Source organism: Chenopodium album, chromosome 26 (genome assembly GCF_948465745.1).
Source record: "Chenopodium album chromosome 26, dcCheAlbu1.1, whole genome shotgun sequence".
Lineage (NCBI taxonomy): Eukaryota > Viridiplantae > Streptophyta > Magnoliopsida > Caryophyllales > Amaranthaceae > Chenopodium > Chenopodium album.
Genome location: NC_137859.1, coordinates 27,879,874 through 27,951,962, shown reverse-complemented (window position 1 = coordinate 27,951,962; position 72,089 = coordinate 27,879,874). Strand labels below are relative to the sequence as shown.

Here is a 72,089-nt window from a genome sequence, read left to right as displayed (position 1 = left end):
TTTAGCCCTTTTCTTTGCCTCCCTCATAGCCCTCATGTCTGGATGACCCCAACATTCACATTTCCAAGTTATACCCCTCCTCACCTTATCCTTCTTTGAACTATATCCTTGAGCCCTAGTGACACCAAACCCTTTTTGCTCAGCATACTGTTTATAATATCATTCAACATCCTGCCAAGATTTAAATACCATGCCTACTCTAAGAGTTTCAACCAAAGCATATACAGAAAATTTGTTAGTTGAGACAATGGTTTCAACTGTCTCAATAGTCTTCATTGGAGACACCAAACCACTAGGGGCACATTCTTGCGAAGGACCTTCTCCAAACACAATGGTAAGAACAAAACAATTCGATAGTGGACCAGACTGGATATCATGCCCCTGTTCCTCGAATGAACTAAGTTGAAGATCATTGTTTTCCATAACTTATCTCTGTATTGACATTTGTATTAAAAGCAATTCAAATATATGACAACTTTAATAAGACATTTCACAAACAACAGTTTGACCATAAGTAACAATTTATACAATATTCAGCTCATAAGTAAAAGAAATTTATACTATATTATCATTCAACACATATAGTGAGCTCATAAGTAAAAGGATAACAAACAATTCAACTTAACAAAATCGGGAAAATTGTCCCAATCTCTAACCCAATCCCAAATTACAATAAGACCCAAACACGCTAACTGTATGTGAAATCGACACCACTTTATTATATTAGAGCAATTGCAGCTCCCATTAGCACGGTTACAAACCAGGTACAGCTAATATAAATAAGTTCACACAGCACTAAAATTTATCACAAAAAAAGTACGATTAAAGGAGAAGAGCAAGAAATTAACTTACAAAGCTAGGCAATGGAATGTCGATAGAATTTGAGCTACCTGACCGATCTACCATATCTACTCTAGATTTTAAGCTCATTCGTTGCTTCCGAATTTAGTTGAAGGTCGCAGGAGGTAGAAGAAGCAGATTTTTTCCATTTTTCAGAAGAGAAGATGAAGCAGATCTATAATAATATTTTCAATTTTTATCCTTCTGAAGTATGGGGGAAGGACGTTAGTTCAGGATTGAACGACGTTATCAACGTCCTTCTTAACGGCGCAAACAAGGTCGTGAACATATTCCATGTCAGCAGCGGTACAATTCAATAAAAAATATTACATTTGCTCAAGAGGGCCCACAGAAGCAGCTGATTAACAAGAATTGGTTAATCAGGCTGATCAATCGGGTCAGCCTCTTGTGAAATATGTACCATTTGGAAAAAAGATGATATCAGCAATTGTTATTTAGTATTAGTGTAGGGAATATTTCAAGCATTATGATAACCCCAAACTTGAACCCCACTGTGATCATACACTAAAGTACGGTGGCGTTCCAAAGGGAAAGACAAAGAGCAAAAAGAGTCGCCAACAAGTTTTAGGAACTTGTAAACCCAAAAGACAATCCAAAAGGACCATCAACTAATCCATAAGGTCTTGAACCAAACAGGGTCCGGGGATGAGGGTACGAATCCAATCTACAAAAGAAAGGACCCGCCCTATAAAATAGGCCTCTACTTTGTTCTGCTCGTATTCATGTGCGCTTTTCGAATAACATACAAACATTATGTTAATCCTACCCTGTTTATCTATGTTGGTTGAATATTAATGCACAAATAATACTATTATTGGCGATCACTTGATTTAAAATCACATTAGCCTAAACCAAATTAATAATTATCTTATTAAGCGTGATTTCAAGTACAAATTCCCTTTAAACTTGCATAAAAGGTGTAACCAAGCAATAACAATAATATAAATCAAGCAACATAATAATAAACAATAACAATGATGATAATAGCATGATAAGGCATAATAAAGCTTGAAAATAATAGCAAGATCCTAGGCATGACACTAACAAGATTAATAACAACTCCTAGCATGTCACTAAACAATAAAGATCAAAGCTTTAAACCTAACATGGCACTAACATGCTAACATGATATTAGAAAAGAGTAAAGGCACCCTAAACATGATACTAGAAAGCATTAAATAACATCCTAACATGATACTAGAAAGCATTAAAAGCATCCTAACATGATACTAGGAATCATACACAATAATAAGCATGCAATCTACATTGTGAAAGAAATAGGAAGTAAGCTAATCAACTTACTTTAAAGCCTCGTACCTCTTTCTAATAACAAAATACACAAGTTAGTAAACTTCAATGAAAATAAATAAAGAACAATTAAAGAATTAAATTGAAATCAAATTAAATAAAATTTACACTAGTTTTGGACCAAACCCTCAGAAAATATCAACCTTTCACGTCTAGGGCGAAGGCAACTCCGAACTTGGCTAAGAGACTCTAAGTCTAGTGAATGCGGAATATTGTATGTAAAAAGCTAGTTTAGAAAGAGAGAGAGAAAGAAAGCAAATATTGCTCAAGAGAGAAAAGAGAGAATTAAGGAAGAGTTAATGAGAATTGATGAGAGTCGATTGAGAGAATTGATGAATAAAAACAGAGGTTTGGGACCCTATTTATAAGGAAACAGTCCGAAAAATCATAGAATTTGATAAGGAATAAAACTCCACTCTGTCGCTAATCAAACCGACCTTGTCGCCAAAGATTTATCTTGTCGCCAGGCGACAGAGTCTGTCGCGAGGCGACAAACCTGTCGTTTCGCGACAAGACAGTTTTTTGCGGATTTTGGTTTTATCATGTCTTTTGATCTAGAAGTCTAAATAAGTCATATAATATGTATTTGGAAATCTCTTGAAGTCTACTTTCTAATGCAATTGGATTCAGATTAGAATATTTTGTATATAAAAAGATATGGCCGAAATAGTAGGACGGTGTCAGTTTTGGATAGAGTTTCGTATATCTTTCATATCTTTTTCGTTATAGCTCGGATTTATTATTATAATATATCATTGGAAAGATAATTTCAAGATATATCCAACCATATAAAATTTGGATAAAATATATGAGGCACGAAAATAATATCTGACTATCTTTGAACATGTTTGAATACGAATAGAATTAGGAAAGTTTTAAAAAAGGAAAGTTTATATTTAAATCAAATTCCATGATCTTATCTTTTCAAAAAAGGATAATTAAGATATTTTAGAAAGTTATAGAAGATTCTAATCAATCCTAATTAGTTTAGGAATAGGATTAAACCTTTGGACCCTCCTCATGATCATTGGGTCGTAGGTAAAATCCGGTTTGGGCCCAGTTTAGTATTCTGGCCATAACTTCCTCATTATTCATCGGAATTGGGCTTATAATATATCGTTGGAAAGGTATTTTAAATCCCCATCCAACTACACCATTGTTGGACCCTTATCATGGACCAAAATAAACTGAATTGGACGTTTTCATAAAATAGAAATGGTTTTCGAAAACAGAAAGAAGGATTTTAATAAAAACTAACCGCAACACTTGACTTTTCACACTTTCACCTCATTCGACTATGGTTCGACGTGAAAGGTATTCATCACTGGGTTTGGTTTTGGGGAGACACAAATGGGTGTCTACAGAAGCCCCCACTTTGACTGAGTTTGGAGAAACTTATGTTTCGAAAACGAAAGTCAAAGTATCGATAGGGACGGAGAATGATTCAAAACGTTCTGCGATTCCAAATCATTCTTATAACGCCGATACCTGCAAACTAATCATTAGCTAAAACAGATAAAAGAGTTAAGAAACGCGTATCTTGCACCGTCGAGCACACGTCTCTAAAAGTAACCATTTTGTTGTTGCTTCATATGTTGTTTGTGACAACCTCCACTGTGCCTCGTGAACGCCATCGTTGAAGATAACCATATGTCGTCGTCTTTAATATCCTTGGTGACAATCCTCCACAGTATTTCGGGAACATCGTCGAAAATAACTGTATGTCGTCATCTTCTAGGTGTGGCCGTACATCGCCACGGTAGTGCATCGCCGCTATAGACAATCTCTTCTTTACCTTGAGGGACCGTCGAAGGTGACCTTACTTCGCCATCTCCAAGATTTTTGACAACTCTCCACATCCTAGGGAACGATGTCTATCATTGCTGCTACATCTCGAGCTTTTCCTTGAATCATGGTGACAACTTTCACAATCTTAGCGAATGTCGTCGAAGACCGCCTCATCACGAACCGCTCTTCTCAAATCTAGGTGACAACCTCCACAATCTTAGCGAATGTTGTCGAAGACCGCCTCATCACGAACCGCTCTTCTCAAATCTAGGTGACAACCTCCACAATCTTAGCGAATGCTGTCGAAGACCGCCTCATCACGAACCGCTCTTCTCAAATCTAGGTGACAACCTCCACAATCTTAGCGAAGGTCGTCGAAGATCGCTCATCTCGTGCTATCTTCTCAAAATCAAGTGATAACTTCCTCAATCTTAGCGAAAGCTATCAAAGACCGCTTCATCTTGAATCGTTCTTCTCAAATCTAATAATAACCTCCCCAATCATAGCGAAAGTTATTGAAGGTCGCTTCATCTCAAACCGCCCTTCTCAAATCCAAGCAATAGACTCTTTTCAATCTTAAAGCCCCCTGTTGAAGGCTCCGTCATCTTGAATCTTCAAATCTTCTTCCATCCTAGGAAATCGTTGCGAACCCTTACTTTGGTGCTTGCGATGAGCCAATGCTTAGGCACTTTAAGCTAAGTGACACGATCTTTTGTCAGGTCGATCACTCATTGTGATTGTAATCGAGCCGACTACTAAATCATGTCAAATTGCTTAGAGGGGCTAACTAGCGTACCAAGGAACCCAAACTGCTAAAATAGGTCCATAAAGTAATAATGAGGGACCCAGAATCCTGTCGCCGCTCCAACGCTGGCAAGAGATAACTGTCGCGAGCATTTGCATCTGTCGCCTCGCGACAGAGTCTGTCGCCTCGCGACAATTCTATCGTTTGGCGACAGAATCGGGGTTTTAAAACCCGTCTTCTTCTTCTTTCTCATTTCGCTACTCTGCTGTTCATTGCTCGGTTTCGTTCCGAACTTTCAATTTGGTCGTTTCCTTACAACCAAATCTGCTCAATTCTTTTGCAAATTAAGGCTCTTCACCTGTGATTTACTGATCCATATAATATTTGCTCAAACTCCTCTCATCTTGGAAGAATCTCATATATCTATATTCGCGGTTTTTCGAAAAAAATCCGGGAATATTCTTGCTCGCTGGAATGTACCTGCATCTATATTTCAGACTATAGGACTTTGCTCATCTTTTATTATCTTAGGGTTGACCTAAGGCTTAGTGTTTTTTAACTCATTGATTTGACATGACTTAACTCAAATCGTTTGACACATGTGTTAGACTCAACTCGATGTTATATGACACAACATGACTCAATGTACATGACTCGAAAATGCAAAAAAGCAAAAATTTTCCGTCATTTTTGTGGAGGGTACCGACTTTCTCCCGAAAAAGAAAGACGCGAAAAAGAATCGAAGTGTTTGATGGTGCATGTTGAATGAGCTTAATCAAGTATATGCATTTGATACTATCCCTCAAGGTATGAGGATTAATTCATCCTAAACTATCTTAGTTGACTCAATTATGAAAGTATTTAGGTAACTTAGGCGCGGAGGCTAAGTACTTCATACTTTGATACAATGATGATTATAAGTGATGAGTGATATGACAAAGCTGCTTCAATGTTATGTTAAGATTTCATGACAAAAGGTTCCTAGTTGGAAGTCTATTTAGTCATGTATCCGTGAAGTGTGTGAAAGTGACACTAAGGTTAGGTTGCAAAGGCTAACGGTGTGGAAAAGTATTATTTGATAAGAGTCTAATAATGATGACTCTTAGGCTAGGTAGGCTAATGATGTAAGGATCAAGCCCCCCAAGTCTAACTCTAAGTAAATAGGGATGAGAATTGGAAATCCCTTGATATGATCATGGTGTAAGTGTGTGAATGTGAAAATGAATGCATTTTTATTATGGCCGCACCTTAATATGAGGTTGCCTACGTATCCGTTAGGAATCAGGCCAAACGTAGCTCTAGCCGAACCTCGCACAAGTGTATGTATACCTCAAAAAGGTCTTTTTAAGGGTTGTAACGTGGTTAGGCTAAAGGTTAGAGAAGAAGGGGATCAAGGCTCAAAACCCTAAATAAGCCCCCAATGTGTAACCTTGCTTTTGAATCTTTGTATTTTTATGCTTGAGGTTTTTTCTCACTTTTGAGCTTTCTTTTCTTTTTTTTATTTTTTGCTCTTTTCTTTTTTTTTGCTTTTGCATTTTTCATATTCGCATTTTTTTTATAAGTGTGGGCAATCCCGATCATGCGGTCTATCACTCACTTGGCATTCATGTTTCTCAGGCACGGTACCGAGCACTCGATAAGAGACGCAATCTGAGACATGTTCTTATCAAAGATATTTTCATATCAAAGACATTGGAACACTTGCCCTTTTGTACACTTTTATTTATTACTTATTTTTATTTTATTCTTTTGAGATCACTCAAGCTTTCATATTTGGAACTTGCATAAGTTACACACCATCCCATCCCAAGGTTAGGTAGATATGGGTTGAAAAATGAAAGGTCTATCGTTAGACGAGGCTCAAAGTGGTTTATCAAAAAAAGGATTATATATTTAAAGGGTGAAGATGATATGACATGGCTACAAGGGGTGCCTCAAATCATTGGTATACCTTGTGTAGACACCCATTTGTGTCTCCCCAAAACCAAACCCAGTGATGAATGCCTTGCACGTTGTGTTATTATCGAATTAGGTGAAAGTCATTCGAAAGCCAAGTGTTGCGGTTTAGTTTTAATTAAATTCTTTTCTCTCTGTTTTTGAAAATGACTTTATTTATTTGAAGACGTCCAATTCAGTTTATTTTGATCCATGATAAGGGTCCAATAATGGTGTAGATGGATGGGGCTCGAAGAGACCTTTCCAACGATATATTATAAGCCCAATTCCGATGAATATTGAGGAAGTTATGGCCAAAATACTAAACTGGGCCCAGTTATTTATTTTAATACGGCCCAATGATCTAGAGGAGGGCCCAATATTAATTATTATTCCTAAAATTATTGGGATTAATTATAATTTTCTAGAAGTTTCTAGAAAGTCCCTCTTAATTCTAATATTGTTAGATTTAATAATTAATTATCTTTAAAAGATTTTTATTTGGAATAAAATATTGTTTTGTTATCTTGAAAAATACGTATTTTATCTTCTGTACGGATTCCCTAGATCAAGTTGATTAAAGATCGGATTTCGCGTGAAGAAAAACGCGCTAATACAGGCTGTCGCCAAACGACAAGTCTGTCGCCGCGCGACAGACCTTGTCGCCTCGCGACAGACAGTGTCGCGTCGCGACAGACAGTGTCGCGTCGCGACAGAGTTAATTCCTGGCGACAGCGTGGAGTTTTATTCCTTATCAAATTCTATGATTTTCCGGATTATTTTCATTATAAATAGCGTCCGAATTCCTGTTTTCAGAATCATCAATTCTCATTAACTCTTCCTTAGTTCTCTCTTTTCTCTCTTGAGCAATATATGCTTTCTTTCTCTCTTTTTCTAAACTAGCATTTTTCAAATACAATATTCCGCATTCATTAGACTTAGAGTCATCTAGCCAAGTTCGAAGTTGCCTTCGCCCTAGACGTGAAAGGTTTGATAATTTCTGAGGGTTTGGTCCAAAACTAGTCAAAACTTTGTTTAATTTGATTTCAATTTAATTCTTTAATTGTTCTTTATTATTTTCATTGAAGTTTACTAACTTGTGTATTTTGTTATTAGAAAGAGGTACGAGGCTTCGAAGTAAGTAGATTAGCTTACTCCCTATTTCTTTCACGATGTAGATTGCATGCTTATTATTGTTTTATAATTCCTAGTATCATGTTAGGATGTTTTTAATGCTTTCTAGTATCATGTTTTTAATCTTTCTAATATCATGTTAGTACCATGTTAGGTTTAAAGCTTTGATCTTTATTGCTTAGTGACATGTTAGGGTTGGTTATTAATCTTGTTAGTATCATGCCTAGGATCTTGCTATTATTATCAAGCTTTATCATGCCTTATCATGCTATTATCACCGTTATTGTTATTATGATTATTATTGCTTATTATTATGTTGCTTGATATATTTTATTATTGTTGCTTGATCACACCTTTTATGCTTGCTAAAGGGAATTTGTACTTGAAATCACGCTTAATAAGATAATTATTAATTTGGTTTAGGCTAATGTGATTTTAACTCAAGTGATCTCCAATAATAGTATTATTTGTGCATTAATATTCAACCAACATAGATAAACAGGGTAGGATTAATGTAATGTTTGTATGTTATTCGAAAAGCGCACATGAATACGAGCAGAACAAAGTAGAGGCCTATTTTATAGGGCGGGTCCTTTCTTTTGTAGATTGGATTCGTACCCTCATCCCCGGACCCTGTTTGGTTCAAGACCTTATGGAGTAGTTGATGGTCCTTTTGGATTGTCTTTTGGGTTTACAAGTTCCTAAAACTTGTTGGCGACTCTTTTTGCTCTTTGTCTTTCCCTTTGGAACGCCACCGTACTTTAGTGTATGATCACAGTGGGGTTCAAGTTTGGGGTTATCATAATGCTTGAAATATTCCCTACAGTTTTTTGGCGACTCCACTGGGGAGGATTTCTATTTATATTCCTGAAATTTATTTAATTTTGGCAATTATTTAGAATGAGCGGATGAGACTCGAAAAATTCTAAGTATTTCATGTGCGTGATTTGATTAACATTATTGTCATATGCATTAAAAGGTCCTCATGGGAGCACCCCATGAGTCAATCCATAGGAATTTTACACGTAGGAAATTTGAGAAATATCTTTCATGACTAGAATCGAAAAGATGATGCGAAATCTGGAAAATTCGAAGAACACAGAAACTTGCCAAGGCATGTAGGAACTAGCGTCTAGAAAACAGGGCTTGTCGCCCGTAAAAAGTTTCTGTCGCCTGGCGACAGGAGCTTTTTTGCGGCGACAGTCCCTGTAGTCTAGCGCCAAGTTCTTCCAATACCGAGCCAGGGGTCTGTCTTCTTGCTTTGACCATTTCTAGTGTTGTTGGCTCGATTTTGCTTATTGATTGAGTCATTTTCTCACTTTTCTGAACCCCTATGTGTTCTACATATGGAAATAACCCTCTGGGGGTTCCTGCTTAACCTGCCCAATGGAATATTCCACTATCATGTGCAAAGTTCAGATTTGGGTACGTGTAATGTTTGTGAATCCACCAAACTGTGGCGTCGAGTTCGATTTCATCACGAACTCGCGGAATCCTGTCCATTCGCTCCAACCCTCACGGTAGGCTTGTGTGCAATGCATATGGATTCTTAACCGTTGACCTTTTTGACTTAACCCATATCCTCGAACTTTGGAGAACTAGAGCCTTGGTTAGGTTGCAAACTCATCATATTGTGACTATGTGAACTACTTGTTTACCTTGTTTGTATATATTATATGTGTGTTAACCGTTTGTTTGACTTGTGTTTTAAAGACTAAATAAATTGACTAATGACTAAAAGGACTTTGTCTAATTAATTAATTAATTAATTAATTTCGAATTAATTAAAGGCTAATAAATTAATCAATTCAACTTAGTACGACTTTAGGCATGTCCATTTAGAGTAAAATTACTGGAAACAGTCCCGATTAATGTTCCAGCAATAGCGCAGGAATTTGGACTGTGGCGCTGCAGTCTAGTGTCTGTCGCCTGGCGACAATTTTGTCGTCTGGCGACAGGCTCTAAACGGTGGCGACAGTCCTGTTGTTTTAGCGACAGTCCAGTTTTCTTGCTTAAGTCACCACGACGAGTCTAATTAACAGTCTACTAATCGGATTAATCAGTTTGTTAATATTTCAAACCATGTTTAAGTCTTTAATTGAGTTTAGGCACTTAAAAGTCTCATGGTCACACACTAGTAGTCAAAGAATGTCACTCACATACACATAAAGCACACACATAACATGTTTGTCACATTATGACCATGTCTAGAGAGTCTTGAATGCGTGTTTTCCGTCATTTTTTTTTGGGGGGTAAGTCGGATATTAATCCTCCAATTTTAAAATATATGCCCCATTTTTTCTTTTTCTTTTAATCTTTTAAACATAAAGTCAAGTCAATTAGAGTCAAATATTAAAACAAATATGGTTTAAATCACAGCGTGTGGGCAAGAAAGGAAGGGCGTTTAATCAAGGACAACACTTTTATTCAAGTTTTACTTTTTGACAAACCAATCGGTAGGAAAAGGAAAGCTAAGAAGGCAATGGCTAGTCAAGAAGAACTTAATGAAGTCAAGGGACAGGTAGCCAACTTGGCTGAGATGTTGCAAAACTTATCGCTGCAAATAAGTAATCTTGAAAAACAAAAACAAATGGACCTAATCCAGGAAAGCTTGGGCAAACTGTCCAACGATTTCAGATTTCAAGAGATTAGCTCCCAAGGGGTCTCGGTGGATAAGGACCTTCTTCCACAAAAGTTCAATCCCAATGACATCCCTAAGTTCAAGGCTATGGATAATCCTTATTTTCACTTAAGAGCTTTTGAAACCGTAATGAGTATTAAGGGGATAGATAGAAAAGCATTTCATTCTGTATTTTCATTATCCTTAGAAGCTGTATGTCAACAGTGGTACTTTTCACTTGATAAAGAAAAGACCTCTAGTTGGGAATCTATTGTGAGCGTTTTCATTGAAAGGTATAAATGCAATATACAAGTTGAAACCGATCATAGAGAATTAGAAATGCTAAAACAAAAAGAAAACGAGGGTTTCACCTCCTTCTTCAATAAATGGAGGGAAACCACTGCAAAAATGGTTAAAGTGCCTAGTGAAAAGGAATCCGTCAGGATGTTCATTAAGAACCTCCAAGAAAAATACTCTAAGCACCTTAAATACCAAAGCAACTTAAACACTTTCAAAGCGGTATATGATATTGGAATTAATATTGAAGATGACCTTGCTAAACAGAAAGTTGCTAATAACAACTCAAGTAGTGGCTGGAAAAATAAGAAGAACGACAATCCTTCTTCGTCCAAAACTACCCACTCAAATAATGTTAGCACTTTTCCTCTTAATGAAGTATTGACAATGAATAATAATCAAGGACAAAAGAAACCATTTAGGAAGAATTATACTCCTATTGGTATGAGTTATGACACCGCATTTGATCGCTTACATGCAAAGGGTCTTATAACTCCTATTGGACCATTTGGGGACCCACCTGTCGAAAGGAGAACGGCTAGCTGGAACCCAAATGCACATTGCAAATATCACCAAGGTAGGGGTCATCCTACAGAGAATTGTTGGAGATTAAAGGAAGCCATTCAAGATTTGATCGATAGTAACAAGCTCCCATTACCTCCTGCAAGTAAGAAGCCAAGTATCAATACTGCACCGCTATCAGATTCTTTGGCTATTTCCGACGAAGAAAACCAAGAGGATCCGTCTAGTCTCATAGAGCCTATCGAGACCATTGAAGAAGAAGTCTTTGAAGATGCTCTCGAATTCTCTGGTCAGGAACCTGCAACTAAGCAAGAAGTATTGGCATTGACATTAGTACTGTCGGAATTGAAAGAATTAATCTCACAAACCTTTGAGGCCATAAAAGAGAAAAATGAGTTACTTAAAAATAAACCTCCACTTAACCAAAAGAAACCTTTTTCTCTCCAAGTAATTGACACTCCCAAAAAGAATAATAGGAAATATACTCCAATTAGGACATCATACACAAATATATTCAAGATGCTCTTCGAGAATGGAAAAATTCAACCTCTCGAACCAAGACCATTTGAATCGCTGAAAAGAACAGACAAATATTATTGTGCATATCATCAATCAGGAGGACATACAATAGAGCAATGCTTCAAGTTTAAGGACTTGGTTCAACGTTTGATTGATGAGAAGAAATTAGTTCAACTTCCACAAGATGCCATGATTAATGGAGTATGGGACAGTGACGATGAGGATGTTTACCTTAAAGACATTGAAGAAACTCCTTTATCAACAATATACCCAGTAAGTGACATTTGGGACGAGGAGGACTCACCCATAGATGTCCTCACTAGGTCCGGGAGGATACAACCTCCCATTTCAACACAACCCATACCTTCTATTCAGCAAATTCCCGTGCCTATTATAGAAGACAACAATGTTGTCAAACAGTTAAAAAATACTAAAGTAGAAATGAATGTATGGAAACTCTTAGCCACATCTCGAGAACATAGAGTTGCAGTCATGGATGCACTGGCTAAAGTAGGCATAGATTCGGACACCACTCCTGAGGGACTTGCAAACTTCCTCACGAGCGATCTCCCAAGTCCAATTAATTTGGTCACTTTTTCGGATAAAGATCTACCACCGGAAGGTGACAAACACAATAAAGCTCTAAACCTCACAGTCATATGCAAAAGAATGAATGTCCCTATGACTCTTGTGGATAACGGTTCAGCAATTAATGTGTGCCCACTTAGAACCGCAACAATGTTGGGAATAAGAGATGAGGATTTATCCCCCTCAACCCAAGGAATAAGAGCTTATGATAATTCGCGTCGTCAAGCATTAGGGACGATTACCATGAATATAACGGCGGGCGCAATTGAGCATGCTACTACATTTCAAGTAGTAAATATCAAGGCATCTTTGAACTTGCTATTGGGACGCCCTTGGCTTCATGATTTAAAGGTCGTTCCTTCGTCTCTTCATCAACAAGTAAAGGCTATAGTTGGAGGCATTCCAATAACCATTGATGCTTCATCTATGAGGATTAAAACAGTAGAAAATCCACTAATTAATGTGGAACACGATGAAAACAATGAAGATTTGTGGGGCTTTAGCGAAGAGGTCTCCTTAATAGAGGAAGATGAAAGGACCCCTCTCCATTATGACCTCCACTCAAACATGATAACGAATGCTATCCTAAGAAAACAAGGACACTTTCCTGGAATGACTCTAGGAAAGAAGAAAGGAGTAGCTAAACACATGGGCTTACCTGGCCTCCCTAAATTGGATACTTTCGGACTTGGTTTTGAACCAACTCGCGAAGACCTTAAACGGGCCCAGGAAAAATCAAAAGCACGAAGAAATGCCCGCATACAAAAAAAGGAAATACCCATGGATCAATATCCTCTCACTTTAAATGGGCAATTTATAAGAGAAGGAGAGGATTACCCTTGTCATGAATTTCCTGAACCCTTTGTTGTGAATGGTATAAGGCAGCCTGGGTTCGAAATCTTTTTGGATTGTTGTTTCCTAGACGAGATCCCAGCTCCAATGTATAAGGAAAAGGCACCTCCTTGTTTCGACTTTAATGTCATTGGACTCCTCTTTGGAAGGGAAAAGAACGAATCAAGATACACGGAGGATGATTCTTCACTTATCCAAGCAGTTCTCCAAAGCGAAAATTTCGACCCCTCCGAACTTATCACTCCAATAGAAGATCAAGAGCGTGGATGGCGCAAGACAGTGAAGATAATCACTACGAATGGAAAGATGATTTCAATAACTACAGGGCAAGGACCAATATTCGAAGAATCGTCTGAGTCAGAGTCTGAGTTAGAGTCTTCCCTTATCGAGTCTTCTAAGTCTTTAGTTGTAGCACCCTCACCTTCTATTTCTACTCCTAGGATAGTTAACAATCAAGTCCCGACGGACATTTCTTTGTTTGATGTAATGATTTCTGAATTTAATAATATGTCTTCTTCCCCGTATTCCTCTTGTTTTTCTTTATCTAAAGATGACGAGCATTGCTTAACTAATGATGAAAATGATAAAGAAATAATTAAAGCAATGGAAACACTTGAAAATAAGACACCAATAATTGAGGATACAGAAACGGTTGATATCTCAAAAGATCCAACCATTACAAGAGAAGTTAAATCGGACTGACGCTAAACAAAGAAGAAAGAATCGATTTAATTAATCTACTTAAAGAATTTATCGATGTATTTGCTTGGTCATACGAAGATATGCCAGGCATTAATAGAGAAATAGCTCAACACACTATACCATTAATTCCAGGAATGAAACCTGTAAAACAAAAGTTACGTCGAATGAAACCCGACGTGGCCCTTAAAATAAAAGAAGAAGTACAAAAACAAATAACTGCAGGTTTTATCAGGGTATCCAAATACCCCGAATGGGTCGCCAATGTTGTCCCGGTTCCGAAAAAAGATGGTAGAGTTCGAATGTGTGTCGACTATCGAGATTTAAATAAGGCAAGTCCAAAGGACGATTTCCCTTTACCACACATCGATATTTTGGTAGATAACACAGCAAACCATGCACTTCTCTCGTTTATGGATGGGTACGCAGGATACAATCAAATCCTCATGGCCGAAGAAGATATGGAGAAAACAACATTCATAACACCTTGGGGTACGTATTGCTACACGGTAATGCCATTCGGGTTAAAAAACGCGGGTGCTACTTACCAACGAGCAGCAACCGCCCTACTCCATGATATGATGCATAAAGAAGTGGAGGTCTATGTGGATGACATGATTGTAAAATCAAAAGACCGCCAAGGACACCCAATAGCCTTAAAGAAGTTCTTTGAAAGATTAAGAAAATACAACATGAGGTTAAACCCCTCTAAATGTGCTTTTGGAGTTACCTCAGGGAAACTCTTGGGTTATGTCATAAGCTCTAGAGGAATAGAGATAGATCCCACCAAAATTAAAGCAATCATGTCCATGCCACCGCCCAAAACCAAAAAGCAAATTCGAGGATTTATTGGCCGGTTGCAATACATAAGTAGGTTCATATCCAAGTTAACCACGATATGCGAACCAATATTCAAAAAGCTTAAGAAAAATGTACCAATCATATGGGACGATGAGTGTCAAAAAGCCTTTGAGAAGATCAAAGCCTATCTCTCGAATCCTCCCGTATTAGCTCCAACACTCCCCGGAATACCCTTAAGACTATACTTAACCGTCACAAAGGAAACAATGGGAGCTATGCTCGCACAAGAGGTAGAAAGCAAAGAAAATGCTATTTACTACTTAAGTAAGAAAATGCTCGAGTATGAAACACGCTACACACCATTGGAAAAGCTGTGCCTCGCGTTGGTGTGGGCCACAACTAAATTGAGACATTACATGCTCGTGCATACCGTTTACGTAGTCTCACGAATGGATCCCCTAAAATACCTATTCGAAAGATCTACGCTTAACGGGCGAATCTCAAGATGGATAGTAAATTTGGCCCAATTCGACATAAGGTTTATGCCTCAAAAGGCAATTAAAGGATTAGTGGTCTCGGATTTTCTAGCAGATTTCCCAATAGAAGATTCAACACCCTTAGAAGAGAATGAATTCCCAGACGAAAATTTAATGATGACAGACGATGATACATGGACTCTATATTTTGATGGAGCCTCAAACCAAAAGGGGTGCGGCATAGGAGTCTTACTAGAACGCAGCCGAATATGAAGCATGTGTGGTAGGCCTCGAAACCGCTTTAGCCTTAGGCGTAAAGAAACTCCGGATATTTGGAGATTCCTCCCTAATTATTAATCAAATTTCCAAAAGATGGAAAGTTAGGAGTGAAAGCTTAGCTCCTTACCAAACATATTTGGAAACTCTCACCGATCAATTGGAAAAAGTGGAATACACTTACCTACCTAGAGAGGAAAACCAATTCGCCGACGCCTTGGCAAGGCTAGCCTCAATGGTTAGAATACCTAAGGAAATTGAGCAAATGTCTTTAACTATAGAAAAAAGGCATAAACCAGCATACGTCCAAGCCATAGAAGATGACGAATTAATTCAAGAAGAAGAACCAGAGGAAGAACCATGGTTCATAGATATATTGAATTATGTCACCAAAGGAGAATATCCTCCTCATGCTGACAAAAGAGTGAAAAGAGCATTAAGACTCTTAGCCTTCCAGTTTGTACTCATAGAAAATGAACTACACAAAAGGGTACCTAAGGGACGAGCTCTATTATGTGTAGGCAAAAAGGATGCTCAAAGGGATATGAGAGTAATCCATGAGGGTATATGCGAAACACATGTTAACGGCAAAATGCTAGTCCAAAAGATAATGCGAGAAGGATATTACTGGACTACCATGAATAAAGATTGTCATCAATATGTAAAAATATGCCCAAAATGTCAAATTTACGCAAATTTGCAACATATCCCACCATCTCTTCTCTACACCTACACTTCACCGTGGCCTTTCTCTACATGGGGAATAGACATAATTGGAAAGATTACACCTCCCGGAACAGGAGGTCATGAATACATCTTAGTTGCAATAGATTACTTCACAAAGTGGGTGGAAGCACAATCATATGCTAAACTCACCGCCAAGCATGTAGCACTCTTTATCGAAAGAAACATAATTTGTCGATACGGAGTCCCACATGAAATGATAAGTGACAATGGAACTCACTTTCAAGCAGAATGTGAAGAATTGCTACAAAAGTATGGTATTCAACATCACCATTCTTCCCCGTATAGACCTCAAGCAAATGGAGCAGTTGAGGCCGCTAATAAAAATCTGAAAATGATCATTGAAAAAATGACTGAAAATTATAAGGATTGGCCTGACAAACTTCACTTCGCACTGCGGGGTTATCGCACGTCAATCCGAATGTCAACAGGAAATACGCCATTCAACCTAGTATACGGAATGGATGTCGTACAACCTGTAGAGTTAGAAATACCTTCTCTACGCATTGTGTTAGAAAGTAAACTCGATGAAGTTGAATGGACTAGAGCACGATATGAAGAGCTAATCCTACTCGATGAAAAACGACTAGAAGCTCTACATCATACCCAATGTTATCAAACCCGCATGGCTAGACATTTCAACAAAAAGGTCAAGACTAGAAATATCAAGGTTGGGGACTTGGTATTAAAAGCGTTAAGAAAAAATGTTTTAGATCCAAGAGGCAAATTCCGGCCTAATTGGTCTGGACCATATATTGTCAAAACAATCCTGTCAGGAGGCGCGGCTAAATTAACTGATATGGATGGCAATGAATTTTCAAACATGACAAACCTTGACTAACTTAAGAAATACTACCCATAAGTACTTGAGTGAAACACTCAAGAGAGCTACGTTTGGCCTGATTCCTTAAGTAAAGGATACGTAGGCAACCCATACAGGGTGCGGCCACTTTAATCCCTTCAAATTCAGTATCCCCGAAGTAAAAAACGCATGTCCGCAAAAAATTTCAAGACTAGCGCCAGAAAATAGACTCTGTCGCCAGACGACAATCTTGTTGCCAGGCGACAGAGCCAAATCGTCAGCGACAGTGCGTCAGATAGCAGCGCCAGTTTTCTGCAAGTGTCTAGACGAGTTTTACATATTCTGGAAATTTATTCGACTTCCGTACTCGAATTAATTCTCCGAAAAATAAATGTTGTAATTGTTTTCATTGCTTTAATTGAAAGTTAATTAAAATAAAAGCTGAAACTTTATTAATTAATAAAGAAAGTACATTATTGATAAAATAAAAGCTGAAAAATTAACTAAAACAATTTAACTTTGTCTAATAAATCAAAAGAAAGGCAATGCTCTAATCTTTTTTCTCCTTTTTGATTCTTTTCCAATTTGTGTCTTCATTCTCTTCCTCTTGATCCATAACCTTTGCTAGAAGACAACCGTTAGAAGATCTACACTCTATTTTAGTATAGATAGTTTCTCCCTCCGCTAGGACTCCATGTTTCTTCTCTACCCAAGCTTCCTTCTTAGTAGAGTCGACTTTTCTTTTTCCTTGATTTTTCTTAACACTCTTCTTTTTAGGCATAATAGGAGTCTTAAATTCAATTCTTCCCCCTAGACGTTCTTTAGCAGGGACCTTTTTGTCACCTAGACGATCCTTCACATTGGTCTTTTCGATTGTGACTTGAGGTTTTTGGAATCTTCCATCAAGCCATTGCTTCACTTTATTTGACAAGCAAGGTGGTTCCTTATGGGTAATCACCTCCCATAAGGGCCTACCACTCCAGTATCCATCAAAGCGCTCAATCTCTTGTGACACAGGAAATTCATAAGGACGGCAAAGATCTCCTGTAGGGATGGTTTGTGCAAGACCATATTGCCTCATAACTCTACAAGGAAAATAAAAGGTTAGTCTCGACAAGCTCGGGAGACGACAATATGCTTGGTTACTACAACCAATCATCGCCTCAATCTTCCACCAGGGAACAATCCAGTTTATGGTAAAGTCACCGGCAGCAAACACCTTGCTCCACTCACGGCGACCGATTTTCAAAAATCGTTTCTTTCGCCGGACTATGCGATTTGGAACATACGTGTGTATATCATCAGGAGGATTAATAAGCTTCAACCTCTCCATGAGCCATATCTGCAAAATATGTATTTAAATAAATATTACAGTGTAAAATAATATTCTTTAGTTCTTGATAAATTAATAATAACATTATTTAATACCTGCAATAAAATCGGAGAACCTCTTAAAGGTGCTCTAGAATTCTTTTTTAGTGCATCTAACCATAGCATAGTCTCTCCAACAATTAGTGGCATTGGATTTCTCCCAGATTCAACTTGTTCTATAACAGATATAATCATCGATTGCCCTTCATTATCCTTACCACTAACTAAGAGCAATTGGTTAAATAAGCAATAAAGAAAAGCCCTTCTCTTATAGACACGGAAATCGGGATTGGGATTATCATAAAAATAATGTGCAAATTCTGTCAAATCAACTATGTTACCATGCACTATGTGTTTTAAAGCCGTTCCCCTCAAATCAAAAAAGTGTTCGAAATCCTTATAATAATATTCATTGATTCTAGGTATTACCGCAAGATCTGTGGAATAATAACCTATAATGGCTCCAAATTCTTCCGGTAAAGGACATATTTCATCATGAAAAAATCTAAAACAATGAGTATCAATATTCCAATAGTCTATGGCAGAATAAATAAAGTCAATATCAAGACTCACCCCCTTGACTCCAAACATACCCCCCATATGAGAAAGATCTAATGCCTTTCTATCTTTAGCAGTTAAGTGACGACACCATTCATCCATGTATCCACAAAAAGTTCTTTTAGCTAAAGGCATGATTACTAGTTAATTAACTAATTAATAAGCTGGTTAAATTATGCAGTAAACGGATGATTCGGGGGCTATTTATAACCTTTTTTCATGACAGACTTCAATTCCTGTAGGAAATAGAAAACATGTCTGTCGCCAGGCGACAAAATTGTCGCGTGGCGACAGACCCTGTCGCGTGGCGACAGGATGATTTACGCGGCGCCAGTTTATTCCTTAGCAGCGTCACCTATTGCGCGTAGGAAACCGTGTTTTTACGTATTTGATTTCGACTTTGACTTGACTTACTGTTCTATTCCTCTTCTCATACCCTTAATATTATGATTTTTATTATTATTATTTTTATTATTTTTATTACTACTATTATTACTATTATTATTATCATATTAAAGCTTAATTAATTTTAAGCTTACCCTCATTTTCTTTTTTCTTTCATTTCTTTTTTTGGGGGGGAGAGTCGGTACCCTCCACTAATATAAAAAATGACGGAAAAATTTTGCGCAAATTACACTTTCTCACACACTTACATGCACAATGTATTCATTATAAATTAATAAATTAGGCAAATAAAATGTTTAACAAATAATAAAGTGCATATATATACAAGTGTCTAGTACATGAGTCATATAAACACAATAGATAAAGTCCTACAAAAGTCAAAAAATAAAACAAACACAGGTACAACTATGGCGCTAGAGGTCGTAAGTCGCGAGGAATGCCGAATGTATCGAAAAATGTCCTACTCCGCGGAGTATGTCCATCATCGTCCCCTGAACCACCAGACAGCACAAACTGCAGCTCAGGGCCAGGCCACCTAACCTCACCCTGAAACCCGACGGAAAGAGGCTGGGGCTGCAAAGGCTGCTGCGACGACGAGCCAAACTCGTATGTCCCACCACCCATCCCACCTCGAACAGTCGGCCCGGTCGGAATGTCCTCAGGTGATGACGCCGAATCCTCTACGGCGGCAGCCTCAGAACGACCACCTCGACCACCAGAAGTAGTCCGGCGACGCCTCGAGTCGGACCTAGTAGTCTCCCTCCTAGGCTCAGGCCTCGATCGAGTGCGTGGAGAAGGAATAGGCTGCCCCTGCAAAAATAAATCAAAATAGCAAATGCAATGAAAATAAAGTCAAAAGTAGTAAAGGTAAAAGTGATACCTCCTCAGCGTCATTGCTACGACACGTAGCACGGTTCCGCAACCTCACAAGCTGGCTGCGAAAGGCGTCAATGCACCTGGCCATAGCCGTCACCACCTCACGAGAGAACTGCCAAAATAGTCAAAGTCAATAACAATTAAAAAGCCAACATAAGGATGATATAAAAAACTACTTACTCGAGTATGGTGACGAGGAATAGACCGCTCCACAAACTGCTCTCCCTCTGGAGCCGGCGGAATAAGCTCCTCGATCGGCCCATACGTACCCTGGTAGCGTATAGACATCCTCGGAGGGATGAACTCCCTAGGACCAGCCTGCTAAAAGTAAAAGTTAGAAAGATACTTGGGGGGCTACCTAAAGAAAGATAAACTAAATGAATAAAAGCATACCGCTGCCTCCTCTGAAAGGACAGGAGCCGGCGCTAGCAACGGTAGCAGGTCCTCCTCATAGCTCTGCTCGAGGAGAACGTATGACCTCCAGGGAGTACCTCGCGAAGGCCCACCGGCACGATCCCGCTGCAAGGCATCGTGGAACATATGCCGAGGCGGAGGAGCGGGAACAACGAAAGTATCTGAGGAGTGCTGAATGGCTACCCTCTCCCCCAGGTAGACCACCGCGTCGTACGTCCCCAGAAAGTAACGACGCTCAGCTGTATACTGCGCCGCCAGCGCAGAGATAGGAAAGGTAGCCCAAGGTCGATATACCGGGCTAGGCTCCTGAAACATTACTAAGTAAGATACTAACGCCAAAAGGTGATAAAAGAGAAAGTAAGAATTAAAGAAAAACCCACCGTGAGGATCATCTCTCGAAGGCGTAGCACCTCCGGCGGACCTCTGCGGCCTCCCCAACTAGCAGCAATGGGGAGCACGCGAGGAGAAGGCCTCGCAGGCGCAAGAGAAGGGAAGTACTCGTAGAACCAAATCTATACAAAAAGTGAAAATCAGTAAAAATTGTGCTCCTAAATCTAGAGTTAAAATCTAAATAAGGAAAAGGAGATATACCTCTACAACCCTCCGGAAACTGGAAAGGGTAACCTCCCCAGACAAGGCCTTGTGACGACAGGAGCGCCGCAAGCCCAGTAGAAAATCAGCATAGGCCATGCTGGCCCAGTCATATGTCCCGACCAACTGGAGTTCGCGGACAGCAGACAGGTAGTATAGAAGTACTCTACTACCTCGATCAGGGGAAAATGTCCCTGATAGCAGAATCAGCACAAAGATGCGCACCCGCTGCTCTCGGGTAGTCGCATCATCCTCGAAAGCTGCAGCCAACGTGCAGCGACGGATGCATCGGGAACTCAGCTGTCCCGACTGAGCCTCAGCCTGGGCCCGAATAACGACCGGCCCCAATAACTACAAAACCTCCGGCGAGTAAATAGTAACGCCAGCATCGAAAGGCAGGGGAGTAGACTGGAATTCTAGCCCCGTGATGAGACTAAAGTCAGCTGGAGTGACTGTCATCCTCACCCCAGGGAAAGTGAAAAGTGTTGGTGGTGTCCCAAAAGAACTCCACCAAAGCCCGAACGACGAGGTTACCCCCATCGTATGAAAACATGGCCCGGGTGGCCTGCAGCAGGGGAGTCAATCCACATGACTCCCAACTCTCATCGCGGCAGATGAAGTTGTCGTACAGAGAAATGATGGTGGAATTACCCGAGCCGTGGCTACGGGTCCTCCCACTCGCTAGACCTCGTCGGATCCTCTTCGACAGATGATGAACCGGCGCGTGAAATAGAGTGCGCTCGTCCCAATCAGGCATGAGACCCAGCCTGGAAGTAGAAGGCACGTCCTCGCCCTCGCTGGTGGGCTCATCCTCTCGACGCGTGTCCCTCGACCGAGAACCGGAGCCACGTCGTCTAGCCATGCTAAAGTATGTAAAAGTAATTAAACTTAAGTTTCTACAGTATCTAAAGTTCGCCTAAGCCGCATGATACTATGTTCACAAAACAGAGTACGTAGTACTAAAACAGAGCAAAATTTCAAACAAGCATGGAAGTGTTCTTTAAGAAAATAAACAATTTCTTACAAACATATGATGAATATTGTGACAAATTGTACAAGTAAAAGCAGTCAAAATGTAAAGAAAGACCCACATTGTTCTTCACGACCTTAAGAAGTCCAACAATGGTGAATTCTTCATTTCTTCACCAAATTGAGTCAAACAAGTCTCAAAATACTCCCAAAGTAATATACAAGCATAATTAAACAAATTCAAGGCATAAAGTTCAACGAACAAAGCAAATTAAGCAAGAACATTTTCGAATTTTCGGAAAAAACGCGAACAAGAACACATAATTCATCAAAAACCGAGTGGAGTTTGAGCAAAACTTACATAGATCGGGAAAATAGATGAGAAAAGCTTCGATTTGCAACAAGTTTGAGCGAATTCGGTTGAGAAATAAGCAAGAACGAGTGAATTGAATTTTTTTGCGAGAAAATATGAAGCAGAGCAGCAGCGAAAATGAAGAAGATGACGGGTTTTTAAAACCCCGATTCTGTCGCCAAACGACAGAATTGTCGCGAGGCGACAGACTCTGTCGCGCGGCGACAGAACCAAAACTTCGCGACAAGCACTTGTGGTCAGCGCTAGAGCGGCGACAGGGTGTTGGGCTCTTCCTTGTGGTTTTGTGGGTCCAGTTTAGTAATTTGGGTTCCTTGGTACGCCAGTTAGCCCCTTTAAGTAATTGACATGATTTAGTCAGCTTGATCAAAATGCACTAGGTGATCGACTTGATGAAAGATCGTCTCACTTTAGCTTAAAGCGCCTAAGTATTGGCTCATAATAAAGCACCGAAATAATGGTTCAACAAATAAGGCACCGAAATATTGGTTCAATAAACGCACCAAAGTAATGGTTCACAAAGGCAAAAGCACCAAAGTACTAGCACAAATATAAAAGAAATGATGAATAATAGTATTAAGGGTCAATAGGTAAAATGATTCTTTGGCAATGTCTCAACATAAAGGGAAATTGTTTAGCGGCGAAGTACGGTCGTGACGAGGTAGTGTCACAAATGGTGGAGATGGCGAAGCAAGGCCACCTTCGGCGGTCCCTCAAGGTAAAGAAGAGATTGTCTATAGCGGCGACATACTGCTGTGGCGACATATGGCCACACCCAGGAGATGACGACATACAGTTATTTTCGATGATGTTCCCGAAATACTATGGAGGATTATCACCAAGAATATTGAAGGCGACGACATATGGTTATCTTCAAAGATGGCGTTCACGGGGCACAGTGGAGGTTGTCACAAACAACATACGAAGCAACAGCAAAACGGTTACTTTCAGAGACGTGTGCTCGACGGTGCAAGATACGCGTTTCTTAACTCTTTTATCTGTTTTTAACTAATGATTACTTTTGCAGGTATCGACGTTATAAGAATGATTTGGAATCGCAGAACATTTTGAATCATTCTCCGTCCCTATCGATACTTTGACTTTCGTTTTCGAAATATAAGTTTCTTCAAACTCAGTCAAAGTGGGGGCTTCTGTAGATACCCATTTGTGTCTCCCCAAAACCAAACCCAGTGATGAATGCCTTGCACGTTGTGTTATTATCGAATTAGGTGAAAATGATTCGAAAGCCAAGTGTTGCGGTTTAGTTTTAATTAAATTCTTTTCTCTCTGTTTTTGAAAATGACTTTATTTATTAGAAGACGTCCAATTCAGTTTATTTTGATCCATGATAAGGGTCCAATAATGGTGTAGATGGATGGGGCTCGAAGAGACCTTTCCAACGATATATTATAAGCCCAATTCCGATGAATATTGAGGAAGTTATGGCCAAAATACTAAACTGGGCCCGATTATTTATTTTAATACGCCCAATGATCTAGAGGAGGGCCCAATATTAATTATTATTCCTAAAATTATTGGGATTAATTATAATTTTCTAGAAAGTCCCTTTTAATTCTAATATTGTTAGATTTAATAATTAATTATCTTTAAAAGATTTTTATTTGGAATAAAATATTGTTTTGTTATCTTGAAAAATACGTATTTTATCTTCTGTACGGATTCCCTAGATCAAGTTGATTAAAGATCGGATTTCGCGTGAAGAAAAACGCGCTAATACAGGCTGTCGCCAAACGACAAGTCTGTCGCCGCGCGACAGACCTTGTCGCCTCGCGACAGACAGTGTCGCGTCGCGACAGAGTTAATTCCTGGCGACAGCGTGGAGTTTTATTCCTTATCAAATTCTATGATTTTCCGGATTATTTTCATTATAAATAGCGTCCGAATTCCTGTTTTCAGAATCATCAATTCTCATTAACTCTTCCTTAGTTCTCTCTTTTCTCTCTTGAGCAATATATGCTTTCTTTCTCTCTTTTTCTAAACTAGCTTTTTTAAAATACAATATTCCGCATTCATTAGACTTAGAGTCATCTAGCCAAGTTCGAAGTTGCCTTCGCCCTAGACGTGAAAGGTTTGATAATTTCTGAGGGTTTGGTCCAAAACTAGTCAAAACTTTGTTTAATTTGATTTCAATTTAATTCTTTAATTGTTCTTTATTATTTTCATTGAAGTTTACTAACTTGTGTATTTTGTTATTAGAAAGAGGTACGAGGCTTCGAAGTAAGTAGATTAGCTTACTCCCTATTTCTTTCACGATGTAAATTGCATGCTTATTATTGTTTTATAATTCCTAGTATCATGTTAGGATGTTTTTAATGCTTTCTAGTATCATGTTTTTAATCTTTCTAATATCATGTTAGTACCATGTTAGGTTTAAAGCTTTGATCTTTATTGCTTAGTGACATGTTAGGGTTGGTTATTAATCTTGTTAGTATCATGCCTAGGATCTTGCTATTATTATCAAGCTTTATCATGCCTTATCATGCTATTATCACCGTTATTGTTATTATGATTATTATTGCTTATTATTATGTTGCTTGATATATTTTATTATTGTTGCTTGATCACACCTTTTATGCTTGCTAAAGGGAATTTGTACTTGAAATCACGCTTAATAAGATAATTATTAATTTGGTTTAGGCTAATGTGATTTTAACTCAAGTGATCTCCAATAATAGTATTATTTGTGCATTAATATTCAACCAACATAGATAAACAGGGTAGGATTAATGTAATGTTTGTATGTTATTCGAAAAGCGCACATGAATACGAGCAGAACAAAGTAGAGGCCTATTTTATAGGGCGGGTCCTTTCTTTTGTAGATTGGATTCGTACCCTCATCCCCGGACCCTGTTTGGTTCAAGACTTTATGGAGTAGTTGATGGTCCTTTTGGATTGTCTTTTGGGTTTACAAGTTCCTAAAACTTGTTGGCGACTCTTTTTGCTCTTTGTCTTTCCCTTTGGAACGCCACCGTACTTTAGTGTATGATCACAGTGGGGTTCAAGTTTGGGGTTATCATAATGCTTGAAATATTCCCTACACCTTGTGCTTAATTCGACCTTGAATTTTTTTTTTTTAAATAGTGCAATGATCATATGCAAGAAATTAAGATGCTCATTTTATTAAAGGGGAACAAAAATAAAAATCCTATGTAATAAATCTAAGGAAGACAAAAGGTGCCTATGCTAGACTTATGGGGGAAAGGTTTGAAAAAAGAAGAAGAAAGCATGAAATCTTAGTGAGAAGCTTGCCTTGTCTTTTATCTCATCATTACTTTTTTTTTTTTTTTCTTATTGTCAATCACAAGACTCAAACTCGATTCAACATGCATAGATGGGAAAAGATCATGAAAGAATGAAGGGAATGATATGTATGGAGAAAGAATGTAGTGAGTGGGAAGAAGATGTAGATAAAGAAATATGGAAGAATTAGGAAAAGAATGGATCCCCAACTCAAATGACGGAAAAATCGACTCATGCATGAACCTAAGACATGGTCATGGTGACATGTATGTTATGTGTGTGCTAAGACTAATGAGTGTAGGTGACATGTTAAGACTTGTGTCATGACCATGTGGCTAGACTATGTGACTAGACTCAAGTAAAGACTAAGTTAAGACTTCACGTATGTGCACTAAACTAGACAGGCTGTAGTATTTTAGTCATAACTTTTAATCTGTGACTCTGATTTGGACAAAACCAACGCCAAATTAAAGATAAAACCCAGGGCTATAGATCCATAGGTTGTACAACTCGTGGTTCTACCTAGAACTCCGGATATGATCAAAACAGGTTGACGCATGTGCAGTATACGGGAATAAAAATCCGGGTTGACTAAAAGGAATTATGACTCGATTTAAGGGAATTTTATTAGTTCAAATTAATTAATTAATTAATTAATTAAACAAAGTCCTTTAGTCATTGGTTATTTTTATTTAGTCTTTAACACAAGTCAAACAAACGGTTAACACATATATAATATATACAAGCAAGGATGCACAAGTAGTTCACATAGTCAACCTAACCATGGCTCTAGTTCTCTAAAGTTCGAGGATATGGGTTAAGTCAAAAAGGTCCATGGTTATGAATCCATATGCATTGCACACAAGCCTACCGTGAGGGTTGGAGCGAATGGACAGGATTCCGCGAGTTCGTGATGAAATCGAACTCGACTCCATGGTTTGGTGGATTCACAAACATTACACGACCCAAATCTGAACTTTGCACATGATAGTGGGATATTCCATTGGGCAGGTGAAGCAGGAACCCCCAGAGGGTTATTTCCATATGTAGAACACATATGGGGTTCAGAAAAGTGAGAAAATGACTCAATCAATAAGCAAAATCAAGCCAACAATGCTAGAAATGGTCAAAGCAAGAAGGCAGACCCCTGGCTCGGTATTGGAAGAACTTGGCGCCAGACTACAGGGACTGTCGCCGCAAAAAAGCTCCTGTCGCCAGGCGACAGAACTGTCGCCAGGCGACATAAACTTTTTACGAGCGACAAGCCCTGTTTTCTAGGCGCTAGTTCCTACATGCCTTGGCAAGTTTCTGTGTTCTTCGAATTTTCCAGATTTCGCATCATCTTTTCGATTCTAGTCATGAAAGATATTTCTCAATTTTCCTACGTGTAAAATTCCTATGGATTGACTCATGGGGTGCTCCCATGAGGACCTTTTAATGCATATGACAATAATGTTAATCAAATCACGCACATGAAATACTTAGAATTTTTCGAGTCTCATCCGCTCATTCTAAATAATTGCCAAAATTAAATAAATTTCAGGAATATAAATAGAAATCCTCCCCAGTGGAGTCGCCAAAAACTGTAGGGAATATTTCAAGCATTATGATAACCCCAAACTTGAACCCCACTGTGATCATACACTAAAGTACGGTGGCGTTCCAAAGGGAAAGACAAAGAGCAAAAAGAGTCGCCAACAAGTTTTAGGAACTTGTAAACCTAAAAGACAATCCAAAAGGACCATCAACTACTCCATAAGGTCTTGAACTAAACAGGGTCCGGGGATGAGGGTACGAATCCAATCTACAAAAGAAAGGACCCGCCCTATAAAATAGGCCTCTACTTTGTTCTGCTCGTATTCATGTGCGCTTTTCGAATAACATACAAACATTATGTTAATCCTACCCTGTTTATCTATGTTGGTTGAATATTAATGCACAAATAATACTATTATTGGCGATCACTTGAATTAAAATCACATTAGCCTAAACCAAATTAATAATTATCTTATTAAGCGTGATTTCAAGTACAAATTCCCTTTAAACTTGCATAAAAGGTGTAACCAAGCAATAACAATAATATAAATCAAGCAACATAATAATAAACAATAAAAATGATGATAATAGCATGATAAGGCATAATAAAGCTTGAAAATAATAGCAAGATCCTAGGCATGACACTAACAAGATTAATAACAACTCCTAGCATGTCACTAAACAATAAAGATCAAAGCTTTAAACCTAACATGGCACTAACATGCTAACATGATATTAGAAAAGAGTAAAGGCACCCTAAACATGATACTAGAAAGCATTAAATAACATCCTAACATGATACTAGAAAGCATTAAAAGCATCCTAACATGATACTAGGAATCATACACAATAATAAGCATGCAAATCTACATTGTGAAAGAAATAGGAAGTAAGCTAATCAACTTACTTTGAAGCCTCGTACCTCTTTCTAATAACAAAATACACAAGTTAGTAAACTTTAATGAAAATAAATAAAGAACAATTAAAGAATTAAATTGAAATCAAATTAAATAAAATTTAGACTAGTTTTGGACCAAACCCTCAGAAAATATCAACCTTTCACATCTAGGGCGAAGGCAACTCCGAACTTGGCTAAGAGACTCTAAGTCTAGTGAATGCGGAATATTGTATGTAAAAAGCTAGTTTAGAAAGAGATAGAGAAAGAAAGCAAATATTGCTCAAGAGAGAAAAGAGAGAATTAAGGAAGAGTTAATGAGAATTGATGAGAGTCGATTGAGAGAATTGATGAATAAAAAAGAAAGTTCGGGACCCTATTTATAAGGAAACAGTCCGAAAAATCATAGAATTTGATAAGGAATAAAACTCCACTCTGTCGCTAATCAAACCGACCTTGTCGCCAAAGATTTATCTTGTCGCGAGGCGACAGAGTCTGTCGCGAGGCGACAAACCTGTCGTTTCGCGACAAGACAGTTTTTTGCGGATTTTGTTTTTATCATATCTTTTGATCTAGAATTCCAAATAAGTCATATAATATGTCTTTGGAAAGCTCTTAAAGTCTACTTTCTAATTCAATTCGAATAAGATTAAAATATTTTGTAGATAAAAATATATGGCCGAAATAGTAGGACGGTGTCAGTTTTGGATAGAGTTTCGTATATCTTTCATATCTTTTTCGTTATAGCTCGGATTTATTATTATAATATATCATTGGAAAGATAATTTCAAGATCTATCCAACCATATAAAATTTGGATAAAAAATATGAGGCACAAAAATATTATCTGACTATCTTTGAACATGTTTGAATTCGAATAGAATTAGGAAAGTTTTAAAAAAGGAAAGTTTATATTTAAATCAAATTCTATGATCTTATCTTTTCAAAAAAGGATAATTAAGATATTTTAGAAACTTATAGAAGATTCTAATCAATCCTAATTAGTTTAGGAATAGGATTAAACCTTTGGACCCTCCTCATGATCATTGGGTCGTAGGTAAAATCCGGTTTGGGCCCAGTTTAGTATTTTGGCCATAACTTCCTCATTATTCATCGGAATTGGGCTTATAATATATCGTTGGAAAGGTCTTTTAAATCCCCATCCAACTACACCATTGTTGGACCTTTATCATGGACCAAAATAAACTGAATTGGACGTTTTCATAAAATAGAAATGGTTTTCGAAAACAGAAAGAAGGATTTTACTAAAAACAAACCGCAACACTTGACTTTTCACACTTTCACCTCATTCGACTATGGTTCGACGTGAAAGGTATTCATCACTGGGTTTGGTTTTGGGGAGACACAAATGGGTGTCTACAATTAGTTGTAGATTTTAAAATGGAGTTTAAATTACCACACTAACCCCTATATATTAAGCTTCAATTTCTATATAAACTTCCCATTTGGAACTTCAAATTCTTGTACCACTTCAAAAAATGTAGTATAACCATTATCATTACTAAGTAGTACCATGGCTCTTTCTTTGTACAATATTATTCTCCTATTCTCTTTGTTTTTAGCATCCCTGCCCCAGCTACAACTAAACGAGACGCACCACCACCAGCGCCATGGCGGCGGCTTAAAATCACTCCGATTTGCACTATACGTGCACGAAACATTCAACAAGACGCCCTACATCATAGCAAAAGGTGTAGCCGGGCCAAGTGGTATAACCACAAGATCCAACCCCTTTGGCTCTCTTTTTGTCTTCCATGACCCCCGTAACAAAACACCCAATCCATCCTCCAAGGTCATTGGCCACACGGAGGGCGTCTTGATCACGTCAAGTTAACTTGACGGGGAGCACAACGTAGGCGTTTCAAGGATTACATTGAACTTGAAAGGCTACAAAGGTGAACTCTTGATTGTTGGTACTGCTCTTCCACCAAAGTTTTGGAACTTCCTTTTGTTGGTGGGATAGGAGATTTTAGGTTTGTACAAGGTTACATGACTTCATCAGTGGTTGATCTTAGTAGACCCACAACTTGTTACAGGATTGACTTTACTCTCTTCTGGCCTCCTTATGCAGCTCTAGCACACTACTAGAGCAACATAGTCGACTAAGGCCCTGTTCTTTTGAGCTTCTGGGCAGAGTAGAGCAGAGCAAAACATATTTCAGCAGAGCAGAGCGGAGTAGAGCAGATTGAAGCAGAGCGGAGTAGGGCAAAGCAGGGCAGGGCAGAGCAGAGCAGATTGAAGCAGCTATTTTTAATTAGAGCAGAGCAGGGCAAAGCAGAGCAGATTAGATTGAAGCAGAGCAGAGCAGAGCAAATTTCAGCAGAGCATAGCAGAGCAGAGCAAAGCAGCTCTAAAGAACGAAACCTAAATCGTACCCAATCAATCTTTGAATAAGGAATATAATTGATTGGGTAATGCCTATGAATAATTTCGGTAAAAATAATTTATTTTGAATAATTTCGGTAAAATTAAGACCACAATGTTTGTACTGATGACAAAAGCCCTGATGAAATTTTTATAAGCTATGCAAAACATTTCTCTTGTAATAATATTATTAATATCATATCTCAATTCAATAACTGAAATTAGTAACAACAAAAATATGATATTATTATGAGAGAAGTAAATTTTATTCAATAAAAACATTTACTTAACTAGATCAGAAATAATGTGTCAACAAGAATATACAAAGTAGATACGCTACCTTTTTCAGTTGACATTTATTTCTTTTTGGAAAGTTAATTTTTAGTTGACCACGCTTCTATTTTATTAAGTAAATTTTGTTATTGAATAGTCAATTATTTTACCTTCATTCTTAGGGCATGTTCTCATACGATTATTTTCAGTTCAATTTAGTTCAGTTTAATTCAGTTCATCTCCTAATTTCCTTCTCTCATAAAATATTCATTTCAGTTCAGCTCACTTCAGTTTAGTTCAATTCAGTTCAGCTCCTAGGCATTACCCAATCAATTAGGCATGTTCTCATTGATTAAATTATTATATCAATCTACTAGAGACTCACATGGAAAACCCATCTCAAGCGAATTCAATTCATCGATCCTTTTGTCTTCCTCCTTTAATTCATTAAATGTCTAGAGCTTCAGCTGTAGCACGTATACTAGCTTAGACCAAGACATATATGTACTACTGAGCTAACTCTTAAACATCAATTGGCTGATATGTTCTTTTTATGGGATGATATATATTTATATACATATATACATACACATATGTACATACATACATATATACATACATATATGTACACACACACACACACATAAATATATACATATATATACATAGATATGTATATATATATATGTATATATATATATGTATATATATATATATGTATATATATACACATATAATATATATATATATATATACACATATATTTATATATGTATATATATACATTAATACATATATGTATATATATATATATATATATATATATATATATATATATATATATATATATATATATATACATATATGTATATATGTATATATATATATATATATATACATATATATATATATGTACATATATATATATATATGTACATACATACATATATACATACATATATGTACACACACACACACATAAATATATGTATATATATATATATGTATATATATATATATATATATGTATATATATATATATGTATATATATACACATTTAATATATATATATATATACACATATATTTATATATGTATATATATACATATACATATATATATATGTACATATACATATATATATATATATATATGTACATATATATATATATATATATATATATATATATATATACATATATATATATATATATACATATATATATATATATACATATATATATACATATATATATATATATACATATATGTATTAATGTATATACATATATATATATACATATATATATATGTATATATATATGTATGTATATATATATATATGTACATATATATATATATATGTATATGTGTATATATACATACATATATATATATATATATATATATATATATATATATATATATATATATATATGTATTAATGTATATACATATATATTAATGTATATATATATATGTATATACATTAATACATATATGTATATATATATATATATATATATATATATATATATATATATATATATATATATATGTATGTATTAATGTATATACATATATATATATACATTAATACATATATATATATGTATATATATACATATATATATATATGTATATGTATATGTATATGTATATGTATATATATACATATGTATATATATGTTTATACCTGGCCTATTGATCCGATAGATTTAACCATTGTCACAACAGCAACACTACCCCATCAAAAATATATCTGGCCTGTTGATCCGATAGATTTAACCGTTTTTTTTTAAAAAAAAATTAATGGGTCGGGTACCCAACCCGATAAAATATAAGATCTTAGGGTCAGGTGATGGGCCAACCTATGAGGAAGGCGCATACCCGCTGACCCGTAAGTTTTTTTTTTTTTTTTTTTGAATAAACCACTAAAACTAACAGTTCATAGGTGTTAGGGGTTTTTATACTCAACCAAATACCATATTCTCTCTCCTCTAGGTTGCCACCCATCTCTTTCTCTCTCCTTTCTCCTTTGTTCTTCTAAGCTCACCCTTCCTTCCGGCATCCACCATCTCACACCACTCCTCCACTCTCTTCTGGGACGCCATGCAAGCAATAATCACAACAATCGGTAGCAGCCTCACCATTTATCAACTTGCAATTTCTTAGCTTCTAACGGGTTGGAGTGTGTTTAAGTTGGAGGTTGATGGTGAAGACTGACATTATCGAGGCCGGACGAGGTATGGAGGGTGCTATTGTGCGAGTGGAGTGTGTTTTATACTTCAATTTGTCACAATTCAACCATTCATCGATTGCAATTTTTCTTTCTTAATTGGTTTTTGGATTGATTCTTCAATTTGACTAATTTTGGTTTTATACTTCGTATAAATTGTATATGAGCTAGATATATTGTAGAGGTGATCATTGGGAGGGCCGAGCTGGGTTCGGGCCTGGATTTTTGTGCCCAAACCCGCCCAAAATGGTCGGGCCTTGCTGGCTTTTTAGGCCATTTTCAGGCCAGGCTTAAAAAAATCAACTAAATATGACTAAAAGCGCATTCCAAATTCGGGCCGGGCAAGGCCCGACCCGATTCTGGGCCGAAAATTTTTGCCCAAAATCGAATCGGGTCGGGCTAACTTTGATCACCTCTAGTATATTATATTGTTAGAGAAGGATGACTTTTGAATATTTGGATTGTTTGTACTAATTGAAGCTACTAATCCGGTACACATTGACCCGACCCAGGAAACCCGAGCACCCTGGTTTTTCGGGTCAGGTTATGGGCGGAGTTTCTAACTACCCTAAGATCCAGGTACCCGCTTTTTCGAGTATCTAAAAATCCGGATACCCGGATCTGAACATCCCTGGCCTAGCTGCACCTAATAGATTGTGTATTTTTCTTTTTTTTTTGAAAAGGTAAGAAAAATAAATAGTAGAATCGGAAGTTCGCTTACGAGGGAAAATTCTAATTATGGTTTGTATATTGTCATGTAATAATCACATAAACCTTCCCACGAGGCCACGACCAACACATTTAATGCATGTCTTTGGTATACTTGGAAAACTCCAATTTTCCTTGGCCGCCAAACTAGGTCCTTTCATATATTTTCAGTATATATCTCTTAATCTAAACCAATACTCAGTACTAAATACGTATCACGTATGTACATGGATTGAATCCAATGATAGTCAGCACCTAACCCCCAAAAACATTGGCTTGCAAAATATAGTTTGCTTCTAGTAACTAAACTAGGTTAAGTCTCGTGCCATGCACGATAATTTTTAAAACTTGATACTTATCATTAATTTAGCATTATTATTTAATTATAAAAAATTAAACCTAATTACCGAATAAGATAAAAGTTTTGTAATTACAAAAAAATTTTAAAAAATTGATCACACTAAAGAAAACAGAGAGAATGCGAGTGAGGGATAGCTCAAGTGGTTAGAGCTCCCTCCCGATTCCAGGAAATCTTGGGATCGGTTCTTACCCCCGCCCTTGTGGCTCTCTTAACACACACACACACACACACACACACAAAAAAAAAAAAAAAAAAAAAAAAAAAACAGAAAGAATAATGTATACACAATTAATAAAAATTATAACAATTATTGCATAATATTGTATATATATATATATATATATATATATATATAATCTTTGTTTGATTGTGTACAAATGTCAATTGAAATATACTTATAAAAGAGGAAGTGAAATATTATTGAATAGTTTATATTAAAAACTTCTCTAAGAAGCTTTGACCCAAAAAAAATTAAAAATAATAAAAAAAAAAAAAAACTTTTGGAGGGAAAATTTTTAATCGGAAGATGACATGTGTCATTCCTGGTTTCGCCTTTAGTATCAAGTTATAGATAGATTGATTATCTCGTAGTTAATCTTATTTGTATATATATATTATCAATCGCATACCTAATTAATAGACATTAAAATTTCCTCAAGAGAGTATCCGTGCGCACGTACACCTACCTAGGAATAATTATCGATCATTTTTTAATTTAATGGTTTGTTTTGGTTCAAGTTAGGTAATTAGCTAGAGAGGCTGGAGAGAGTGAAAGAGAGAAAATCAACGGAAAGAAAGAGGAAAACGCATAAAAAAGCCGTGTTTAAATCCTTTTAAAGAATATGGAACGAACTTTTGATAGTAATTAACTAGAACCTTCTAATCTTTCGACGCTAATGACTAGAAATTGTAGGTCATGATCATGATTATAATTGTAGGCTCACTAGAGACTAAATAGATTATTCAACCTTAATTATGTGATAATGACTTGGAATAATACTAGAATTGACTACTACTTGCTTGTACAAGTCCACAATGGAAGATAAGATCCATTACTAAATGTCCAAGGTGGGGTTATCATAGCAATGTGAAGCATGTTGATGGTTTCTTCTGAGGTTTCAAAACTACAATTAGCTCGGTCAGATCCAAAATTGACCTGAAAAATATCTGATTAAGATTTAACTCACGTGAGCATAATAATAATTGAGCATATGAATCAATTTTTAATAGACCCGACCTAACCCGACCTCGTCTAATTAACCTAATCTGAACACCCAAATTAACATTTGATTCCACACTATGCATGTTTAGCGGTTTCTTAACTAGGTGGCCATGGTGGGGTAGGGACGTAGGGTGGGTTGTTTCGTATCACATACTTATTTACAAAGTGGTAATGGGATATGTGTCATTTTTTATAAAATGATGAAATAAAATACTTTACTCTATGTATTTACTTTCTCCTAGATAGAGGTGATTAAAATTCAGGTTGGATTAAATCGCAACTCAGCATTAAAAATCATGACCAAATTAGAAAGTGTTGGGTTTTTTGGGACCGAATTCGTGTTTTTAACTGAAAATGCATTTTTATGCTTATTCAAACCTGTACATTTTTTGGGTAGCGGATCAAGCCATAGTTGATGATCAACTCTATTTTCCCAATTTTTTTATTACTTGACTAACATTTTAAAAATTGACCAAAATGTCATGTTACATGATCTACACTATTTCAAATTGCGTAGAGGGACAAGAGCTTATGTGATCTTGAAGGGTAATTAATAAAGCAAACCATTTGCACCAAATACTACAAGCCGATTAACCTTTAGCGCATAGCTCCTATTGGTTTAGCAAGCATATAGGATGAAAAATGTACCATTACATATATAATAGGTGACAGGTGGTAAGTATTTTGGGGAAAATATTTAACATAGGATGGTAAAAAGTACCACACTACATGCATAATAGTATACAAAAAATATTATTCAGATAACTTATATTTTAATAGTACATTACACATGCATAATGGTACATTATAATGTATCACTGTAGAGTGTAGAGTCAACTTTTTCCAAAAACTTGCCAAATTTATATTTTTGCCCTCCAATATGTTTTGTAAATATATAGGAGCTATGTGTCTAAGAGATGATTTAATTTTGTTTTATTTCTTGGCTTTTAATAAACAAAAGAAAAAAAAAATTAAAAAAAAAATAATAAATAAACTATTATAAATTCTCCCTCTTTTCCTTAAAAACTATGACAAAGGCTATAGTAAATATAAACGGAGGAACTATTTATTTAGAGCTTGTTTGACATTGTTTTATTTTTCTGATTTTTTAAAAACTAAAAACAAGCAAATTAAAAGGTAATAACGTAATATTATACATATATCATATCATTACAACTCAAATCATGTACCCCAAAGGTAAATTATTCAACACAAAAGTAATGCAAAAACATAGAAAATTTAAAAGGTACGTTCATGACTCAATTTATGCCACAATAGGATCAACAAGAATAGTTGCAACTTTTTCTTGGATAAACTTGCCGATAGTATAGCCATCTTCATCATCCTGATAAATGTCATATAATGTCCTTGTTACGTTGATGACTCGAAGTAGCAAAGGCATTGGAACAGTTTGTGGCCCGATTAATTCTTCATTAATGTCCTTCCACGCTTCCTCAATGTGTAATCGGAGCACCTTCGTAGCTTCTTCAATGGAGGTTCCAAATTGATCCATGTAGCAATCTATTGCAGATGAAACATGACCTCTACTCTTCTCAAACTACAAAATTTCATTATAACGGATTTTTAAAATATAATCAAAAGGTTCAATAAGATATTTAACAAAATATGATTAAAATAACACGAGTAGCAAAGATTACAAAAAAACTTTTCCCCGTCAACAAAAAAAATATACAAAAATACTTTTCAAAATTTTAAATGAAAGCGGGGACACTTGACTTCACTTTTGTCAATGTGTATTTGTTTCCATTTATAATCATTAATAAACAAAAAGTCAATTTATTTTTGTTAAGTTTTTTTTTTACCAAAAAAAAAAAAAATCTATATTATAACCCTCCAACTTTCCGTTTTCTACGATATGCCCCTCTTTTTGAGAAATCTACACTGTAACCTTAAAATACATTTAGCTTCTATACGGTAACTTTGTCGTTATTTTGCTGTTAACAAATTCCGTTAGTTATATTTTTCTTTTACGTGTTAGAAATGGTTTTGTTAAAGGTTTTGGGGGATATTTTGGGCCTAAAGGGTCCAAATTGAGCTCAGATTTCACAAATAAATGACACAAATGTCTTGTTTTGCAAATTAAATATATAAACACGCAAATCGAAACATTTTTTAATATGCAAAACGAGGCATTTGTGTTATTATTTTGTTAAATCTGAGCTCAAATTAGGTCCTTTAGAACCAAAATACCCCCCAAAACCTATAACGTAACCATTTTCAACACGCAAATTGATAAAAAAAAAATATTATAAAATGGTGAGTAGGCCCCACTAACGAAATTTGTTAACGGCAAGGTTACCGTATAGAGACTAAATGTATTTTAAGGTTACAGTATAGATTTCTCAAAAAGGGAGGACGCATCGTAGAAAACGGAAAATTAGAGGGTTATAATATAGAAAAACCCAAAAAAAAAAAAAAAAAAAAAAAAAAAAAGACAAAAGATGCTCCTGTTAGGGAATTAAGGTGTACTCCATATTATATAATATCAGTCAATCAAAATCAACAAAAGACACATTTGGAATTATCACGTGCCATTGTTGTTCTTTTTAATATATATAGCTGTTGATGATTATTGTTATAAGTAATTAGTTGTCCAATTCTAATTATGTAAGTGATACAACTTACACCAAAATTTCATGTTATATCCATCCTTATGTAATTTAGGAATTAAAGCAATATAACAAGTAATTTAGGACAAAAGGGCCTCCTTGGACAAATTAAAGTACGCGTAGTTGTCACCTTAGTTAAGAGGATGTACATACCTTATGGCTACTAATGTCATTCAAGAGCCTAGCAAGTATGCATGAAGCTTTTATAGTCTTTGTTGTTTCATTGACCCATTCGAAGGCATGTTTATTTGCCAACTCCCCCATGCCTTGATAAGCAGCAGTAATCACGTACACATAGCCAGAGCTTACGATGCCATTTTTCATGTATTCGTCGAATGTTGGAACAATGTTATGGTGATGCCAAATAGTTTCTTGTAGGTAAGATTGAAACATAGCTTTCATCTATCATATAGAATATAAGATATGATTAATGTTCTTGTATGATTTCTCAAGCAAAACAAATAATCATTATGTTGTATATAAATTAAGCTAGTTTTAGTATGTATGTACTTGTTGTTGTTGATAATAAACAGCATATGCTCGTTGCTCCAATGCTAAATCTTGCTCAATTTCGTCAAACGTATCAAACATAACTTGAGAAATTGCTCTCATGTAGCTCGGAAGTTGATCGATGCATCTTTTGTCCCACCTATTATTTCATCAAGTTATATTTCTAATTATTTCATTGAAAAAATAGGTAGAATAATGAAAAATGCTAAGGAGTATTATGTGTTCAAATGGTGCATTGACATAATGACATCAACAAACCTTTGAATCGCTTCTGCGAAGGGCTTCAACTCTTCAATAGTTCCATAAGAGTCATAGATGTCATCTATGACAGATATAATGTTGAACAATTTGTTTAACAACATCCTCGCATATGAGTACTTAGGTTCATAGTACACACCCAAAATCCAAAAGTACGCCTCAACCACTCTGTCTCGAACAAATGGGTATTTTGTGACCATATCAAGACTCCTCCACCACCTAAGTTAGGATAGACAATAAGTTAAGAATTTACAAATCATTTCATATTTAGTAATTATTGTAGATTGAAACTAACTAGATAAATTTGCTTGTATCTATTAGTTACTTCACACATTTACCTAGTATGATCTCTAAGCTCCTTGTTGTGCAATATTTGAAGCAAATTGAAATCTGACTTTGCAAATTTCAGCAAAGCTTCATTGTGGAAAGCCTTTGACTCATAAAATGAGATATAATACCGCGATTCTAGCCTTATACTGCGTCTATGGAGGGGTTGCTTCAAGGCATAGGCTATTTGTTCAGCCATGGGAGAGCTTAATTGTGTAGCAAGGGAGGTTAGATGAGTAGTAGCAAATGCACGAGCTTCATCAAGTATATTCTCTTCGTGTGCTCCTAGATATGATGCTTCATACAAGCTCAATAGACCTTGCACGTCACATGCTAAACAATCTTTAAAGCTTCCATTCTCACATTTGAAGTTTTCAAATACATCTAGGTTTTATACAAACAAATATCGTGTTAATGGTCTTCAAATATAAACAAATTTGACAATATAATGTTGATAAGATGCATGGTGATAGATAATGTGACATACCACATGAAAAATTGAAGCCATGTTGTCGTAAGAGACGAAAGCGTAGAGAAACATAGTCAAGATCATCCTCATAGGAACTTTCGTCATACATCTTCTTATAGAAATTTCGAAAAGTGTTTTCGATTTCGTTTTCAAAGTGGTATGCAACTCCAAGGTGATGTATGTCATCTAAAAATACAAGTATTTCCTTTGGATCCTTATTAACGTCCAAAATTTCTTTGCGCACTAGCTCTTTGAGGTCTTCCGCCTCTTGCTCCATTCGACCTTGAGAAACCTAAACCAATAGTAGTTAATATTTTTTAGTATAAAAACAAAATTTTGAGAATGGTTAGTTTCTTTTCAAAAAGACTTAATTTATCAAAGTAGGAAAGCAAATTTGCCCGAGTTTACTAAATCTATAATATTATTAAAACTCATAGAGACAATATTGTTGAGCCCATAAGTAAACACATATGTGAATGAAAGTGTTGTCTCACATTAAAAGTGTGTAAAAAGTGAAGAAGAAATTTGGAATGTGTATCTCACATTGAAGAAAAGAGAAAGTTGTATCTATTTTATAAGGCTACGGGGCTACTCCCCTCACTGCCATATGGTTTTAAGATTGAACCTCCTTAATCGTGTAAAGAAGACACTCGTGACGGGTATGAGTGTATGACCCATACCCATTTATCAAACATGTTGTCAACTTATCACCCTATGTGTCATCACTCTTAACTTTTCTCAATACACGAATTACTACCAATAAAAAAAATAGTAACAGTATTAATAATAATAATAATAATAATAATAATAATAATAAACCTCGTCCGGAGGAGCATAGTTGAGGAAGCGATCACCCCAGACGTTGGGAGGATAATTAGCAATAGGACGAACGACTTCTGCTCCGTTCTCACACTGCATATTCACTCAATTTTTTTGAAAAGTCAAAGATTTTATTTTGAAATCTTTAGAGTAATGTATAAAAACTTTTTTGTTTTATGAAGCATTGAACTCTAAATCACGTACATTTATAGGGAAAGAATTTATGAGCTTCCGCATAGCTAATAGTATTGTTTTTTCAAAGTTGGAATATTTTATGCAAGTAGCACGTTATTCTTTAATCAAATGTATTAATTTTTAACTTTTTCAAATTAGTTGGTCATAGTTAGGGGGCTATATTTTCTATCCATAGGATATTTATGTAAATTTTTGTTAGGAAATAGACGGGAATCAATTGATTTATGTAATGTGTTTGATATGCGTGAAACCTGAATAACAATCTATGAAACGTAAATTTGAGAAATAAAATAAGAAATAGGTGAGATAAACACACAACTTAAATATATGTGGTTCGATCAATTTAGACTTACGTCAAAAGGTAAAGGATAGCATTTTCTTACCGGAAATTCCCAGTTTATCTCTATGATTGCTGTAACTCGTACATCTAAGGGTGTAGTTGTCTTTTCGCATGTATTACTAAGGGCCATCATCGTAATTTCCATGCCATGTAGTACTTGTTGACGTGTGCACTCGTCCACCTACGCGATGACATGGAATCAAGGACGTGATTCGTTCCGTTAACGTATGCTCCCAACCACCTTTCCCGTCATTAATGTCTAGGGTTTGTCAATCATCCCAAACACACAGATTGCACACGTATTCGTCACTTTACTCCCAAATTTGTGCCAAATCCTCACCACAGATTAACTGAAAAAAACCATGTCTCTGAATGTTACCGGCAAACGGTGTAGGTCCCTGATTGTGGATTCCAATCCCACTTTCAAGTCCCCGGAATCCCTCAACGGCTTCCATTTAAGTTTGGGAGACGACGCCGCAGGAATTGCAGCGACCATCAATTACTCTAACCATAAATCCGATGAAGATAATCTCTATGTAAGTTTTAGTGTTTGTACTACTCTTAATCTCTATGTGAGTTTTCGTGTCTGTACTAGTCTTTAGCCCTCCAATTTTGTTACAGATATTGGTAATTTCAATAGAAAATGTTAATTACAAATCCTGTTTCATGTTAGGAACTTATAATATCTGTTATTAATTATAAATCATCTTATGATGTAACTTATAATTTATTTGGATGTTACAATCTCTATTATGAATTATAACTCAAATACTTAATCATAATTCTACAGTCAACCTCATATTGTTAATTGGAATTTGATAATGTTAATTGCACTATCAATGTGGTTAATTTGATGTCAAATACTTTGTAATTTTGAGTACAACTTAAGTACTTGACTGTCAATTATATGCATGTGTTAATAGTTAGTGTCCTGATGTACAAATGAGTTCTTATAATATCTGTTATTAATTATAAGTCATCTTATGATGTAACTTATAATTTATTTGGATGTTACAATCTCTATTATGAATTATAATTCAAATACTTAATCATAATTCTACAGTCAACCTCATATTTTTTAATTGGAATTTGATCATGTTAATTAGACTATCAAAGTGGTTAATTTGATGTCAAATACTCTGTAATTTTGAGTACAACTTAAGTACTTGACTGTCAATTATATGCATGTGTTAATAGAATGTGTCCTGATGTACAATTGAGTTCATAATTAAATGCATGTGTTCTAATTTTATGCATCTGACTATGTTCACTAAGTTCATTGGATATGGAACTTTGTGATGCTAATTACATGGATGTTGTATTTTAAAAATTAACAGAACTGCAGTGCTAAATATACAAATTACAAATATCAGGTACCACATGTTCCTGGAATTTCCCCCAAAACTGTTGAATTATATCCAGATTTTGTTTCAGGTAATACTTACTAAATAATTTATTTTAATGGGTAATGTACTCTTACTGGTTCACCTTTATATTGAGCTCGGGTCCTTAACATGTAGGATAATGCGTTAAGTCTTGGTGGATATGTTAAAGGTAGAAGGATGGTGATACGAGAGTATTCTAAATCCATTCGTCGGGTAAGTAAACAGATATTATTTATTCAATATTACCAATTGTTACGGTGTTGTATGTGAAATATTGTTGATTAGAAAATAACATGCTTTAAATATTTAACCAGCCTCCGAATATGAATTGTCGGGTAGAGTCATTTGGAAGGATATGTCAAAAATTTGATGAAAGAAAGACAAGATGGGTCGGTGAGATGGGTTTTGGGGGTTTGCTCCATTTAGCGAAAGGTATGCATTTACCACGACAATTAGCTTATTGGTTGATGACACAAATTGATCCAATAAGTAGGGTGTTGATAGGCACAGATGGCCACGTATTTCCCTTCTCTAAAAATCAAGTCAGTTGGGTTTTAGGAATCCCATGTGGACCAAAGGTAGTACCTTCTACCAAAGAAATGTCCGATGTTGTACGTGAAAAAGTACAAAGCATATTATTAAAGTATGGTAGGACATGGGAGACAAAACCGGCAAAAGAAATGGGACGGTCTTACACCTCCGTAGGGATTCCGGTTACAGTTTCAATGATGGATAAGTTGGAGGGTCATTTTGAAGATGACCAAGAAGAAGAATTTAAGACTTTGTTTTTGATTATCGCAATACAAATGATTTTATGCCCAACTCAGTCACCAAGACTACCCCATGACTTGTTACCTGCTATTGGATGTGCGATGGAAAGTATAGAGTTTGATTGGTGTGAGTTGGTTCTTGCAAAATTGATGGACAATGTAACAAGTTTTGCTAGACGTTTTTATGCAAATGGTTTCGCAGGAGGATGTGGGGGATGCGCAATTTTTGTTGTTGTAAGTACATACATTTACCAAATATTTTCAATAGACATGTCTTGTTGTTGTCGGAGTTATTGAACGATGTATTACGTTGTCAAAATGATCTAATGTTTTGTTACTTGTTGAAGTTGTTTTACCTTGACCGACTCAATTGGGAGCCTATGAATTGGGACACTTATCCAAGAATAAAGGCTTGGGACATGAAGCAGATAGGTATTGCTACCAAGCGTGATCGATTCAAGTTAGGGGATTATGGCAAACTAGGGGTAAGTGGTACATTCACCTATAATCTTTTAAAGAAATGTCTCTGTGTTTGTGTTATACACTATTTTCTCTTAGGTGGATATGGTTCCTCTTGTATTAACATGTATGATAAATGGTGCCATAGTTGTTAGATGTTACCTACGGGGAAAGACATCCAAGGCAAGCGCGGGACACCATAGCTCCCCCAGATCCGCAATTGTATCACGTGAGTAATTTATATGGTACTTGTGAATAATAAATTATCTGTATAACACTTTGTCTTATAGAAGTATCAATTTTATACAGGACGTCTCCAAACAGGTGGTCTGTACTAGGGATAGAAGAAGGCGCGGCGACTTGCGTTCTAACCGTGGGAGTTGTATGTGTTTTTATGCGAACGTGGAACCTAGTAGAAGAACCAGTTATCTCCACTTGCAATGACATATTGCATTAAACTATGAGACAGTTATCTCCAGTTGAAAAGAGTAGTATCATTTTTATCCGGCCAATGTATATTTATGTGTAAAACAACAATGAGTTGCACATTTCAACGGCCCATTTTCGTCTAATATTTGACATTGGAGTTTTATCAATTACTGTGTACTGTAATGCATGGGCTGTGGCCCACCTTTGTTGTTCACCCGAACATAGATGATGATTAACAGACCAATTCACAAAGATTTGTCCAGTCGTAGATTCACCATCCGTAAATACCAATGGATTAAATTGGGACACCTTCATCTATTTACTTTTTAATACAATAACTCCAATTTAAAAATCTGCCAATCTATATTCACCCTTTTTGTATTTTTTAAAAACAAAATTTATCATAAGCATTTGAAATGAATTGCATTTTAGGTTTTGTGAATTTTTCCACCTTAATACTGATAAAAGTACAACTACAAGTCAGTGGAGACACACGTCATACAAAGCAAGCCAAATCCATTACCAATTTGGCAATTAGAATAAAACAAATATGTTCACTAAAAGAAACCTAAACAACAGAGTACCAAGATAAGTAACCAGTATCCTTAAACAAGTAGCCTAATCAAATATTTAGTGTCATTACGAAATATAAGTAAATCTAAAGTATAGGTAATTTAAAAAAAGGGGATTAACTTCGATAAAATTCAACACAAAAATGTATCACCTGGCTTAATACCTTCGCGTTTAACCATGTTATCTATTCCATCCGGGATAATTCATGAAATTTTTTTTGGGATGTGATCGATTAACTTCCACATACTCAAACATCGACTATGTACTGGACAGAAAGTTTCACGTGACCCTGCGTATCACTGGTTAGCCACTGACATATGTTTTTTAAGATTCATATAATTTTGTAATTGTGTTAATACCAAGTACGAGTTATTTGTTAATATGAATTTAGAAAATTAACAAGTTTACCTTCTTTTGACTTGGTAGACCTTGTGATCAAGAGTAATGTTCAATAGATCGTTTATTACTAGTGTATGACTTGAATATAATAGTTATGACTTGAGTATAATACACTTGATTGCTTTTTTTGTTTTTTTGTAGTGGTCTATTAAGATCACTGATACTGCTATTTCTTTTTTCTATACTGTATGCTGGATTCTGTTATTATATTTGTCTATTATGGTCCTTTTTTTTAGTGATCAAAAGTTTTTTTTTTTTTTTAATTCAACTCAATTCAGTGCAGTTCATCTCATCAATCACTTAGTTCCATTCAATCACTTCATTATTTGTCATTTATTGTCGGCTCCTATTGTCCTTTATCTTATGCAATAATCAATTTCGATCAGATCAACTCAGTTCAAATTTCATTTCAGCTGAGTTGATTCTACTAGAATAGGTCGTTTGTTCTTATACATAGAATTGCACTCAATTGCACTTAATTGAATTGAATTGCGATGAAATGAACTGAATTGAATTGTATTCCAACGTAAAAGATACTCTCATTTTATTCTACGGTTTATTTTATTTATTAGTAGTTTTACTTGCAATCCATTCATCTAAGAATTGCTACATCATTTATGTTAAAACTGTAAATCCATTTAATTATTCCTTATGTAATGTCTCAAGATTTGTTTTATTTAATTTTTTTTTCCATATGCCAACTTTCAAGTTGAACACAGTGTGGGTGCACGTGGCCTTTTTCACTATTTACTTAGGAAACTTAGTGCCCAAGTTATAATCAATTTACTTCCCTATAAAAGAGGGAATCAAACTTCGCAATACCTATCATCATCTGCCTCCCAAATTCCTTTCAACCCCCACTTACTCTTTCACCAATGGCAAGACGTGCTCGCACGCAAACTGGAACCCTAGCCATGTTGTTCTTTGCACCACCGTCCGGACTTGATTCCGAGATGGATTTCACTACATTTGAGTACTTACTCAAAGATCCAGCCAACCCAAACAATTTCACCGTTGTTTCAAGGGAAACAATTGCCTCATTAATACTAAATCCCACCAGCCCAAACCAAAATTTACTAAACAATCTGTTGATGCGTAGGGTTGGTGGTCAGGGTGTAATATGCCCAGCTCATCTTCCAAACTACTATGACATTTATCCATTGAAAAGTGAATTCCATATCTTCTTGCGATGGTGTCTAGGCCAAAGTTTCAACCCAAGCAGCCTAGTTCCTGCTATGCATGTCCTTGATCCAAAACCTGTGATCCACCTAAATGAACAGGTTGTAACACTTGAACACACCGGCTTGCGGTTGTGTGTTGGGACGTACACCGATGCGTTCCAATTGATCAAACTTCCTATCTTTCCACATGTCCTGCACGTATGGGTGGGTTTTGAAACAGAAACAAGTATAGTTCCTGGGTATCACAAGGTTGATTTTACACCTTTTCAAGGTGTAACTGCTGTAAATGCGGTTAAAGGGCCACCTATACCAATGCCTAAAGACACCTATGCATGCTGTTGGAATGTTAGAGGTCTAGCAGGACCTTCTCTTGTCGCTCATTTCAACCAACTTTATGAACGCTACAAGCCTGGTGTTATAGTCATGTTGGAGTCTCGACAGAGCATGGAGAATGTTCAGCTACTTGTTACTTCACTCCCTGGTAAGTACTGTGTATTGTTTTATCCACCCAATGGTCTATCTGGTGGCGTGGTCACCTTATGGAACAACGAAATTATCGACATTGACCAAAGAATCATCCAATCAGACTTTGTTAGAGCAGATATCTATTTCAAGGTAGGTTATAATCACTTGGGTTCAATTGTATATATAATTTTTTCATACTGCCTTTGTATACTTTTTTAGTTAACTCAATAATTCACATTTCTATTTTTTTCAGGGCCACCCGAATGTGAAGCGTCCACTCTTCTAAACGGAGAAGTGGTGTAGGATGTCCAAGTGATCCAGAAGAATTGTACGGCAACATAGTTAATCCTGTTTGTTTTTTCAATTTGTAATAAGTGTTAAACATTTGCTTTCCTGAACAATGTTTGCTACTTTTGTGTTAGTGTTGTTTCGCTTTTAAATGTTTGTATTAATTCTACTTCTATGAGCTTTACTTAAGTTGTTTTTGTAATAATTCCCTCTATGATCCGTAAGTTTGTTGCTGTAATTTTGGTGCACGATTTTAGTAAAAAAAAATTTGTACTACAACTTGACCTTGGGCCTTACTCTGTGGTAAAACATGCTTCACTTGTTTACGGGCATTTAATTTCTTCTACCATACATCCAAATTTTATATACTATAACAAATGATTGCATCATATTATCCGAATTGAAAACTTTTTGCTAATTAGTTAACAAATTGTTTCTTTTTCAATGTAATTTTTATTTAAAACCATTTGAGTAGTTACCTTTTTGTTATTAATTATTATAATGTATTAATAGATAAAATATTTAGCTCCAAAATTTATTGTTGAACTTTTTTTTTTTTGAAAACAATTTATTGATGAACTTAACAACATCGTTGAGTAATACATATTTGCCTATACGATTACATGAGGACGACTAAGTACATTACAAGGGATACAAGGGCAACGAATAGAATTATTATCACATGGTTATTCCTAGTAGATAAACTCATGTTATGATTACACAAGGTCTCATTTAATTTTAATAACCTTTTTAATTCCAATCGGATCTCTGCATTTTCCTCACGAAACTCCTCAATTAGTCGCTTTAGTTGATTGATATTATCCTCACCACCCTCGCTTTCTACCTTTGCAGCATCTTCCCACATGAAAAATCTACAATCCCTTGTGGGATCCTGTAATGAGTAAAAAATTACCAAACCTTTATATAATTTTGTTTAGATAAGAACACAACGATTAAGTGGAAAAAGCTAAACGATGTAACACATTGTTTTCCCAAGATTAATACCTTCCAATAAGGGCATCCAAAAAAACGCTTCCCGCAATTGCCACCCCTACGTACGGTCGCCAGTCGTGCAGCCACACCATGGTTGCATACCATATATGTCGACGTGTTGGATGTCATGCTTGTTTGGGAAGCCATTGGGTATGTGTTCAAAAAAGGTTGTTTAATTTGATACGACTTATGTGGTTCTTTGTGAATTATTTGGTTGGTCTTAAGACCTTATATTAATGAGGTGTCTTGCTACATACGCGTTGCAACTCAACGTAGTACACAAGCTACAATAGCAATATCTTTGGAGCTGCCATAATTTTCATTAGTATTAACAACTACAATTAGTCTTAGCATCTAATTTTGGATCTATTGGTTTTGTTATCATTTACAATAAATGTTATCTAAGTCCATATAGAAAGTCCATATATGCTGTTGTTTTTTAGTTTATTTTTTCAAAACGTCAAAGTGAGATGGACTAATAAGGTGATTAGTAAGTGTAGGTTGAACATAAATCACTACAATTAATTTACGTTGTATACTAAGCACCGAGCACTATGTTCAAGATTAATGCGTAACAAAGTAACATAACTCACAACAATCAATTTAAGTTGTAAGTGATTCGTAGCGTAACAAATATTTGTGAGGCATATACTTGAAGCTGACTTGATTGTAAAGGCAAACTAGACACGTAGTAAATTTCTTTTATCTTCCTTAGCAAGATGTTGGAAAATTTTTCCCCAACACGTGGTTGCTTTAGGATGGCTTATACAGTCTTCGTAGTCAATTACATGGTGTGCAAGAAATTAAAGTGCTACAGAAACGTTGTAGATGTTTTAATAGCATTCACAAATATATTTTGGTTTCTTGCGGGCAAAGTTAAGTTAAATTATGGTTTCTTGTGACCAAAGTTAAATAACCTTATTCATTGGCGACGTAGATGAATGTGGACGACTAATTAGTCGATGGGGCTGCAAATATGTCAGTACTTTTGACTTTTGAACAGATTAACTACTTGTAATTCAAGTTTCCGATAAAAATATATTTTAATAATTGAGAACTAATTATTTATAACTCACCAACTTAGTTCAGATATATATTTATTCATCATGTAATGTTAAAAATAGATCTTGGAGATATTAAGAATATATAAATATACTCAGACCAATACGGTCAAAGTTGTTATTGTACTAATATGCCTCAATGGGATCGCGTTAGAGCTAAAAGGTAAACATAGACTGATAGACACAGAGTAATCAATTCTTTTAAAAACTTTACGCAAAACACTTAGCTCTTAGAATCATAGAAGTAGTGTCCGAATTGTTATCAAAATCTTTTTTTTCAGTAATTACATTTGGGTATTTAACGCATATATGTGTAATAATAAAAAAAAAGTTGAATACGATAACAAATATACATGATTGTATTCCGGGGTGAAAATTGTTGGGTACCTTGGGAAATTTGGCTAGTCCGTTTGGAATTATTGTTCATCCATTGACCATTGGAATTATTATTGTGACCTTAACCTTTCCAAGTCCAAACTTATGACTTTATCCATAGGAATTATTGCTGTATTTAGCACACACTATCAATTACTAATTAACAACTAAGAAAATGAAATGATGTTCCAGTTTACCAAATTTCATACATAGACTAATTAAATCACAAGGAAAAGATTGAAAAGGTACATGAAAATGTCTATGCAACTAGTCATAAACACATAATTATGCAGTTCACAAATTAACACCCACAACCCCAGATGATCATTAGCAAGTAAGGCCTAATTGATCTGCTATGAAAGCGTTGTGAAAACGCCCTTAATCGATTGCCCTACAGTGCATGAATGGTGGTCTAACATCCGAATAGAGCTCAATCTCGAGAGTTTGTCCTGGATGAATGAAATTGCATTCAATCATCTGCCTCACACCCCTATGGAGAAAGCAAAGGATGATGTTGTTGTTGGCATCATACTTTAAGCGCAGCACGGCGTTCCAAGCTTGTGTCCCCATGTACATTTGAACAGTTGTGCAGTCCGAATACCCATTCAAGTTCTCTCTTGCAAATGTGACAGGAACATACTGTAAAATTGAGCTTTGTATTAGTAACACACTAACACAATTTATGATAAATAAGGTACAAATGAATAGGTATGCAATTTCTCTTACTAGTCTCCCAGCTCTTAGATAAGGCTTAGTTATCTTGGCTGTGAAAGTGGCAGGGTCGTTGTCAAAGTAATCGGCCTTGCCATACTCGTCATCAGATGAATCTATGTCCTCATCTTCATCTACTTTGACAAAGTGCCCATTTCGAGAAACTCTAGCCCAAAAATAATAGCTTTTGAAGTAGAACATCTCAACAACATCTCCGTCCCTAATGTCATTTTCGTCTAGGAAGTTTGACCACCCATCTTCAATATAGCACCTCCATGAAGGTCCCTCTACCACTAACTTGATTACTAGTGGAAAGGGTGTATTGTTATGTCCCATTAGAACGTAGTACTTCCCATTCCTTGACTTCAGCGAGTTCCTGATTCTATCTGGAACATACTGCCACATAGTTGTAATAACATTTAGTAACACCTTCCTACATTAACAGGAAAATGATTAAATTAAAAGCAATCACATGGTTATTAACTTACCAATCGATGCCTAGTCATTTCATCGATCTTAAATTGGAACCAAGGGACTGTGTTGCCATCCATGGTCCTTTGATACCCCACTAGATGCTAACAAAGCTAAGTCGACAAATGATTTCAGTAATCATGTTGTTAGTAATAAAAGATTAAGCATAAAGTCCTATTTTGTAAATTGTGTACACACAATACATCTACTGTATTACACTATCATAAATAGATTGTGCATGCATCTACTTACAATATTAGATGTTGTCACGGTTTCTGTAAATTTCACTAGTTAACTAAATATTATAATTTACTATTTTTTTAAAGGCATATTATTATTAACTTTATGAAATGTGACTTTAAATGTTAATAGATTAGAAACACAGCAGAGTTCCACGGTTGAACTTCAAATACGCATTGCATGCAATGCATTTCCCCACTTGTTGAGTAAATCTTTATCTAAACCATGTGAATTTACAAGCAATCCACTTTAAAAAAAATGCATGATCGTCACAACAAAAAAAGAAATCATACAGAATTAATGTCTTCCTAAATAAATCATAATTATTCGCATTTATATTACTTACTTAGAAACTTTAAATCTCAATAATAATTGTCAATAGAACGAAATTTATATTACTTACTTAACATTTGATACCCCCTACATGGTAATAACCCTAAGTAGACAAAGGATTTAAGTAATCAGGTTGTTGAACATAAAAGATTAAGAATAAAGTCCTATCTTGTAAATTGTTTACACACAATTCAGCTACTGTATTATTCTTCTACAAATAGACTGTGCATGCATCATCTTACGACAATAGATGCTTTAGATTATTAGATCCAAACAAAGTAATTGTCTATAAACAAAGTAAGGAATTACCTGTGAAGGAAAAAGACAAAGAAAAAGAGAGGTGTTTGTTAATTAATGCAGTTTCACCATGTATATCCTTCTTCACCCCCTTGCGAATTGCACCTTAGATGGTGTTATCACTGGTAATGAGGTAGGTACATTAGGCGGTGGTAGTTTGTAATTTTTTTTCTTCTTATCAAGGAAGCTGGTGAAGTGGTGATAGTTATGGTCTCCTAGGAGGTTTGACATTTATACCATAGACATTTATTTGTTTTGTTATTAAATTGGGTTAGAATTTTTTTGTACACGTGTACGTATTTTGACCAAGTAAGCCATAGCATTATGTGCTCAGGTTTGACAACCTAGTTAGGGAGCTAATATTAAGAAGTTAATTGAGATTAGAGGGGGCTAAAGTGGTACGATTTTACCCGACCCGAGCTTAACCCTAAATTTAAGGGCTCCGAAAATTAACGTCTATAATCCGATCTGTTTTGACACAAACAGGTATCAAAGCGACCCAATTTTAACTCCATTTACTTTACCGGTTTTAAATAAAACGCGAACACAATTAATTGTTGAATTGTTTCTTCCAATTCTTATACTACTATAATTGTCAGTTCATACTTGATACTATAGTCCCTTTTCCTACTACAAAGGATTAATCCGGGGTAACAAGTTCACTTTATGCATGTACTTATCAAGTATATAAATTTACTTTCTAATCTTTATAGTCGTACGACATTAAAGATTGTATAATTGAAGAGTTGTAATGACCTTTACAAAGATGACAATCTTATTTGCATAAATCACCATAGTAATTAGAGCTAAATTACTTATTCGAGCTGAACTAAATTGAACAAAACTGATTGGACCTTAATTGTATTGAAATGTAATATGAACAGGCCGTAAATGATTTGTTTGCAGAGCAAGTCTATTCCACTTGGGGTCTGTTCTCATTGACTGAACTTAGCTGAACTGAACTTAACTGAACTGAACTCAGCTGAACTGAACTGAACTGAACTGAACTGAGCTGCACTGAACTTAACTCAGGTGAACTGAACTGAACTGAACTGAACTGAACTCAGCTGAACTGAATATTTTATAAGGAGCTGAACTGAACTGAACTGAACTGAACTGAATTGTGCTGAACTGAACTAAACTGAACTCAACTGAACTCAACTAAACCGAACTGAACTCAACTGAACGGAATTTCAACGTAAGAGAAACAGGCCCCAAGTGGATATTTCCTTGTTTTTAGCGTAGGCCGAAACTTAAAATAGTAATTGATATGCTAACTGTGCACACAGTACGCAGTTCCCTCTTAAGACCTAGTTTAAGGCAATCAGATTTTCACATGAGACAATAAGCCATAATTTAGTAGACTACTTATGTGTTTATAGTTTGCATTATCTATAGAACTGTTGAAGGAGATACAAATAGCATATAATTTTGCATATAGCCATAAAGGTTGTACACCTATGCTTTCTAATATTATTTGGTTTTTTCAGTATATGGTATTAATTTTTATAAATTTTTTTTTTCAAAAAAATAATACAGATACTTTGCTCATTGCATCCACAAACGCGTGTAACATTTTATTCAGAGGAGATTAGATACTTTCAATCCACGGTATTAATAGATCACAAATAAATAATCAAAAGACCCAAAATAATTGTACCGATAATTACATTAAAATTCATGGTTTGACAGAAGTCACTAACGCCTAGCACCTAGTAATATTTTTGCAAATATCGTGTCTAAGATTTGGTAAAACATTAACTCTATTTGTTCAAATGTGATTTAAAAAAATAAAAATATAGTTTTATTAAAAAAAAAATTAAATAAATACAGAAAAATTCAACATGCACCACACTAGTGATAATAAAAGTAGTTAAGTGGATAGAAGTACTAACATTCAACTTACTATTTATTAACATTCAACTTACCATTATTCTACTTTTCACCATATAAAAAATATGGCATTGTATTCTATCTATAATTATTATTCAAAATATCCTCTTGTTTTTATCCAGATCTACGTATATTAATTAGGAATACTTTGTTTTCTTTTTTACAAGAGTAATTGAAGTGGAATACTAAACTTTGTAATGCACTGCTGTGTAGTTTTACTTTGGTTTTAAGAAAAAAATAATGTGATGTTAGCTAGTATACTTTTAAATTATACTCAGCATTCTGCACCAACTTAGCGCAACTCCACGTATTTATCCAACTTAATCTTTAGCATTAAATATAATAACAATAATAACCATACTCACACCTAATAAATATATATATATATATATATATATATATCATCATTACATATGCTTCTAATATTTTAATGATTAGACTAACACTTCACTTAAAACTAATAAAACACACCATCAGAAATAAACCTACCAACACCAGATCCGTTGATTAAAACAAAGTGCAATTATCCTAAAATAATTACAACAATTATTTGCCATATCCGAAAATCTTGAGCACACAACCCTATAGGGAAAAAATTTAACATTCTTCATTCCAAGCAGTTGATTCCAAGCTTAGGCAAGGGCATTGTAGTTGTTTTGCAAGGGCAAAACAAAAACCTCCATCTCATTTTTTATGAGTGCATCACTGAGAGTGTGGAATGTGGTAAGAATTTGATTTTCATAGCTCACAATAAGCCATTCAGGATTCACATTCGCAGCTTCGCCCCACAGCTCGTACAACCCATCTAGTGTTGCATTCAGATCACCCTTCACCTTCATGCGCAGCGACCTTGTCCTAAGGTCCCTAACATAAAAGTGTTTGACCCTAGTGTTAAGGTTAAAATCGAGATTCTGCAACATAATTTTTTTGCACAAAGAAAAGGTGTTAGCAATTTGATAACAATAATTTATATTAAAATCGAAAAAATTACAAGCGAAATAAAAATAAAAAATAAAAATTAAAGCCTTAAATTCATACCTAAGCTATAACAAATAGTGTTGCACCATTAACGACTCCAATACCGATGGGTGTATCAGCCATATCCACAAAAGAACCGTTGTTCATGATCAGAATTTCATAAACGAAGCGGTCTACTTTTGCAGCATAGTCGTAGTAGACTCGCTGGAACGTCTCATTCCCCCTGAGATAGTAAATCACACCAAGGTCATCAAGACTGGTGCTTCTGACGGTGATGGCGTACATAGGGAGTAAATTCAGTTGGTTTTGGTGTGGGTCTTCAACGGGAAACATGGGAGGCGGGGGAGCAGGGTGTTGTGGAGGGATATTTGGCGGGGGAATTACCGCCAACACAGAGAACCCCCTGCGCGGCTCAGGAATAATTATGTCACGAGGGTCGGGGTAAACAGGCACTTCAACGACGTTCAAATTTGGAACGACTTGATCTTCCTCCTCCACGTTGGACACGCGGCGACGAGCACGTGATTTCCTAATTCGAGCAATTGCACGTCCAATTATAGAACCGGTTCGAGTGGACCGAATCCGGTCCAAACAAGAACGTGCACGTCGCGAGTGGTCAGATTTGCGCCGGTTTCGGCGACGAGAAGAAGATGGGCAACCAATTGGGCTACAAATGGAAGTGAGGGAGGGTGATGATGGAGAAGAAGATAACAGAATTGGGGATTTGGCAGACATTGTTAGAAGATAGAGTGAACCGTGGTTTAGGGTTTTATAATTTATGATTTGTGCATTTTTTAGAGTGAAGTCATCATTTCTATTTATAGCAAAACATTAGGTAAGCTGTGGTACGGGATAACCCTACAAAGCAATTCCCTATTTCGCAAAATACACAAGGAATGGATCGGATAGTTGCGGTTTGTTAGGTTTCCGGTTCGGATAGGTTTCCCGTTTGTATTTAAACATAAAAAGGATCAAATCTTATAAGCGTTAACTTAAATTACACTAATTTCTGTTTTAACTACGACACTTTAGAGCCTGAATTTTCATATAGAGTAATTTTTTAATGATTTGGATCACGTACGTGTTCTAGAATATGAGGTCATACGTAAGCATGAACCGTTCAGAATACGAGCCGAAGTCACTTATTTCCTTGAATTGTGTGTAGTAAACCTATACTTCAACTACAAGTTCTTTAGTAATTAAAAGGACTAGTGCTACAATAATAAGTTATCGAAATTAATACTCATTTATCCAACACGCACACCAGAACACGTTTATACCTAAGAACACCGAATAGCTCGGAAATTATCAGTGTTTGTTGAGATAATAAATCCCTATGTTAAATAGAATAACCGAGGTCATTAAAGATGAACCGTATGACAAGTAAATATTCTAGTGTAGGAAAGTAAAAGCTTAATTTATTATAATGAGTGTCACATTTATTTTATTGATATATGTTAAGATCATTGTCTACAATTGCAAATGTAATCGATTAATTTGTGATATTGAGCTATATCAAAACACATATAACACTTTATTGTTAAAATCTCCAAGGTTAATTTCAAAATTCTCTGTAGAGATTATAGTTGATAATCAATTTACTGTACTATGTTTAACAAAATTCTTTAATGCGTAAATCATATTGCATTATGTGTCCTTGAAAAATGGTCACTAGTGTGAAATTTCTTATTAACCCTATTATATTCTTTTGATTGTTCAATGTAATTGTTTACTAATTACTAGGGGCAAGACTGTTTATGTAGTAATAATATCATTACAAAGCCACATCAAGTCTTAAATTGAGTGTCTTAAAATTGTCTTCAACACTACGACACAGACAATTTAGAAGCTATCATAATTATCCTAAGATTTTAATTTACCTGCGCAATGTTATTATATTGATCTATTACATGTATTTGATTTCATATATTTTTGCACTTTGTGTCCCTGTATTAATTTAGGAGATGAGCTTTGCTCATTTGTAGTTAACATCGCAAATGAATGTTAGGCCATATATAATTTTTACCACTTTTTCGAGCTAGCTAGTAATATTTACCTGTGTCTGAAGTGACACGGAAGTGAAGTCATCCACATTAAAGGAGCATCTAATCCGAAGCTCCTCACACTTTAATGCTCGTATATGACTCATTAGCTTCCATATACTCCACAACTCTTGCTGATGTATATGTAATATACTAATATTATTTTACAAAAAATTAAATTCAATAAAGGTACATCTAATAAAATGTACTGAATTGAAGTTGTTAACAGGAAGGGATAAAAAGAAAAATTAAAGGTGAGTAAAAAAATTTGTATTCCAGTTTGCACAACAAGTGTAATGCTTTGGTAATTAATTTCAGCTATTCCATTAAGTCATACGCAATTATTTAATTGGACATGTTAAATTTGTAATAGAATGATAGGGTCATTAGTTATTCAACTTAATTAAACCGAAATTGAAACAAACAATTAATAATACATAATTCAACGAGTTTTAGTGTTGTAAGGTAACGCTTGTTGCGAGCTAATGAAATAAATGACAAATATAAGAGTGTGGATAAATTATTTATATTATTGCTTCATTAGTGGGTCATAACTTCCCATTAAATCACACGTGTGTAATATTGTACCAATATAGTGATTCCCAAGCGTGTTATGATTTTGGTAATTTTTTTCAAGCGGATAATCTGTCATTGCCTATAAGGCTGTAACACAGCTACGTATGTTTTATTTTATTGTGCCGAATTTTATTATGTTAGTCGAATATGGACTGAGTGCTTAGACTCGTATTAGCAAACGAGTTTATTTACCAATAACACTTACGTTTTCTAATTTCAGCAATACACCATTAGGGTGTTGTTTGTTATGAACTGGTGAATTTGTATTAACCTTGAAGATTTGTGGAGTGTATAATAAAAATTACCCAACTACCTTATTAACTTCTGACATATGATTTGATAGAATGTTAAGAGGGGCATGTCAGCTTCCAAGAACCAGCAGAAGTCACTGTTAAGGCTTAGTGTTGAAGATTTCTTTGAGCCACAAAAGAAGGAGCACGTCGCACTTCCCCCGGCAACCGTACGCATTCCTGCATTACTCTTTGAAAAAATGGAAATTTTTTACATTTCACGAAGCTTAATTTAATCTTAACAATATATCTTATGACGACGTGTACAACGGTCATTGGTTGACTCTTGTTCTTACGCATAAATTGAAGTGGTTGAGCTAAATAAATGTATAAGCCTGAACTGTAAGGCGTATAGCGCCATTAGTCCTATGTACTCAATAGTCAACATTCTGAAAAACCAACAGATTAGCTAAAAGATGTTTACAGTCGCAGCATCTTGGGGGAAGCTCATATAATTTTATAATTTTTTTTTCTGAAAATAACACGTGCATAGGGTGGTAAATGTAAGAGTGTAGGAGGGTAGGATTATACCATAACAATTAGTTTGTTAGCATATAATGAAATTTCAGCATGAAACAAAATGCTAATTTGGTTTCTTGTAAGACATTAGTTTCAATGAATTTAAGTGCATGAGTTCGCGTGTGGCATAAAGAGAAGTGGAGTGATTAATGTGTAGCATATCTAGCTAATTTTGATAAAGAAATGTGAGTATGGTGTTTATATAAATAATATGAAATTTATGATTTGTAACCACTATTGTAAATTAGAAACGCAAAAGCATTGTACAATAAAATTAACGCTATTTCTACCCAAACGAAGTCAGCTTTTTGTCATGCAATACTAATCTAGTACATTGGCAACCGAAAACCATAATCTTTATCCGAATAGACTAACTAACAGATATTTTCCTAGCATAACCAATGTCTTTAATTAAGCTTTTATATTCATAATTGTATTGTGTACACCATATTTCTCAAAAACATTTTAATTCTAGTGGCACTAATTACGCCTGAGCAATCAAGTAAAAGAATTAATTGGTTAATGTTGTGGACAAGAAATTATAAGGTGTATATGAAAACCACTCGAGTACCCCTACTTCTAAGTCTATTACTAGGTGTAGTTCATATATTATATTGTGTTAAATGTGTAGTTATTGCATGTCCCTGCCTGGGAAAAGCAAATTTGGAGTGATGTCCAGGCTTTCACATAAGCTCCATTCAAACAACATGAAGGTTTTAACATTGTGGCACCCAAAAATGGATAATTAGGACACAAATTAATTAGTAGTAAGGGTAATTAGTATGGGTAGTTTAAACCTGGATAGTTAATTACAAAGTCTTGTAAGCAAAAACAACCAGCCATGTACATAGTTAAAGTATAACAAATAAGTATATTTTGTTACCGAATTCCAGCCTTCACATTTCACTAAGCACATATTCTGCATGTACAACTACCACAAAGTACTAGTATATTGAAGCAAACTTGACCTTCAAGATTAATGAAACCCATATATGTACAAAATTCATTGCAGAATAAATTGACAATCCTCGCAATAGGCTTTGTGTTCTAAATAACCATCAATGCAGCTGTAATACTCCTATAAGGTTAGCTATAATTATGTACACGTTAGCAAAGCAATCCATTAATTTTTTTTTTTTTTTTTAAAAAAGTATAGAAAATTAACTTATTAATTAAGAAAAACAAGTGATTATGTGTATTCAGTGAGTATGGGTATACAAAACACCACTAATAATTAATATTTATATTTTCTTGGATTTAATATTTAAAAATTATTTTATTTAAGTCAATGGTTATCAAATTAGCAATGACAAGGTTTAAAAAAAATAAATAAGAAATTAAAAAATACATTGAGATCAGACCCTCAATCTCCATATTAGGATTATTGTGTGTATTCAAACCATAAAATATGTACTAAAAATATAATACTACGTCCAAACTGATAATGTCACGTCCGGTAGTTCACATACTCAATCTACTTATTTAAATTAACTCTAATTAATTTACAACCAGGTTAGGTCTTGATACCCGTCAATAAAAGTGAGATTGTTAAAAAATTAAATTAAATGATAAGCAAGACAATATGAGTCACGTAAATGCCGGAATCAACTTATTAGAAAGACCTTTTTTTTATGAATAGTTCTGATTTTAGTTATGCTAGCTTTTGGTTGATTTATTTGATTTTAATATAACTTTTTTACAACATGACATCTAAGTATGGTTAGTGTTACTTTATACTTAACCTTAAACTTACACTATGTAAATCAAATAAGAGTAACTTAATTATGACAAATTACTTCCCCTTCCTAGTCTCTTAGTCTCTACAAAAATTGTGAATGCTTCAATTAATACATTTAAAGTTCCTCAACTAGTAAAAATCTAAAGCCAACCACCCACCACCAACTTATTAAATTCCCTAAAATAGAAGGAAGATGTCTGAACATCACTTACACTAAGTTTTTATTCCCCCTTTCACTCTTTCTCTACTGTCAATCACACCCCAAATCAAGAAAAAAAAAACCCTAAAATCAAATTGTCTTTCCTCTCTTCAACATCCAAACCATTCTGCATATTTCAATTTTCATAAAATGTTCCACGTACACTTAGGTCAAAAACAAACCAAAAAATTCCCATTGAAGTCAACTTCGCACAGTAGCCGTTTCAAAAAACTAGTACGTGAGTCAAACGGCCGGTTGAAGGTGCCGGACGTGCAGGATATTGACCCGCTAATCCCGAGATGATTGTTCGGTCCGGTAGGTGGATCAAACCCGACCTCGCCTGATTTCGACTACATGCTTGCACTTCAAGTAAGACGTCTTCAAGAGAAGTCAACGACAAACAGGATGAAAACACTGTTCAGATGGCCTGGAGTTTCGAAGAAAATGCGACTGTCAAGGGAACCTAGCTTTTCCTTCCCAATCCTGACACCGGCAGTGTTCACCAACTTGGGGCTGCGTGAGGCGCCGGCGACACCACCACATTCTCGCTGTGGGTCGGGTCGTGCTTCCAGGGTTCAGCCTGCACCAACTTTAGGCGAGCTTATGATGGAGAGAAAGGCGGCGTTTAACAAGATCAACGGCAAAGTGGGTTTGGGCAGCGGTGTTGCGGATGAGGTCAAGCCACGTGCGGCTAGAAGAATGTGGAAGGTTGGGCTTTTTTTTAAGTGCTTTGTTTTTCCTTAAATTTCATCAACAAATCGCCCCTTAATTGAGTCTTGAATTGAAGTATCAAATTATTATTAGTTATGGTATGATTGTTATATAAAACTAAAAGATCAAATATTACACTAGTAATACTAGCTAGTGACTAAATTTTTTGTCGAACCGGTTTTAAGCGTTAAGAATTTAATGTTTTGTTATGGTTAATTAAGCATCGTCTTTTGGTCTTACAAAGCCTGTTTTTGGTGGATAATTTTAAGAACTTATGATGCAATTATTGTATGGAATGTCTGTAATGTACTGGACTTTTGTTAAATGTTTTAATTATATGTTTATGTTACACTTTGGGTGTGGTAGATTATGGATCAGTAATTTATGTAAAATTTGTATTTGTGAGATACAATTTTTAATTGGCTAATTGCTTTGAGTTTATGATATGCTCTATACTATTTTGTATTGGGTGATTATGTTTAAACAATAATACAGTATACAATATTAGTAGTTGAATTGACAGTAGTTGAATTCCTATGTTGGACTTTTAAAAAAATATTTAAAATTTTAAGTTCACAATATTTGGTTTAAAAAAAATAAAAAATAAATAAAAAGTTCACAATATTTTATAAACGGATCCATCGAACTATAAGTCAGAATTTACGCCCAACGGGTTGTCAAGGCCCAATTCCAATAACTCCAAGGACGGCCCAATAACAAAGGGGACTTCGAAAGTGTTCGTATTGGTCCCCAATAAAAAATTAAAACTTCGAAATAAAAAGAACCTTAAAAAAAATATATACGTAGTATAATTTTAAAAGAAGGTCGATATGTGCAATACGGTTCTTTTAAGCGCGATGTCGAAATGTGTATGAATCTTAAAGCGTGTTAATTGAATTTATAGTATATCTTACTAGTCCAAATTTAGGGTACAACCTAATTTTTCCAATAATAATATGTGGTTCGTTGACTTAATTTGGGTAACGAAATGACATCATATTGCACCGATCTACAGAGTTCCTTATAACACGCTTGTGTAAAAACATTGTCTTAAAATTTTAGAGGAGTTCTACAACAACCCTTTTTTTTAAAAAACTTTTTTTTTGGCTTTTGTTTTTGAGGAGCAAGTACTAAAGCATATAATAGTTCATCCATACATTTTTAAAAATACTGAAAACAAAAACACATAAATTTTAATAGTCTTTACACCAATACTTAAAACTAAAACTCATAATTTTTATAGCCTTATATATCAGAACATGTGATATAATCGCGGATTCACAGCAGTGTTGAATGCATCCTATTGTTCCACATGCTTCCGGATTCCCTCCTTTCTTGTCTTTGCCCCGGATTCAGTACTTCCGCCTTTGAACCTTTGAACGTTCGTTGCTGCTTTTATCTCCGACTGCCTTCCTCTTGGCCTGTGAAATATCAAGGAAAGTGTAATAAAGAAACTGTATTTAAGTAAACATGCAATAAGAACAACATACACTCATAATGTACCACTTACTTGGTTTTTGGCCCCAACTTGATTTTTTCCCTTAAGAGATATTAGAGGAACTAAGTCGTTTAGAGATTTCAGCTTAGGTTCCTGGGTCAAACGTGAGAGAAAATGAGGACAGAGAGCTCCAATGAACATGCATGTACGGTATTTCATAAGCTAATGTGTTTATGTTTACCCCAATATGAACTACTATGACCATAGACACTAGTTCAGAAGCGTTTTGCCGGTATTACCTTGGATGTAATATGCGGGGTCTGTAGCTTGTTCCTTCCGGAGTGTAATGTGTTCGTACATTGCTTTTGTGTCTTTCCGGCTGGTGCTTGTCCCTTTTTGTTGGTGCATCTGCGTTGGCCATCCTCACACTTTTTCTGACTCCCTCTCCCTTCGCCCTTCTTTGATTCCTTTTTCCCCCCAAACTTGGTTTTGTTCTTGCTAGAGGTAGGGTTAGGATTCTTGGTTTTGCTGTCTGCAAGTGAAAGTTTCTTCGATTTCTTGAACCCCATTTCCGCAAGAGTCTTATTTCTCGAAACCTTAGGTCGTCCACGGGGTTTTTTAAGCAAGAGAGGATCTTTAACCACCAAATCACAGCTCCGAGGACAAGAAATTGATGCACCAATGTTCTCCTGCTGTGCAATTGAAAATTCATTTCCTATTTATGGAACCACCGAATCTGATTCATTGGCATCGTCTGGGAAAGACATGTCAAGACTTTCCTCCAGTTTCTGACGTTTGCATTCATCGACTTTCACCCTAATCTCAGATATAGCTGTTGATACCAATTGCACGGCCTCCTCGTTCACCATAGCTACTGCATCGCACACCGCTTCAAACTCAGCCATTAGCCTATTGTACCTTTGCACCTCCAAGTTGTTACTTGGGTCATGGTGCAGTACACGTACGCGAGTGTGTTTTCTTAAGATATCCTTACGCCAAAGACTAACAATATATTGCTCTGGTATATCTAACACAAGATTCTGATCTAGAATTCTCATCATATGCTTACACATAATTCCATGTGTTACAAATTTCCGGCATTCACATAAGACCTCCTTTGTCTCCTTGTTGAAAGTGGCGTGGAATTCGCGTCTTCTGTTAGTAATGACTTCCTCACTTTGCCCCTCAGGCACAATCCAGACTCTATCTTCAACGACGTATTCAATGATGTTTTCAGTCAATGCCTTCTCTTCCTTACAATAGTAGTCATCATTCTAGAACATTCTGCTTGTACCTCTTGAAACTTGGTGTCAGTATATAACTTTTGGAATACCCTTTCCACAACGAACCCAGTCACTAGCCTCCTCACATATTTCACACAGTTAGCATCGGCGGCTGTCTCATCACGTATGCATTTCTCCAAAGCCTTGGCATACTTCTGTGGAAATTCAAACAACTTCGTGTTTTGATTGACAAAGCCATCGAAAAAGCTATTTATGCTCTCAACCCGTTGTGTGGTTTTCATACCAGCCCAAAAATAATCTCTCATATAAGCTGGAACCCACATATGCCGCTCATTAAATAGGCTAGTCAACCAATCATTACATTGCAGTTGATAATCAGTGATTAGTGCACTCCAGCGACTCTCAAACTCCTGAACTGTCAAACTCTCATAAACCACGGCCTTTAGCAAACCCTTGAAATCTTTGTACCTTCAATGGAATACATAGATAAAATACACAATCAAGAACAGCTCAGATAAACACCAATAAACATAAAAAGCTTGATGTAAAATAAGTACTAACCTTTCACATTTCCCAAGTTTTTCTGGAATCTTCCGCATTATGTGCCAAATGCACCAGCGATGTCGGGTATGAGGCATGACCTCCTCGATGGGCTTCCTCATGGCTGCGGCCTGGTTTGTAAGAATGGCTTTAGGAGCCCGGTTATTCATGCATGACAACCATTCCTGGAATATCCATTTGAAGGTATCACAATTCTCGTGTGACACCAAGGCACACCCTAACAAAATCGATTGGCCGTGGTGGTTAACCCCAACAAAGTTGACAAAAGGTAGTTCATACTCATTCGTCAAATACGTGGCATCAAAGCATACAACGTCACCGAATTCCTCATAGGCTGCACGGCTACGCGCATCGACCCAAATAACATCTGTCAGCCTTCCCTGTTGATCTAGGCGTTGGGCATGATAAAAATTGGGATTAGCTCCTTGCGTTTTTTTAAAATAGGACATCATTGCAGCTGAATCACCGCCAACAATTTTTAACCTTCGTTCCTTATAAACCACGTGTGACAAATCTTTCACAGTTAACTGAACTTTGGGTTGCCGTCCTTGTATTTCTGTAGACAAACAACCATGTATTTGTGTAACAGGAACACCTTCATCAAAGAATTTGAACAACTTCCTCTTTGCTCCTGTAGTTAACCCCTTCATTCGATACTCTTTAACAAGGTTGGCCTTACTAGGTGTTGGTGTGTGATTAGCGTGCTCCAACTCTACTCCCTTCACTACCCATTCCCCCTGCCGATTGACACTTGCATACAACTTGGTCATACACTCTCATTTTTTGGACTTACGCTTACATTGACTCACTTCATCAGCACAAACAATGCCATCGACTACACCCCCTGTACCCGAAACGTCCATAGCCTTGGCCCTTTTTCTTGCTTCCCTTAAAGCCCTCATGTCCGGTCTACCCCAGCACTCACACCTCCAAGTAGTCGAAATACGATCTCTCCCCACACCTTTTGAATACACACCTTGTGCTCTTGTGACTCCAAACCCCTGCTGCTGGGCATATTCTTTGTAGTAGGCCTCAACATCTTGCCAAGTCTTAAAAACCATTCCCACCTTAGGAGGTTCTATATAGGAAGCAGCACTCAATTGATTACTAGCAACGACTGTGCCTATAGTATCCATTGTGTTAATTGGGGATTGGAATTGCACCCCATTATTAACATCATCATAGCCCTGGTTAATAGGTGAGTTCTGACCACCGCCAGTCCTGGAATTAATCTGACCTTCACCACCACCAATCCCATATGTATTTTGAGCACCACCAATAGCAGAATTCTCATTACTACTACCAGATTTTCCAGAGTCAAGACCGTAGTTCTCAGCTTCACTCACAATGTCTTGTAAATCCATATTTCACTAATAGATTCGGCTCACAACACCGCTTAAGCACTAACTACCTGAGATAAATTAAAAAATTGTGTCACTACATTGTAGCATAATAATAGACTATGTAATCATTTAACACATACAACTGTACGAGCTTTTTAAAGCCCCGAAGAAGTTCCTTTCACTTTACAACACTTAAGCTTAAGCGAAGTATCACAACATCAAAAACATCCAGGATCCAAACTGACTCAAAATACTAATGAAACATAAAATACCGCAAAGCTGTTCTTAATTACAGGTAACAGCATAAACATATCACATACTACCTGACTTCCTAAGCTTAAAGCTAATGTGTGATGTAATTTCTAAATTCAATTACATTTAAAGAACAAGATGCCATAATTGCAAATCATCGATATCTTGAGTTTTAACTTATAAGTGATACATGTATACCTCTGTCGTATTCTTAATATAACCAATTACTCCAATTAAGACAGCGTTTTTATAGCCAAAAATAGTTAAGACCCTCAGACATATACACAAACATTATAACCAATTGTTAACTAGTACAGGCGTATGCATCTGGACAGAATTTTATACTTTGTATTAATTAAACAACCACAATTAAATCTATAACTCCCACTACTTACAATTGTTAGTTCAAGATAGTAATTCCATCAACACTCAGATAAATTATCTCAATACAATAACTCCAGAACATATCCTACTTCATAAGTTGTATTTGTGCACACAATATTAAACACATCGCCACAAATAGAATTAGAACAACACATGATTGTTATATGTGCTAAAACAGGATAATGTACCTACAAATTCAACACATACCATAAAGACGAATCAATACTCTATCCACAACCTTCCCTTCAACGACATCGGATCCGATCTTTGATTCAGTCCATACTACTTATCTACGCTCATCAAAATAAGAATTTTGGATTTTTTTTTTTTTGTTTCTATTTTTTAAAGTCTAAAAATGTTTTCTTTTATTAAACTGAATAGCTAAATTTTATTCACTCCATACTACTTATCTACGCTCATCAAAATAAGAACATACATTTCAAATGGATAAAAAACTTGTAACCCAAGAAAAGCTACGCAATTCAGGAATTGTAAACCTACCAACCACTAAAGTAATTAGAGAATTCAATTCCCAGCTTATCCATGAAGAAATACAATCTACGGCGTCTTCAAATACGAATTGCGACGTTTACACAGTCATCGACTGATTCAACACATAAAAACGAACCGCGCTGAGTTGGTTGACTTGAGTCATCACATCCTAATGACGAGGCCTGACTTGGCATCAAAGATTAACAAACTAAGTCAATCATAAAGATCAACTGGGCAGCCCTCTTTTCTGACTAGCTTTCATGGAGGATAAACAAGAGATATAACAAAGGAGATACACAACTCTCCATCTCACAAAATCTCTCTCAAGTAGAGTTAGTACTACATATTGGCTTAAATTGTCTAGCTAGGCTATCAATATGAGCACTTCTAATTGTCCACCCAATGGTTCCTCATATAACATAAGAAAACCATACAGAAACCCTAATTAAAATTGATCTCCCAAGAAATATCACTAGTAGCCTTTATAAGCGTACCCAAAAATAGGAAGCAAAAACGTCTTCACTCGACCTGGCACGGGCGTGTTATGCAGGGCACGTCCATGTCCTTTCCCATGCCAGCTTTGATAGCTCTTCATGAAACAGTCATAACTTGTTTCTTATCAGAATTGGGCATCCGACCTATCGTTGGATCGGAAAACTCTAGAAAAAATCTATCACCTTCAACTCAAATCACCTTAAGATCGCTACTGAATTGAGAGATTTGTGCGTTTGAAGTTGGCCCTTTTCCATTGCACTAAATTTCAAGTCACAATTAACAAGTTTGTTACTCCCTCAGTGACTTCAATCCGCACTTTGATTCCCTATCTTATTTTTTTATGTCTTAGTTTGATTTTTACACTATTTTATAATTTGCACATAAATAATTTTAATATGCTTTGTTATATAAAAAAAAATAGATAAAATTAGCCTCAACACTCCGAACTATTGTTTGAGTACACCGAATACCTTGTACTATATGTAGTATTCAAAACATTACAAACTAATAACTTGGTTGCAATAAAGTGGGATTTTTACGACACGCAAATCAAAAAATAAAAATCTGATTATATTACTGGCTTCATTTAGAATGTTCACTAAAGGCACACTTTGCACCCTAGTCATAAGTTCGTGGTGTATTGGCTACTACACAAATTACAGGGCGTTGGGTACGGTGCACCAAAGTTACGTAATTCAGATTTAATCAACAATTTTTTTAATAATAAAATCTATTTAATAATATACTCCCTTCATCTCTTAATTAGATTCCTACTTCTCTCTGTTATGTGAGTAATAAATGAATGAAATATGAATCTAATTAAGGGATGGAGGGAGTACATTAGTTGTAAAATGTGATGAATAAAACTAGAATAAGAATAGTCTCAAAAGTCAACAACGTGTATACATGTTAGTTGTTACATGTTAATCAAACTATGGCACTTATTTTGTAAGTTAGCACATTTATCAACTTTATTCATGTTTTCACCCAACCAATAATATCAAATAAACCTGAAACATACTTTAGTAACGAGAAAAATTAATAAAAAGGTCAAGGGAGTAGTAAAAAAATACGGAGTACGAGTCAAGTCCTGCTATCAAGTATAGAAAAATCAAACTGATTTGGCATGTCACCTAATAATACGCTCTTCTACTAATCAACTTAAATTATTATTTTTAATTTTTTTATTTATTTCTATATTTTTTGTATGGACAATATCTCTCTAAATTCTAATTCTTACATGCAAAGACATTTAGTTAAATGGTCCTAAGGACAAAAGAAGAAGCACGCAGCAGTGCAGCACAACATGCAAGAAAATGTTATAGTCTTATTTACTAGACTATTCAATTCTACAGAAATCAATTCTAATAGTCTAATACTGTAAATATATATAATTAGAAAGCTCAACTTTTTATCTATCTTTTTGTAGTAATATATATTTGTCATTGAAGCACTATTCCGCTGGATGAATGTGACTTTTTTTTTTTTTTTGCACTACTTGAAAATGCTCCTAAATTTATTTATAATCAGTATTTAAAACTAATACGGAGTATCTTGATTAGACCTGTTCAAAATGATTTAAACTTTTCTAGCATAATTAAATTAGATTTTCATTAATTTTAAAAAGGTTCTATAACCTGTCAAAAAAAAAAAAAAAAAAAGGTTATATAATGAAACATATTGAAAAGGATGGGTTCTAATTTTGGCACGGAACTCATGAAAATTTTTGGACACACAATACAATTTTTTTTTTTATTATTATTATTATTTTTTTATTATCTTAAATTTTATACTAAAGGTCAAAAATGCCCCTCAAAATCTTAAAAGAGCAATTTACCTCACTTCAAAATAGAGGCTTGCAAAACAAGACATTTTATATTTTCATAGCATGCAAACTAAGGCACTTCTAGTTAAGGCTGTACACCGTCCAAAACCAGACCGGCCTTGACCGACCTGTTGGGACCGGGACCTGGACCTGAATCTCTATTTTTCGAGGACCGGGGACCGGACCTGAATCAACAGGTCCAATTCCGGACCAGACTTGGAAAAACAGGTCTAATCCGGTTTTGGACCTGATTGGACCTTTTTATTTTACTTATAATAATCAATTTGAAAATAAAAAAATACATGTTAACCAAATTCAACAGCTTTATATTGATGTTTAATATTAATTTCAGTTTCAGATTCTTCTTCAAAAAACAAAATTTAATTTCAAATTAAACCTAGAAATTAAAACAAGAAAATAAGGAAGCAGTTAGCACTCTTAGCAGGCAGCACCGTAGCAGGAACCACCGCACTAGAACTTTAAGCCCATATATGGTCATTGTTGGGTCGCCGAAATCACACGATCTTGTGGTCGCGAATCTCGCAATCGCTAGAGCCACGCGTTATGGTGGTTGCGGTCGTTGGAGCCGCGGAGACCATGGTCTCTGCAATCGCGCGATCTGGTTGCCGTGGAGTTCGCACGCGAAGGCTGATGTAACATGTAGGCGGGTTTTTTGCGGTGGGGGCCTAGTGTCTAGTGGTCGCCTAAGGGGAACGTGCAGCCAAGGCAGGGTGTGCAACGTGCGGCGGGATTTAGGCCTTGAGGGTGTCGGCTGAGAGAGTTAAGGAGTGAGGGAGTTAGGGTTATAAATGAAACTGATTTTTGTTTTTATTTTTTTTTATATAAAAAAAGCTTTTTTATTATTTTTTAAAAAAACTCAATTTTACCGGGTTTCAGGTCAAGACCTGAAAACCCCGGTTTTGGACCTAATCCGGACAGTGACCAAAACCTTGAATTCCAAGGACCGGGACCGGACCTGAATCTACAGGCCTGGTCCCAACAAGTCCGGATTAGGTCGGTTTCAGGTTCGGTCTTGTAGAAACACGTTTTTGCGAACGTCAAAAACAGTCGTAAATAATTGAAAAAACGGTCGCAAATGGTAATTGCGACCGTCACCTGTCGCAACAATCCAGTCGTTATTCCAGTGGTCACAAAAAAAAAATTTGCAACCATTTGGCGGTCGCAAATATTATTACGAACGTTTTTTGTATTTTCAAAGACTTTTTCCCTAGCTAATGTAATTCTCCATTTACAACTGCCTTAACGGTCGCAATATTCAGATTTTGCGACATGTTATAACGGTCGCAATCTTCTAAATATTGCGACAGGGAGAAACGGTCGCAACTATGTGGAAGCTGCGACATCCTTGAACGGTCGCAATTTTTGATAATCTGCGAGAGGCTAGATGTCGGAAATTTTTAAAATCTGCGTCAGGTCAGAGAGGTCGCAATTGGTGTAAATTTGCGACAGTGTTGAACGGTCGAAAATGTTATAGAAATTGAGAAGCTAATGACGAGGAATTGGTGTTCATGAACATAATTATGTTTGTAGACTAACTAGAGACTAGATTTTTCAACCTTGATTAAAATGATAATAACTTGGAATACTTATTGAACTTGACTAATTGTACGAGGAAGTTAATGTTGACGATTCTTGCAAAAATGCAATAATTTCCATATCCATGTTGAATGCATGGTTTCTTTACTTAGATGACCAAGGTGGGGTTAACTTAGCAATGTGATGCATAAGGATTCTCTATTGATTGCTTGCGTTACATGTTTTTTTTTTTTTTTTTTGGTGCAAGTTGCATGCGTTACATGTATATATAGTTGAACTTTTGTCCTTTCGTCAACTTACTTGTAAACATCCAGTAATAGGATGATCAATGGTAGTGGTGGATCTCCCCATTTTTCAAGAGTCTTGTCCGCTAACTTAAGTTGAGTTAACTTGAATGAGGTTTCGGTCCGATTAAATGTCAACTTCTTATCCATCTAAAAAAAGAAAATGATGGATCTTACATCAAAAAAATAAAGAGCAAGAGTTTGAACCATCGTCTTCGTACACGTATCATTTTTTCATGAAAAAATCCCTCCAAAATTGCCTATAACATCATTATTTTTTTCTTTCCAACAAATCCAATTTTGAAGATTAGACAAATGACTCTTTAAATTAAAAGTGTGCTTTCAAAAAAAATAAAAAATAAAAAATAAAAAATAAAAAAATAAAAGTATGAATATTAAATACCAAAAACCTCATTAATTAATGACATTTTTCTTTCAAAAACACTATTTTAAGTAATTTATTGCAAAAACAAATAATTTATAATATATTATTAAAAAAATCTATTAACTATTACTAAAACAGAAAGTTGCTGACATCATCCCCTCCTCAAACTACATAAGTGTCGCTCTCTCATAAAAAAAATTCCCGCCTAATGCACTTATAATGTCATATATATTTTTGGGTTAATTTTTCAAGGAATTGTTATAGTTATTTTTTATCATTTTCATTCAATCTTTTGACTGTGTCTATAAATAAATTTTTCTTTTAGTTGGAATAAATAAATTGATATTGAGCTAAAACATTTTGTGTGTGTGTGTGTGTTTTTCTAAGGATTGTGCAAGCTACCTAACTATGAAGTCATATGCTAATAATATGGATGTTTGCTATATAAAAATGAATTAATATTTTCGTTAAATGTTATCATTGTTTTGTATTTCCAAGGCGCTTCAATCTAATATATATATATATATATATATATATATATATATATATATATATATATATATATATATATATATATATATATATATATATATATATATGGGAGTTTTTTCCCGAGCTTTTAGAGAGCCACGTAGGATTTAATTTTCTTAGCGCGCCACGTAGGATTATAAAGTTTAGTTTTAGCCAATTAAATAAGAGATTATTAATTTATTTTACAATTAAAGAATTCAAATGCCACGTAAGCAAAATTGACAAATGATATTTTTAAGTTTAAATTAATTAAATATAAAATATTATCTTTTGATATTCAGAATTTTATCTAAATATGCAACAAATTTTAACACATAAATACAAAAAAATATATTTTAGAAAATTCAAATAAACCGTGCATCGCACGGGGTTCAGCTAGTTTATTTTATTTACAAATATTTCGAACATATATATATATATTTGTATGCAGATGGTTTGAATAGATTAAATTAGATTGACTTTCATTTTTATATTTTGTTACTTAGTAATTTATGATGAAAGATATGTTTTCATAATCTAATTTACAAATATATTTCATTCTAATAAGTTTTTAAATCCGTGCATCGCACAGGTCTAATAATCAAGTATTTTAATATTCTAAATTGCATCATACGAGGACTAATCTTATTTTTTTTTACGAGTATTTGTTTTTTATTTGTGGCTTACAAATTTCGAACAAGGCCTCAAAATATATCCATCGGCCCACAATCAATTCGAACACTTCATCATGTGACAGCACGCCAACCAATTCAACACAATCTCTGTCTCAAGGGCTGGCCTGCTATTAACCAAGCCCAATAGGACAGCAATACTACTAGTTGCTACTTGCTACTGTACTAGTACTAGACTACTAGTAGAGTAGTAGTGTAGTATTCCGTACTACCTCTTTTTTGTTATTTTTTTATTTTTAGTTGACACCACTTTATTATCATACTCCCTTTGTTTTTTTATATGTATCAGTTTGATCGACACA

General features: G+C 35.5%; 4 protein-coding genes across 5 annotated transcripts in view; 1 reads left to right on the top strand and 3 right to left on the bottom strand.

Annotated features, from left to right (window-relative positions):
- The window catches only part of LOC145616970 (protein FAR1-RELATED SEQUENCE 6-like), a 9,547-nt gene extending 9,124 nt beyond the window's left edge, over positions 1–423 (bottom strand). The window contains exons 1-2 of the mRNA XM_081671681.1: positions 190–423; positions 1–147 (exon numbers count right to left, since the gene is read on the bottom strand). The exon at positions 1–147 is cut by the window's left edge and continues 194 nt beyond it. Of these exons, the coding sequence (XP_081527807.1) occupies positions 1–147; positions 190–423 (381 nt within the window). The remainder of the gene's footprint in view (positions 148–189) is intronic.
- A 36,181-nt stretch (positions 424–36,604) lies between these two features.
- LOC145616969 (putative sesquiterpene synthase) lies at positions 36,605–41,404 on the bottom strand. Its single transcript, XM_081671680.1, has 8 exons — positions 41,311–41,404; positions 40,415–40,518; positions 39,614–39,887; positions 39,138–39,510; positions 38,800–39,018; positions 38,542–38,680; positions 38,185–38,433; positions 36,605–36,959 (listed from the first exon to the last, which is right to left on the bottom strand). Exons 1-8 carry the CDS (start codon positions 41,402–41,404, stop codon positions 36,666–36,668), a joined length of 1,746 nt encoding a protein of 581 aa, XP_081527806.1. The 3' UTR covers positions 36,605–36,665.
- On the top strand, positions 41,227–44,266 carry LOC145618355 (uncharacterized). Of its 2 annotated transcripts, none has more exons than XM_081673131.1 (7): positions 41,227–41,485; positions 42,287–42,383; positions 42,470–42,547; positions 42,649–43,338; positions 43,452–43,589; positions 43,712–43,792; positions 43,873–44,266. In XM_081673131.1, exons 1-7 carry the CDS (start codon positions 41,469–41,471, stop codon positions 44,005–44,007), a joined length of 1,236 nt encoding a protein of 411 aa, XP_081529257.1. In that variant the 5' UTR covers positions 41,227–41,468; the 3' UTR covers positions 44,008–44,266. The 2 variants fall into 2 exon arrangements, with proteins under 2 accessions (XP_081529257.1, XP_081529258.1); XM_081673132.1 differs by having other exon boundaries at positions 42,323–42,383; positions 43,873–44,253.
- An 18,216-nt stretch (positions 44,267–62,482) lies between these two features.
- LOC145616968 (protein FAR1-RELATED SEQUENCE 6-like) lies at positions 62,483–64,932 on the bottom strand. Its single transcript, XM_081671678.1, has 4 exons — positions 64,378–64,932; positions 63,569–64,305; positions 63,097–63,475; positions 62,483–63,016 (listed from the first exon to the last, which is right to left on the bottom strand). Exons 1-4 carry the CDS (start codon positions 64,930–64,932, stop codon positions 62,483–62,485), a joined length of 2,205 nt encoding a protein of 734 aa, XP_081527804.1.
- Positions 64,933–72,089: the final 7,157 nt, after the last annotated feature.

What these genes read in the sequence shown, in the direction of transcription:
- LOC145616969 (XM_081671680.1), bottom strand. Translation starts at nt 41,404, where the DNA reads ATGGAAGCCGTTGAGGGATTCCGGGGACTTGAAAGTGGGATTGGAATC. An exon ending in GAGCTTAGAGATCATACTAG is followed by an intron (nt 39,019 to 39,137) that starts GTAAATGTGTGA and finishes ATCCTAACTTAG; the next exon opens with GTGGTGGAGGAGTCTTGATA. An exon ending in TTCGCAGAAGCGATTCAAAG is followed by an intron (nt 38,681 to 38,799) that starts GTTTGTTGATGT and finishes ATGAAATAATAG; the next exon opens with GTGGGACAAAAGATGCATCG.
- LOC145618355 (XM_081673131.1), top strand. An exon ending in GATGCGCAATTTTTGTTGTT is followed by an intron (nt 43,339 to 43,451) that starts GTAAGTACATAC and finishes TACTTGTTGAAG; the next exon opens with TTGTTTTACCTTGACCGACT. An exon ending in GGGATTATGGCAAACTAGGG is followed by an intron (nt 43,590 to 43,711) that starts GTAAGTGGTACA and finishes ATGGTGCCATAG; the next exon opens with TTGTTAGATGTTACCTACGG.
- LOC145616968 (XM_081671678.1), bottom strand. Translation starts at nt 64,932, where the DNA reads ATGGATTTACAAGACATTGTGAGTGAAGCTGAGAACTACGGTCTTGAC. An exon ending in AAACTTGGGAAATGTGAAAG is followed by an intron (nt 63,476 to 63,568) that starts GTTAGTACTTAT and finishes ATTCCATTGAAG; the next exon opens with GTACAAAGATTTCAAGGGTT. An exon ending in CTGGGTTCGTTGTGGAAAGG is followed by an intron (nt 63,017 to 63,096) that starts GTATTCCAAAAG and finishes TACTATTGTAAG; the next exon opens with GAAGAGAAGGCATTGACTGA.